This window comes from Trichomycterus rosablanca, chromosome 2 (assembly GCF_030014385.1).
Source record: "Trichomycterus rosablanca isolate fTriRos1 chromosome 2, fTriRos1.hap1, whole genome shotgun sequence".
Taxonomy (NCBI): Eukaryota; Metazoa; Chordata; class Actinopteri; order Siluriformes; family Trichomycteridae; genus Trichomycterus; species Trichomycterus rosablanca.
In genome coordinates this window covers 47598512-47670600 of record NC_085989.1, presented here as the reverse complement: position 1 = coordinate 47670600, position 72089 = coordinate 47598512, and the positions used below count along the sequence as shown (strand labels likewise).

Sequence of the window (72089 nt, the reverse complement as noted above, 5' to 3'; positions counted from 1 at the left end):
TATTTCTGGTCAATTCCTGGTCAAATGTGAATCTTGATAACGTATCAACATTATCAACATGGCAGAGGCAACTTGGCACATTATTCAGGAAGAAACCTTGAGGTGAACCAGACTAAGCAGGGACCTATTTCCTCCTCGGGTGGCCTGGAGGATAATTTGAATGATTTACACAAATCATACATACACAAAAACTACAGAAAAACTTGGTAAAGCTCTTGGTAAAGTTTCCTCTACAGCAAGAACATCAAGAAGCCAACGACAATGTCACCCTAAATCACACATGGTTGGACAAATAAGCACTTAAAATTCTTAAATTCTGGAGTTAACTGAGTGGTCTAGCAAGAAAATTACACCAAACTCATTTTTAAATGGCTAAACGCAGAGCCAATGGCTATCAAGAGCTAAATAACATACAATGATTAGCCAAAACATTAGGACCACCCATCTTCCAAAAAATGTCTTCTGCATGTCATGGAGAGGGATGGATAAATAATCAGCTCATGGTCACGATCAGCATGAGTTTTTATAAGAAGGGTTGTCATGAGTACCCATCGACAGTAGTTTAAGGAGGCACAAGCCATAAACTGCTGACAGGTTGCTGGGCAGCCAAGACTAACTGATATCAGAAGATATGAAGGCTGTGGTGGCTGGTACGGACCAACTGACGAGGTCAATGCATCCCAACATGGTGCGTCAAACCCATCTTTGTGGGGCTGCGTAGTCACCTGCCAGTCAAACTGCCCATGTTACCTCCTACCCACCAGTAAAAGCATCTACAGTGAGCACCAGTCATCAGATCTGTCTGTCAGAGCTATGGATAGATGGTTTGGACCATGGAGTCCATGTCTCAGGGGGTCAGAGGTGTTTTGACAGCACTTTTAGTGGGTGGTCATAATGTTCTTCGCCATGTTTTAGTGCGCTGTATGATTTTTAGAAAGCCCACTATACACATAAACCTAATAGAGATAGACTTTATTGTCATTGTAGTTATATCTCTCAGTGAGACCAGCAGCAATAATAAAAAAAAGATAAAAATATATAACTAGGCTGCTCAGGTGGCGCAGCGGTAAAACACGCTAGCACACCAGAGCTGACATTTTTAAACTCGTTGGTTCGAATCTCAGCTCTGCCATCCGGCTGAGCTCCTACATGAACAACGATTGGCTGTTGTTTATATAGGATGGGAGCCGGATAAGGACTCCTCATAACTGATGCAATTACGACCTCTGCCGGCTGATTGATGGCGTCTGCACAGAGTAGAGGAATAATGTTGATCAGGGTGTGGCTCTCTGTGCACAAGGCTGATCTGCATATGAACTCGGCTGGTGCAGGTGAAGAAATGCAGTCGGCTACTGCTCGTGTGTCTGTTTGCTCTCCTTAACCAGGGGTGGGGGTCAGCACCAGTAGAGCGGAAGCATCACGCAATTGGGTAAAAATTGGATGCGCTAAAAATCAGGAGAAAAAGGGAGAAAATGCATTTAAAAGAAAAGGCTGTGGGTTTAGCTGAGTCCTCATGGTAATTCCAAGAAGAGCATGTCGATCCATATCTAACATAAAACCTAGTGCACTAGAGACGTGTTAGGTGTATAATGGCAGGTAGCCTAAATTATTGCATAGCACTGATTTCATTTACATCCCCTAGACAACCGAGCAACCCCCAGTTCATAACTAACAGCATAGACGCCAAAGCTTTGGAAATAAAATGTATTGTCTCATCATTGTCTCAACAATCCCATCTGGTGCCAAACGATAGCTTAATTTTCCCAATTATTTTAGGTTTATGATAAAGCAGCGAGTCTAGGATCTGGCGGCTACGGAAATCTACTCCTGGCTCTTTAATCCTTCCTCATTTTTATCATCCTCCAGTTCTAGATCAGTCTTCTGTAATCGGTTCATCCTCCAGAGAACAACAGCGCTGCTTTGGAGCACCACAGGTGAGCGGAACATTGATCATCTCAACACACACCAAGCAGACCTCCTAGCATACACAGACACACACAAAATACAAATGTACTGGTTAAAGGAGAACATGCAATAAAAACAACTATTTGTTTGTTTGTTAGGATTTTAACATCATGTTTTACACACTTTGGTTATATTCATGACAGAAACGGTAGTTACTCATCACACAAGGTTATATCAAACACAGTCTCGGGCAATTTAGTATCTCCAATTTACCTCACTTGCACGTCTTCAATTCACCTCACTTCGGGCTGGAACATCCGAACCTGGCAACCCTGTTGTGACGTCAACCAGGCAAGGTAAATAGCTCCAGCGCCCTCTGCGGTTTAAAATGAATATCAATTCATTATACATGCAAACCAATTTGAATCGTTACACATGTGAATCGATTTTTAACTGTCTTGTGGTGCATCGTTACATCCCTACTACACACTTAGCCACCGTACCGCCCAAAACAACAATTTTGTTATGCAGTACTGCACTGGTGCTTAACTAGGGGGCCTCGGTGAGCCTGGGGAACACGGGATCCTGCTGCATTTGATTGAGAAGAATAAAAAATAATCACATGTGATTGGATGAAAATCAATCAGGCTATTAGCAAACTGGAGATTTTTTGTGATGTCATAAAATTTTGCTTTAAGCTACGTACCTATAGCCTACCTCAAAAAGCAATGAATGGTGACTACGAATTATTCAGATTCAGTTGTTGATGCAGATCCTGCTGAAGCTCCTACCATCAGATCACCAGAAGTAAACCCACATCAACCAATATCAGAAAATACCAATACATCAAATTTCCCATGAGCAAGAACACAATACCTCAACATCACCAGTGTCAAGGGGGTCCCAGAATTTTCATTTTTGAACACAGGTGGTCATAAAGTGAAAAAAAAAGGTTGAGAATTGCTGCAGTGGTGGACCGAGTTAAGTGACAATGGTTTTCCGAAGTACTCCTGAGCCCATGTGACTATCACAGTAGCACGACAGTCTCTAACGCAACACCATCTAAATGCTCGAAGGTCATCCACACTCAACAGTGGTTACCAGCCCTGCCCTACACTGACTGAGATTCCTCCAGATTTCCTGAACCTTTTCACAATAGTATGTACAGTAAATGGTGTAAGACCTAAATAATTAGCTATCTATTATTACATTTCATTTTTATCAAATTCGTTTTTCACGTCAGGGCACGTCCGGCTCCACCGGGAAACACTGTAAACAAGGCAGAAATACCATGAGCAGGGCGGCGGTGTCAAACTCATTTTCACCAAGGACCACATCTACATCATGTAAATGTAGATCTACATTTATATTGCACTCCTTTATCACAGACACGGCCTCATAACACAAGAGACATACCAGTTTTTCTTAGAGAGACAAACTAGTTTTCACTTTTGTACATCATCTTTCATTAAATTTCCTTCTTCTGCTTCAGTTTTCTCCTCTTGTACATTTTGGGATTATCTGTAAATATTTCTCAGCATCACTTGTTGGAAAACCGCCTTAGTTAAACGCTGATGTGGAAACACCATCTAGTGGCGGGATGCGATCACTTTGCAGGTCACAAAATCGGCATGCACTGTGGCAGATGCAGTTTATGTACGATTTCTCAGTGTATTTTAAGACAATCATACATCTTTTAAGCTCTTGTGTGCTACATAAAATGACGTGGTGTGCCGGATTTTTTGAGTTCTGCCCTGCTTGTACATTTGGGATTAAGGTCGTAGGCACACTAGGATGAGTGTTAAAATGAAACGACACTGGGTCAGAGCATTTGCAGACAGGCTGGTCTTGAGTGGTGCCTTCCAAAAGCAGATTGAGAATGGTGAACCCACTACAGGGTCATGGTGGCCCAGGGCTCATTGATCTGCATGGTAAGCAAAGACTAGCTTGTCTGGAACTATCCCACAGCTACAGAAGAGCTTCTGTAGCACAAAAAGTTCAGTACAAAGGTGCCAGGACACACAAGCCATCACAGAGTGCTGTGTATGTGGCTGAAGAGTTGGAGGCCGGTCAGACTGCACATCACCAATAAGGCTTTCTTTGTTTATATTTTTGTTTATGCATTTTTCCCCTTTTTCTCCCTTTTTAGCACGTCTGATTGCCCGATTGCGTCATGCTTCCTTTCCACCAATGCCGATCCCCACGCCCTAACCCACGAAGCTAACCCACGCCCCCTCCGACGCGTGGGCAGCAGCCATATGCATTTTGTCACCTACACTTTGATGAGTGCAATGCGGATCAGTACCGCGTACGGAGAGACACACCCTGAGAGCACTCTTTTCCCGTCTCTGTGCAGGCGCCATCAATCAGCCAGCAGAGGTCGTAATTGCATTAGTTATGAGAGAGTCCCTATCCGGCTTTTAAATACCCCACCTCTATCTGAATCCGGCAGGCAGAGCCGAGACTCGATACAACGTATTCGAGATCCCAGCTCTGGTGTTCCAGCGTGTGTTTCTACCGCTGCGCCACCTGAGCGACATCAATAAGGCTTTCTTTAGGCACCTGAGCATCAGACGTGGACCATGGAGCAATGGAAGAAGGTGGTTGGTCTGAAGAATGATGCTTTTATTTACTTCATGTTGATTGGAGCTGTAGTCAGGATGCACTATGGGAAAAAGGCAAACCGGAAAAGCGGAAGTGGTGTGACGCTGTGGCCAATGTTCTGCTGGAAAACCTTGGGTGCAGACCGGTCAAAGAGCCCACCAATAGTGCTTTCTTTAGGCACACCAGCATCAGAGGTGGACCATGGAGCAATGGTAGAAGGTGACTTGGTCAACGTTCTGCTGGGAAACCTTGGGTGATGTTACATTGACCTGCACCACCTACCTAAACACTGTTGCAGACCAAGTACACCACTTTATGGCAGCTGTATCCCCTAATGGCCTCCTTCAGCAGGATAATGAGCCCTGTCACACTACAACTGGTCAGAAATGGTTTGAGGAGCATGGCAAAGAGTTCAAGGTGTTGCCTGGACCTCTAAATTCTCAAGATCTTAGACCAAACAGGTATCTGTGGGATCTGTTGGACAAACATCCCATCTGTAGACTTAAAGGACTTGTTGCTACCATCTTGGTGCCAGATACCACAGGACAACCTGTGGAGGTCTTATGGAGTCCGTTCCTTGACGGGACCCAGGTGTTTTGGTGACTTCTTTTGTTAGCAGGCGTTTTTGTGTTGATGGACAGTGTCAGTAGGAACGAGCGTACCGGACTACAGGAGAGCGTCCTACTCAATACCACACAGTCAGAAACCCCCCACAGCATATCCGTCCACACACACTCACTGCCTCGACATGCTCCATCATTCACCCTCACACCAGTTTCCCTCACCCACTCAGCCTCTCTTTTGGCTCATTTCCAGTTCATGAACTCATTCGCTCCTCTTTATTAAACACTACATCACCCAAAGCACTCTTTATGTGTGTACACGTCCTCCTCCCACACCTCCCTCGGTCATGCTGCCTGTACTCACTCTGCAGAGAGAGAGAAGTGAAGGATATATATGATATATAAACAGAAATGTTGCTTTTTAGCACGTATTTTAACCCCCCTGCTGCGTACCCGTCTTGGTTTCTCATGACATGAAGGTACCTGTGATGGTAGTTGAAAATTTAACTGCCGTCAAGTTGATTCTGACTCCCGATGACCTGCGTTCAGTCTTCTTAATGGCTCGTTCATCATTCCTCTAATTTTATCTATCCACCTTGTTGCTGGCCATCCTCTTCCTCTTTTACCTTCAACTCTTCAAGCATGATTGTTTTTTTTTTCCTCCGATGGTTTATTTACTCCTCATAGTGTCTTTAATATTAGAGCTTCAGTTTGGTTACCTGGGATTGAAGTGAGAGGTTGTTTGTCTTCGTCATCCAAGGTTCGTCATCAAAAGTCCTCACCAGCACCGAGGTTCAAAGGCATCGATATTCTTCTTCCTGTCCTGCTTTTTCATTGTCCGGCTTTTACATCCATAAAGAACCACATTCCACCAAATCGATCCAACTGAGGATCTTCTCCCGTTCCTTCATTCTTGTTCTGTTGAGTGTGTCGTATTTCCTGAGCGCTGGATCCTTTGCTTTTGTTAATGATTTAATCCATGAAGTCAAAAACTGTCCACACTCTTCGACATGGTCTCCATAGTAAATCTATTGTTTTTTTTTTTTTCTTGTTTAACTCTCCTTATAGAGTTTCTCTATAGAATTATTGAATTGCTTTCTCGTTATTTAACCAGAATAATAATAAAAAAAGAATTAAAATCAAATCACATGACCAAACATGCTATTAACAAACATGTCATTAATATGTGGAAGACACAGGTCGGCAGAAGTCAAAATCGATATGACAGCCCAATAATAATAATAATAATAACAATAATAACAATAATAATAATAATAATAATAATAATAATAAAATAAACCTACTACTAATAATAATAAATTACAATTTATAATAATAATTATTATTATTTTAAGTTGTAATAATAATAATAATAATAATAATAACACTACTACTACTACTACTAATAATAATAATAAAAATAATTTCAATTTAAAATAATAATAATAATAATAATAAAATAAAACTACTTCTATTATTAATAATATTATTATTAATAATAATTTATAATAATAATTATTATAATAATAATAAAATAAAACGACTTCTACTATTAATAATAATAATAATATTAATAATAGTAATAATACAACTACTACTACCAATAAAAATACAAATAATAAAATAATGATAATAATTCTTTTCAATTATGAACTTTATTTTATTAATGTATTTATTTGCAAATTGCAAAACCTCATCCCATCATTCTTCATAAAAAAGCAAGTCTTATGTTAATTCTTCTTTTCTACTTATGATAGCATCACCTGTTACATGTTCATCTGTTTACTAGTGAAAACCTCCAAAACATGACTATACAGTAAATTTTAATGACTATATACACCGATCAGCCATAACATTAAAACCACCTCCTTTTTTCTATACTCACTGTCCATTTTATCAGCTCCACTTACCATATAGAAGCACTTTGTAGTTCTACAATTACTGACTGTAGTCCATCTGTTTCTCTGCATGCTTTGTTAACCCCCTTTCATGCTGTTCTTCAATGCTCAGGACCACCACAGAGCAGGTATTATTTGGGTGGTGGATCATTCTCAGCACTGCAGTGACACTGACATGGTGGTGTGTTTGTGTGTTGTGCTGGTATGAGTGGATCAGACACAGCAGCGCCGCTGGAGTTTTTAAACACCTCACTGTCACTGCTGGACTGAGAATAGTCCACCAACCAAAAATATATACAGCCAACAGCGCCCGTGAGCAGCGTCCTGTGACCACTGATGAAGGTCTGAAAGATGACCAACTCAAACAGCAGCAATAGATGAGCGATCATCTCTGACTTTACATCTACAAGGTGAACCAACTAGGTAGGAGTGTCTAATAGAGTGGACAGTGAGTGGACACGGTATTTACAAACTCCAGCAGCGCTGCTGTGTCTGATCCACTCATACCAGCACAACACACACTAACACACCACCACCATGTCAGTGTCACTGCAGCGCTGAGAATGATCCACCACCTAAATAATACCTGCTCTGTGGTGGTCCTGTGGGGGTCCTGACCATTGAAGAACAGGGTGAAAGCAGGTTAAAAAGGTATGTAGAGAAACAGATGGACTACAGTCAGTAATTGTAGAACTACAAAGTGCTTCTATATGGTAAGTGGAGCTGATAAAATGGACAGTGAGTGTAGAAACAAGGAGGTGGTTTTAATGTTTTGGTGGATCAGTGTATTTCTATATACGTATATTACTGCATGTCCACAGCTTGGGAAACATTGGGCTAAACTAACTAGGTATTATTTTTCAGATCATTTGTGAGCACACTTTGCATTGCACTTTATCACCTTGTCATCATCTCACTGTAAAAACAGAAAAAAAAATCCACTGTCTCCAATTTAGCTTTTTAATTGTCCTTACACTCACACACTCAAACACACACACTCACACACTCAAACACACACACACAAACACTCAAACACAAACACAAACACACTCTCTCTTCTCCAGATCAACAGTTTCCCACCTGCCTGGAGGTTGAAATAAGGCAGGTGCAGCACCTCCCGCACACCTCGCTCAGTGTTTGTGTGTTTAAAGTGAGGAAAACACCATTAGTTAACAGCTCCAGAGCTCAGCGGGACACCCAAACCATTCATTACACTAACCGTGCCTCTCACATCCCCGCTTTCTCCCGCTGCTCCCTCTTCAGCATGAGTTCAATCCCCAAAGAGCCTGATTTGGATCACGTCTCAATATGCATCTTACTGAACGATGCTGATGTTTTTTTTATTATTTTTTGGGATGAATTAGCTTTTATTTATACAGGAAGTTCTGAATACATAATCAGATACGATACCTGTTGAATATCAGACATATCAGCTTTGGGAAAGCAATCAAACATCACTAATAATTAGGGCCCTTCTAAAATCACAGATTTCACAGATTTATAAAGAAAACAGCCACATTTCATGCCAGTCATTAAATACACTCATAAACTGAATGATAGACTAAATAGAAGCTACAATACACACTACACCTACCTTAATAGTTGAATGTAAACCAAGAACATCCAGCGACGGTGCGAGACTTCATGTTATGTCTCAAATACGAAAATTCTCGTCCACAGGATTGGTTGTTAGTTTTCCAAACTCAGATACCCAAGTCGTGTTTGTAGCAGCTTTAGATTGCTAACTGAATTGCCGTAGGATTGCTAGGACGCCTCATAGTGCAGATTAATCAGTACACATGAGGCACTTGAACGCTACATGAATGAAAAATGTTAAATCACACAACAATAACACAAACATTAAAGTTTGAATTTCACAGTATATTCCATATTACACAGTCCATGCACGATTTAAATTAGGTTAGGACTTACTTATACAATAATAATTAAAATCTGGTAAAACAGAAATACAAATGTCAGGTATTACGTCTGCCTTAGATATGGTCATTAATACCATCCTAAAGAAAGACATCTATAGTTTTATGTTACTGCTACACAAGGCTAAAAAAACAAGTATGTGCTTTTAGAACCTCTAGACTTGAGGTAAATGTATACTACAGTGCATTACAGTGTGCTGCTAGCTGGCCGTCCTTCAGATTTTTATTGTTCATTAGTGTTAACAACGCTCTTTTATATGTGCAGCACATCAACACATACCAAAGTGCTGTTATCACCCCAACTGTCCATTCAACACCATCTATAGAAGAATTAAAGGATCACTGTGACTTTACAAGCATTGTCTTTATAAGATCCAGTAAAATATTTACAGTGTGGTCAAAAAGTATTTAGTCAGCCACTGATTGTGCAAGTTCTCCTACTTAGAAAGATGAGAGAGGTCTGTAATTTTCATCATAGGTACACTTCAACTATGAGAGACAAAATGAGAAAAAAAAATCCAGGAAATCACATTGTAGGATTTTTAAAGAATTTATTCGTAAATTATGGTGGAAAATAAGTATTTGGTCACCCACAAACAAGCAAAATTTCTGGCTCTCACAGACCTGTAACTTCTTCTTTAAGAAGCTCTTCTGTCCTCCACTCGTTACCTGTATTAATGGCACCTGTTTGACCTCGTTATCTGTATAAAAGACACCTGTCCACAGCCTCAAACAGTCAGACTCCAAACTCAACCATGGCCAAGACCAAAGAGCTGTCGAAGGACACCAGGAAGAAAATTGTAGACCTGCACCAGGCTGGGAAGAGTGAATCTACAATAGGCAAGCAGGTTGGTGTGAATAAATCAACTGTGGGAACAATTGTAAGAAAATGGAAGACATACAAGACCATTGATAATCTCCCTTGGGGTCAAGATCTCATCCCGTGGGGTCAAAATGATCATGAGAACGGTGAGCAAAAATCCCAGAACTACACGGAGGGTTCTGATGAATGACCTGCAGAGAGCTGGGACCAAGGTAACAAAGGCTACCATCAGTAACACACTACGCCGAGAGGGACTCAAATCCTGCAGTGCCAGGCGTGTCCCCCTGCTTAAGCCAGTACATGTCCAGGCCCGTCTGAAGTTTGCCAGAGAGCATATGGATGATCCAGAAGAGGATTGGGAGAATATCTTGTGGTCAGATGAAACCAAAATGGAACTTTTTGGTAAAAACTCAACTCGTCGTGTTTGGAGGAAGAAGAAAAACCCAAGAACACCATACCTACTGTGAAGCATGGGGGTGGAAACATCATGCTCTGGGGCTGTTTTTCTGCAAAGGGGACAGGACGACTGATCCGTGTTAAGGGAAGAATGAACGGGGCCATGTATCGTGAAATTTTAAGCCAAAACCTCCTTCCATCAGTGAGAGCATTGAAGATGGAATGTGGCTGAGTCTTCCAGCATGACAATGATCCCAAACACACCGCTCGGGCAACGAAGGAGTGGCTCCGTAAAAAGCATTTCAAGGTCCTGGAGTGGCCTAGCCAGTCTCCAGACCTCAACCCCATAGAAAATTTGTGGAGTCTGTGTTGCCCAGCCACAGCCCCAAAACATCACTGCTCTAGAGGAGATCTGCATGGAGGAATGGGCCAAAATACCAGCTACAGTGTGTGCAAACCTGGTGAAGACTTACAGGAAACGTTTCACCTCTGTCATTGCCTCTGTCATTGCCAACAAAGGTTATGTTACAAAGTGTTGAGTTGAACTTTTGTTATTGACCAAATACTTATTTTCCACCATAATTTACAAATAAAATCTTTACAAATCCTACAATGTGATTTCCTGGATTTTTTTTTTCTCATTTTGTCTCTGATAGTTGAAGTGTACCTATGATGAAAATTACAGACCTCTCTCATCTTTCTAATTAGGAGAACTTGCACAATCAGTGGCTGACTAAATACTTTTTGGCCCCACTGTACATGTTACATGAGTAGTACCAGATTTGTCCAAATGTACTATTTTGGTATTTGCAAGGGGTTGCTTGTGTGGTGCAGCAATCTAATACGCTAGCCGACCATCACTGAGATCAAAGTTCAAATCTCAGCCGTGCTACAGACCAGCCGGGAGCCAACGCAGACATGACTGGCTGCGTCTAAGGGGGTAGGATGGCTGAAGGGGTTCCTCATTGTTGCTGCAAATGCAGCCTCTGCTGGAATAAGAGATAGCAGTGTGCCACACCATACATGATGATGCACCCTGTAAGACCCGGCCTGCCTCTGGCAGGTAAAAAGAAGAGTGCGGGCGTGAAATAGTCTGCGGCTCTCCTGAGTTGGGGTGGTAGACGATAGGGGAACTGGATATGACAAGAGTTGGAGGAAAAATAAAAAATTGCAATAAACATAGAAATAGATATAATACTTATTGAGTGGCCTGGAGATGAGCTTTTCTATTATAATAAATAATTAGCACACACCTGACAGCCAATCAGAACTGAGGGTTTGTTTTGTGGCCATGTTGCTGCTGTTGTTGTTATTATTATTATTACTGCTTTTATTATTATTATTATTATTATTATTATAATGATTAAAATTGCTTTTATTATTATTATTATTATTATTACTTTTATTAATATTTTTTTAACTATTAATATTATTATTATTGCTTTTATTATTATTGTTATTATTATTATTATATCATTATTATTATTGCTTTTATTATTATTATTATTATTGCTTTTATCATTATTGTATTATTATTGTTATTATTATTATTATTATTATTAATGCTTTTATTATTGTTATTATTTTTATTATTATTGTTGTTATTATTAATAATTATTTTATTATTGTTATTATTATTATTGCTTTTATTATTATTATTATTGTTCTTATTAGTAATGCTTTTATTATTGTTATTATTATTATTATTGTTATTATTAATGCTTTTATTATTGTTATTATTATTGCTTTTATTATTATTATTATTATTGATTTTATTATTATTATGATTATTATTATTGCTTTTATTATTATAATTATTGTTAATTTTATTATTATGATTATTATTATTAACTTTATTATTATTATTTTTATTGTTATTATTTTTTTTTACTAATATTACAACCCCTGGCAAAAATTATGGAATCACCACTCTTGGAAGATGTTCTGTCAATTGTTTAATTTTGTAGAAAAAAAATAAATCACAGACATGCCACAAAACTATCATTTTTCAAAATGTCAACCTTCTGGCATTAAGAAACAATAAAAAAAAGAAACAAATATAATAGTTGTGGTCAGTCACAATTGCTTTTTTTAGATCAAGTAGAGGAAAAAAATATGGAATCACTCAAATCTGAGGAAAAAAATATGGAATCACTCTGTAATATGCAGTTTAAAAACAAAACATCTGCAGCAGATTAGATTTGCTAATTATTCTTCAGTTTAAAAAGAGTGCTCACACCTCGGAGAGCTGTTGCACAAAGCAGATTGTCATGAATCAGGGTTCCAACACAAGATATGTCAGTTGAAACAAATGAGAGGATTATAAAACTCCTTCAAGAAGATAAATCATTGTGGAATGTCGCAAAAGATGTTGGTTGTTCCCAGTAAGCTGTGTTTAAAATCTGGACCAAGTACAAACAAAATGGGAAGGTTGTAAAAGGGAAGCATACTGGTAGACCAAGTAAGACATCAAAGCATCAAGATAGAAAACAAAGCAATATGTCTTGAAAACAGAAAATGCACAACAAAACAAATGAGAAACAAGTGGCCGGAAAGTGGAGTCAATGTCTGTGACTGAACTGTAAGAAATCACCTAAAAGAAATGGGATTTACATACAGAAAAGCCAAACAAGAGCCATCATTAACACCTAAAAAGAAAAGAACAAGGTTAAAGTAGGCTAAAGAAAAGCAATCGTGGACTGTGGGTGACTGGATAAAAGTGATCTTCAGTGATGAATCGCGAATCTGCATTGGGCAAGGTGATGATGCTGGAACTTTTGTTTGGTGTCTGTCCAATGAAATTTATGAAGATAACTGCCTAAAGAAAACATGTTAATTTCCACAGTTGTTGATGATATGGGCCTGCATGTCGAGTAAAGGCACAGGGGAGATGGTCTTCAATAAATGCCAAAGTCCACATTGAAATTTTGGACGCTTTTCTTATTCCATCAGTTGAAAGGATGTTTGGTGATGATGACTTCATTTTTCAAGATGATAATGCATCTTGCCATAGGGCAAAGGACGTGAAAACTTTCCTTCAAGAAAACATATAATGTCAATGGCATGGCCTGCAAATAGTCCGGATCTCAATCCATTTGAAAATCTCTGGTGGAAATTGAAGAAAATGGTCAATGACAAGGTTCCAACCTGCAAAGCTGATCTGGCAACAGCAAGAGACAGTTGAAGGCAGATTGATGAAGAATACTGTTTGTCATTAGTTAACTCCATGCCTCAGAGAGTTTAAACCATTATAAAAGCCAGAGGTGGTGCAACAAAGTAATAATGGTGCAGTGTTTTCTAATGATTCCATAATTTTTTCCTCAGATTTGAGTGATTCCATATTTTTTTCCTCTACTTGATCTAAAAAAAAGCAATTGTGACTGACCACAACTATTATATTTGTTTCTTTTTTTATTGTTTCTTAATGCCAGAGGGTTGACAGTTTGAGAAATGATAGTTTTGTGGCATGTCTGTGATTTCTTTTTTTTCTACAAAATTAAACAATTGAAAGAACATCTTCCAAGAGTGGTGATTCCATCATTTTTGCCAGGGGTTGTACTATAATTATTTTATTATTATTACTGTCATTATTATTTATTATTATTTTGATGTATTATTATTATTGCTATTATTATTATTGCTATTATTATTATTATATTGATTTGTATTACTATCACTAGATAAAATTTGAAGATCAGAGCAGGCCAAACGCCCATGTGCTCTCTCTCTGTATCAGTCCTGATTTATACTGGTATTTTTCCAGCATGATTCTCCTCCTGTACACAGCGCTGTGAAGGTAGGACGCACATCCCACTCATGTCACGACACACGGGAGAGTTCAGTGACTGCATTATGTATTCACATGTTTAAATATAGTGGTGATTTTATACATTTCCATGTTCACAGCTCCACTGGAACCCCTGCCAGGTGAAATCAGCCATGCTAATATAAGACAGACTTCACATTTACTCTGCCATGTTTCCACCTTCTGCTCCCTTTTATAATTCTACCACTTTTATACTCTGTTTTTTATTGTGTGCCCTAACCATGCCACCCTACCATCCCTCCTTTTCCCTTTAATTACCCTAATCCAGATAACTTACACCTCCCTATGAATTTGCTCATCCACTATTCATCAAACTTTTTACAGATTCATCTGACCAACTAACTATTGTTTCTCTATTCTTTTATCCAATCAGATTCACCCATTCATCAGTCCATCCATTAACCTAGCTGCCAATTTGCATGTCCAAGCACTTCCAACATACAGACATCCCCTAAACCAGTCTGAAAGCTCCAAATGTATCTGTGTTTATCTGGATTTTCTTCACTGTTTCACTTTTAAACTTCTGTTACAGCTCGAGGTTCTGAGAAATGATGAGAATCAGAATCAGCTTTTCCCAGAGTCTAAAATACTTATTGTTAAATGTTATGGTTTAATGTAGTAAAAGAAGGAGACAGGAGCACTAAACTTCTCTTCATTATTACTGCTTATAAGTTCCTCCACTAATGAAATTCTTCACTCGTTGTTTTAGTACAATAAGTCATGTTAAGTTTTGTGCACCGCCGCCACACTTCTTAGGAAATAACGGCACAGCAGCGCAAAAACAGTTTTGTCACTTCTCATGTGAATGAGCCGGTACTAAACGGAATACGGTATTCCAAGATTAAGCATCTCCACGATTAAGAAGCATAAGGAAACAATAAAGAATTAAAGCTAAAGTGCAGCTTTAATTGTATTTTTAATTGATTTTTAACTGTTTTTAATTGTGTTTCAGTGTTTTTATACTGTATTATATTTGTGTTATTTTTAGTGTATAAATGTCAAAAACAACCTCATTATTTTACATGAGCCTAAAATATATGCAGTTCTACTGGACCATGGAACGCTTATGGGAAAAAATACCTTGAAACTCAACATCTTTTAAACTCGATGCCACTTAACACACCCAGTCCAGAAAGTTTATTACACACCTTTAAACAAATATATTTGTTTCAGACATGAAACAGTGAAGTACTTGCAGTAGTTTTCATAAGAAGGTCCAGACTCCTGAAGTAATGTTCCATCACTCTTCAGCAATAGTACAACAGGAGTTCCTGTTTTAAATTCCAAATGAGTAAAGCCAGGGGTTATAATCCACACAGTCATGGGTGTTGGGGATGTTGGGGGTCACCAACAACTTAAAATCACAAATTATGATCTGAACACTGAGCAAGCTAACACTCAGCTAGGAGTTAGTCTGATACAGCAGGTACATGTGGTGCTAACACTCCACCAAACTCTGACCAGAATATTTTACTCTTCTCCTTAACACTGTTTAAAAAGCAGGGTTGGGATCTGACACTGACACTAGTGGTCAAACGTGGAACTACAGCAAATGTGGGTATCTTATTATTTCATCTATATTATTTTGTATGAATTTATTTATTTTTCTACCTGGCAGTTGGCAGTTGTAGCCTAGTGTTTAAAGTACTGGACTAGAATAAGAAGGTCCAGAATAAGAAGGTTTTTTTATTATTACTTTTTATTATTATTTATTAACATTTGTTTATTCTTATTTATTTATTTATTCGTATGTATTTAGTTAAATCATCTTAATTATTTATTTATTTATTTACTTTTTATTTAGTTAATTATTTAATCTTATTTTATTTGTTTGTTTTTCATTTATTAAGTTATTTAATCATATTTTATTAGTTTTTTTTATTTATTTATTTATTTAATCTTATTGTATTTGTTTTTTTATTTAGTTAGTTATTTAATCTTATTTTATTTGTTTGTTTTTATTTAGTTATTTATTCATTTTTTTTAGCTTTTTTATTTAGTTAGTATTTAATCATATTTTATTTGCTTATTTTTATTTAGTTAGTTATTTAATCTTATTCTATTTGTTTGTGTTTTATTTAGTTATTTAATCATATTTTATTTGCTTTTTTATTTAGTTATTTAATCATATTTTATTTGATTGTTTTTATTTAGTTAGTTATTTAATCTTATTTTATTTGTTTGTTTTTTATTTTGTTAGTTATTTTATCTTATTTTATTTGTTTTTTTATTTATTTAGTTATTTAATCTTATTTTATTTGTTTGTTTTTATTTAGTTAGTTATTAGTTATTTCTTTATTTTATTTTATTTAAGTTTTTGATTTCATCTTTTATATATATATATATATATATATATATATATTTTTTTTTTTTTTTTGAAAACTATAAACAGATTAGTCAAAAATATGGATTCAAAATAATTTTGATTCTTGATCTGGGGGTGTAAAAGCTCTATATGTACGTTCAATGGCACCCAAAGCTCGGTTTGTTTATGTTTACACAGAGTCATACATTCTATGGCCAAAAGTATGTTGACACACCTAATGATAGAATCTAGTTGTTCCTGCAACATCCTTTGACCAACAGGTGTATAAAAGTTATATAAGGAGATATAATTATATGTTTTTAACATTGTGGCAACAGTTTGGGGAATTCTCCTTTCTCGTCCAGCACAAAGTGAGCTCTATAAAGAAATGTTTTGACTGGAACTTAACCCAACTCAACACTTTAGGGATGAATTAAACTTGGATTGTCAGCCAGACTTTATCCTCTGTTCTTACATCAGTGCCTGAATGGGTACAAATTCACATGGGACACAGACACACTCCTATAGAGTCCTACAGAAAGGCTTTTTGGGAGAGTGGATGATACTAAAGCTACAAAGAAAAGAGGAAGAGATTCAATATCAATGGTTTTGGAATGGGGCGTCCAACATGGTCAGGTGTCCCAATACTTTGGTCCTTACATTGTATCTCCTGCATGACATTCTAAAAGCCCCCGGCGGTGTGAAGGTTTCTCGACTGTGGACCTTCTAATTAATGACAGACTAATGTTCTCTTCATTTAAAATTACAGGTTATGTTGTTTTCATCCTTGGGAAGGAGACTTCTGTTCCATGTGCAGACAGCATTCCAGGAAAAGTTGGGACATGCAATAAAAGAAGAATCTGTGATGTGTTAGTTCTATTAAATCTTTATTTAACTGATAAAAGCACAAAGTAAAGATTTCTATTTCTTATTAGGTTTTCACTGACCAGTGTAATTGCTCACTGGCTCTTATTATTACACCACAAGAGCTCACCACAACCTAATAATGATTTTTCTCCCTTTTATCATTTTATTTCTGCGTTTTCTCTCTTTTTCTTCCAGTTAAATGTAGCCAATTAGTCCCCCGCTGCTGGAGACCCCAATCCCGTCCAAGGAGGGTTTATGTGCCTGACACACGCTCCCTCCGATCCCTCCTTCTTATTCGTCCACTTCTACATACGCACGACCGGCGCGTGAGGCCGGTCTTGCACATGTAGAGTCACACACTTCTGTACAGGCCCCTCGACCCACATCCTTTTTAGTGCCACCCAGCAGACTAGTGGCCAATTTTGTCTGCTGCAGGCACTGCCATTTATTGCTGGTTTTAAGGCCCTTGATGGGATGGCACCATCATACATTGCAGAACCACTAAAAGCCCCAAGGTCTGGCAACATAATGCTAATGGAAACATCAGACAGGATGAACCTGAGATATTTCATGTTTTATCTGCTCAACTTCATTTCATTTATTAATAAACCTTCATTCCTGCATTTCAGGCCTGCAACACATTCCAAAAAAAGTTGGGACAGGAACAATTTAGGACTAGTAATGAGGTGAAAAACTAAACAATGATGTGATTCCAAACAAGTGATTGTAATCATGGTTTGGTACAAAAGCAGCATCCAGGAAAGGCTGAGAGTCTTTATTGAGTAAAGATGATCAGATGATCCAGTCTGTCAACAAATGTGTGAGAAAATGATTGAAATGTTTACAAACAATGAACCTCAAGGAAAGATTGGAAGGGATTTGCATATTTCTCCCTCTACAGAGCATAATATCATTAAACCATTCAAGAAATTGGGAGGAATTTCAGTTCGTAAAGGCCAAGGATGCAAGCTTAAGCTGAACGCCCGTGATCTTCGATCCCTCAGATGGCACTGCATCAAGAACCGCCACTCAACAATAGCTGATATAACCACATGGGTGAGGGATTACTTTATCAAACCTTTGTCAGGCTCTACAATACAGAGTTACATGCACAAATGATACTTAAAACTTTACTCTGCAAAAAAGAAGCCTTATGTTACCCATGTCCAGAAGCGGCGTCAACTTCTCTGGGCTCGGAGGCATCTAGGATGGACCATCACACAGTGGAAACATGTATTGTGGTCAGATGAATCAGCATTCCAGGTCTTTACACTGCTACTTAAAATTTCATATGCCATGGTGATGGTGGACGCTGGCGCATTTGGCTGCCGCTACCGTTACCGTATTTTACCGTATTTTATTGTATTTTTATCGTTTTTCGTTTTCATCTTTTTACACACCTTGTGGATCTATTTCTTTTAAGTTACTTTTGATACTTTTATTTGTGCTTTTGATACTTTTTGTTCTTTCTACTGTACATCGCGTCTGCGGCCGGTGGTGAACGGTGGATGAGTTTTCCTGGGATCGGCACGATGTTGAACTATTCCGTTGACCAGCTGAGGAAGTTCAACAACTGCACTACTCCATCGTGTATTTCAGTCATCAAACAGCTTGGACTCCTTCGCCGGCCTCGTTATATTCACAGGGGCTCCCGGAGAAAGCTTGTTTATCTTCGAAACGGTAACGCTATTCCATCCTTCTGGTCAGCCGTGCGCACTGTCGCTCCGCAAACACGTCATCAGAGCGCTGCTGCCTTGCACACCAGTAGCGGTGTAGTCTCCATGACAACGCTGTCCACGGAGTGGGATGGGAAACGCGGAGTGGACTTAGCAAATCTCCGTTCTCTTCCTCGTTCCTCACAGCCAACTACACAACAATACCACTTGAAAATGGCATTGCTTAATGTTCGTTCACTCAACACAAAAAGTACTGTACTCAGTGAATTTATATCTGACAGTGAACTAGACTTTTTCTGTCTCACTGAAACTTGGCATAAACCCTTGGATTATTTTACGTTAAATCAGACCACGCCAATGGGATACTCGTATATTGATGAACCTCGTATGGAAGGGCGAGGTGGTGGTGTTGCTGCAGTCTATAGGGATGATATTAAAATAACCACTTTGTCTTTTCCTGCTGCTCTTTCTTTTGAACACCTGGCTTTCAAGTTGTCAGGGCCTTCTCCTCTGGTCACTGCTGTAGTTTATCGTCCGCCAAAGCCAAACGCTTCCTTTCTCTCTGATTTTTCAGATTTTTTAACCCAGCTTAGTGCCCTCTCATCCTCTGTACTGCTTATGGGTGATTTTAACATCCATATTGATGACAACAACTGTAAATTTGCCAGGGAATTTTTGGAATTGTTACAGTGTTTTAATTTCACACAACATATACATTTTCCAACTCATAAAAAAGGTCATACTCTTGACCTTGTCTGCTCTACTGGTGTCCTAGTTCATCAGCCGTCCAGCCATGACCTTACTGTCTCTGATCATTTGACAATCATCATGGACATTGAGGTCACTAGGCCCATCACTAGAGCTAAACGTAAAATATCCTTCAGGAATCTTCAATATATCTCTCCCTCTGCTTTCTCAGATTCTCTTGTTAAAAAGATGTCTGTCTGTCCTGTACTGTCTAGTAATTCATCTGACCTTGTCGATTACTATAATGACATACTCGCCTCATGTCTTGATGAGCTGGCTCCTTTGAGAACCAAATTTGTTTCATTTAGTCATTCCGCACCATGGTACACAATTGAGCTTCACCAAATGAAATCCCGTAAACGCCAGCTTGAAAGACTTTATAAGAAAACCGGTCTAACAGTACATTATCAGATTTATTCTGATTATCTTCAACATTACAAAGACGCTCTTACGGCAGCCCGATCCACTTACTATTCCGAACTCATACATGCTGGATCAACAAATCCTAAGACTCTCTTTTCCACAATAAATAAACTTCTCAAACCAGTTGACAATACTACCAATTCCTTTACAGTTGACAAGTGTAACTCTTACCTCTCATTTTTTCAAACAAAAGTTGAGAATATCCACAATTTTCTGACAGTTTCCCCTGTCATCTCTGTTTCTCCGCCTATCTCATCTCAATTTATTACCCAGCCTCTGTCTCAGTTCTCACCTGTGTCTCTTTTGGACCTATCTGAGATCTTAACAGGGATGCGAAGCTCCACTTGTGTTTTGGATCCTGCTCCATCAAAACTTGTTAAGGGTTGTTTTCCAGTTATCTCATCACTTATCACAGAGATAATCAATTCCTCTCTTAGTTCTGGCTCAGTCCCTCAATCACTCAAATTGGCTGCTGTTACTCCCATACTTAAAAAACCTGGACTTGACTCTAACATTATGAGTAACTTTCGGCCCATTTCCAATCTTCCATTTCTGTCGAAAATACTGGAACGTGTTGTTGCCTCACAGCTCAAAGATCACCTAAATTCCAATAATCTATTTGAATCATTTCAGTCTGGTTTCCGCCCCCAGCACAGCACTGAGTCAGCCCTCCTCAAAGTCACAAATGACCTTCTTCTTTCCTCAGACTCTGGACAAATTAATATTCTCGTCCTCCTTGATCTTACTGCAGCTTTTGACACCATTAATCACTCCATTCTTCTGTCCCGCCTTGAATCCTCTGTCAACATCACTGGTACTGCCCTTTTGTGGTTAAGGTCATATCTCATAAACAGACAACAGTTTGTTAATATCAACAATTGTAGTTCTGCCATTGCTCCACTGTCCCAAGGCGTTCCCCAAGGCTCAGTGTTAGGTCCCCTTTTGTTTATTCTTTATATGCTCCCCCTTGGTGACATCATACGTCGGCATGGTTTACATTTCCACTGCTATGCTGATGATATTCAGCTTTACATCTCCTCCAAATCCATTAATACTGAACTTCACTCCACTCTGACAAATTGCATCACTGAAATGAAATTGTGGATGAAAGCTAATTTCCTCAAATTAAACTGTGAAAAATCAGATGTGATCATCGTAGGTCCTACAACCCTGGCAAAAACCACAAAAAATTTTCAAATTACCATTGATAATGACACTTTGTCTCCGTCTTCTAACATCCGAAATCTTGGTGTAATTTTTGATAGCAACCTCTCTTTTGACCGCCATGTAAATCACATCACCAAAACTGCTTTCTTTCATCTAAAAAACATAGCACGTCTACGTCCATCACTCTCTTTTTCTGCCGCCGAAACCTTGATTCATGCTTTTATTACATCCAGAATTGATTATTGCAATAGCATCCTTTATGGTACATCTAACAAAATCCTAAAAAAACTTCAGTATATCCAGAATTCAGCTGCTCGCCTCCTTACTCATACTCGCTCCCGTGATCATATTACACCTGTTCTACAAAAACTTCATTGGCTTCCCGTTGCTCAACGCATTCAATTCAAAATTCTTCTATTCACTCACAAAGCTCTCCATAATCAGGCCCCATCCTACCTCACCGACCTGCTCCATCAGCACATTCCCTCCCGTAGCCTTCGCTCTTCTGAGGCTAACCTACTGTCCATACCCTCTAGGACCAAGCACCGGACCTGGGGTGACAGGGCCTTTTCCATAGCTGCTCCATCTTTATGGAATGCTCTCCCCAAACACCTACGAGATTGTCCTGACCTGTCCAACTTCAAGTCACTTCTCAAAACTCATCTATTCAGAGTGGCATTTAACTTGTAACAACACAAAATAAATGCTTTTATTTTTGCTATTCTTTTTAATAGTTTTTATACTTAGATCACGACAGAAATGTGAAGTCCTAGATCCTAAAACTTGTAAAGTTTTCAGTTTCCTGATTGCATGTAAATCTGTCCTGTTTCTGTCTAATTTTAAGAAATTGTTCTATATTTGTTGTTCTCTCTCATAATTTAGCTAATTTTTAATGAACTGTCTTATGCTGCTCTCTTTGTTTTTATCTTAATTATTCTTGATGTTGATGTACTATTTTGATTTTGTACTATGATTTGTATGGTGTATGTACGTATTTGTTTTGATTATTTGTCTTATGTAAAGCGTCTTTGAGTATCTTGAAAAGCGCTATATAAATAAAATGTATTATTATTATTATTATTATTTTATGGAAAAAATGGACGCTGTGTGTTCCGGACCAAAGACAAAAGAGGACCATCCAGACTGTTATCAGCAACAAGTCCAAAAGCCAGGGTCTGTCATGGTATGGGGCTGTATCAGTGCCCTTGGCAAAGGTCATTTACACTTCTGTGATGGCAGCAGCAATGCATAAAAGTACATTGAGATCATAGAGCAACATGTGCTGCCTTCAAGATGTCGTCTTTTCCAGGGATGTCCAGCAATTTTCAACAAGACGATGCAAAACCACATGCTGCACACATTACAAAGGCATGGCTGAGGAAGAAGAGGGTACGAGTACTGGACTGGCCTTCCTGCAGTCCTGACCTGTCCCCAATAGAGAACGTGTGAAGAATTTTGAAATGACGATGACCCCATACTGTTGCGCATCTTAAGACGTGCTTGCAGGAAGAATGAGACAAAATAAAAGCTGAAACACTAAATCAAAAGGAACAGCAACATTACAAAGTGGTAATGCTTTACTGTCCCAACTTTTTTTGGAATGTGTTGCAGGCCTGATATGCAGGAATGGATGTTTATTAATAAATGAAATGAAGTTGAGCAGATAAAACATGAAATATCTCAGGTTTATCTTGTCTGACATCAAATAAAAGTAAGAATGTAATAAATGTAAGAAACTCTGTTTTTTTTTTAATTATTATTTGCATTTTCCATGCTGTCCCAACTTTTTCTGATTTGGGATTGTACTCCATCAGCTATCATTCAAAAAGAATGTCCTCCATAGTTCTATCCAAAATATTTAAAGCACATGAAATGGATCCTTGATTCTTTGCTTTTACTAAACAACAACAACAAAAGAAACCCCCAAACCTGTTAGCCACCCATGTAGCCTAGCATGCTAAAAGTGCTGCTATGACAACACCGCTATACTCACCGTTTCAGTGCTCATGGTTTCCACATGGCAGCCTTAAAAGAAACAGTAGGATATTAAAGGGGCGGACAGTGAATGACAGGCCGCCAGGGGTTAGAATTAAAGGGGCGGGAGCTCATTTTAGTATGATTACCTGAGGTGCTGGAATTAGTGCACTGAAAGACGCGAGTGTTAGGAGCAGAGGTAGAAATGTTAGACATGCAGTGAACAGACGAGAGGTAAAACTTACAGAATGTTAACCGACGTTTTAATTAATGTACAGATTATTATAAAAGTCTAAGTGCATACATTTCATTTATTTATTAAAATTTTAACATGTTTTACACTTTGGTTACATTCATAACAGGAACGGTAGTTACTCATTACACAAGATTCATCAGTTCAAGTTTTAATATCAAACACAGTCCTGGACAATTTTGTATCTCCAATTCACCTCACTTGCACGTCTTTGTACTGTGGGAGGAAACCGGAGCTCCCGGAGGAAACCCACACAGACACTGCTACTTTGTGTATTGTTAAAAAATACAGAGATCCTGATTGGGATTAAGATGTCATAAAAATGATCTTGACTTTTGGATGAATATAAAACCAATCTGGGATAGATGTCATAGTAAGAAGGACAAAAAGAACCTGAAGTTGTGGCCCATAGTTGACTTTGTGGTGGCATTGTTATGTAAATTATAGTTGACATAAAGGGACTTAAACTCTGAATACGACTGATCTAAATTTAAAATGATTATTATTACTTAATCTTTTTATTTTAGTTTTAGTTTTGTGTAAAATTGTCATTAAATTCCTTAAGAAAATGTAGTTTAAGAAAAATTCTGTTTGCCATTATCTATCTATATAATAGAAATAGAATTATAATAGATAGATAGATAGATATCCTTTATTTGTCATATATACATATACAGGTGTACAGTACAATGAAAATCTTTCTTCGCATATCCCAGCTTGTTTGGAAGCTGGGGTCAGAGCGCAGGGTTAGTTATTGTACCCTGGAGCAGACAGGGTTAAGGGTCTTGCTCAAAGACCCAACAGTGGCTGCATAGCAGAGCCTGGATTTGAACCTCCAATCTTTCGGTTGATAGCCTAAAGCTCTACCCACTAGGCTACCACTGTCCCTGTAAGTACAAAGGTACCTTGTAACTCGACGTCCCCTAAACCTCATGAAGATCTTTGTACCCTTAAACTCAACATGTTCACGTGTATCTGCGTTTATCTGGATTTTCCTCACTGTTTCACTTTTAAACTTGTGTTACAGCTCGAGGTTCTGAGAAATTGTGAGAATCAGAATTAGCTTAACGTGGGCACAGGAGCACTAAACTTCTCTCCACTAATGAAATTCCTCACTCGTTGTTTTAGTACAATAAGTCATGTTAAGTTTTGTGCACAACTACACTCCATAGAAAATTACGGCACAGCAGCACAAAAGCGCAAAAAACGCAGCTTCTCATGTGAATGCGCCGGTACTGAACGGAATACATTTTATACAACAGTTTTTACCAAAAAGTTCCACAACGAATGAGTTGCTGCTATGCAACGGTAAAAATTCCCTACCCTGCCTTAACACAGTAGGCTAAAAAAGGCATATAGTTTAACACTACAAAACAGACATCCCAATTTGCAATAACTCATTTCAGGGAGGTAAGAAGAACAAGAAGAAGAAGGCAAGAACCTCCGAAAAAACCTTGGGAAAAAAGTCTGTGTCGCCTGTGTGCGTGTTCCTGTGCATGAAGCTTGTCGTTACTGGCAACGCGTCAGCGGAGTAATACAGTTGTGGTGTGAAAAGGCCGTGCTGTTATCACGAATATCAGCACGGTTAGAACGCTTCTCAACCAATCAGATTGTAAGGTCGGAACTAACTGTTGTATAATATATTATATTTGTGTTATTATCAGTGTATAAATGTCAAAAACAACCACATAATTTTACATTGAACTAAAATATATGCAGTTCTACAGGACCAGGAAACACATTAACAGGTTTCCCAAACATCCATATGGGAAAAAATACCTTGAAACTCAACGTCTTTTAAACTCGATGACGTGGCGTTTAAAGGAACCAGTGTACATGTAAAGTATGGTGTGGCATGTAAACAACAGGTCAGTTATTTAAGAGTTTAATGAGTTCCTGTGTATGTTGGATTTTGTGTGTAGGGCTCTATAGCGCCTGATAGAGAGGAGGGGGTTAAAAACTTGTGTGAGGGTGTGAGGTGTGTGAGAACGAGTCTGTAATTATTTTCTCTACCCGGTCTTCATGTTAGAACATAAAAGGACCTTCCTCAAACTGTTCCCACACATTTGGAGACATATACAGTAATTTCTTGTAATATACTAGGAATGCGTCCGGCTGCAGCAAGCGGCACGGTCGGTGTGCTATTTGGATTTGTAATAAGCTTGTAGATAAGCATTAGTGTGTGTTGTGAGGCTTTTCATACCCATAATTCCAGTTACTGCTGGATCTCACACTGCGGAGCAGCGCTCGTGTCATCTACCCACTCTGTGCTGCGTTATTTATAGCTACGTTTATTAGCATTCCGCACAATTAGGTAAGCATGGATTCAGAATGAGATCCAGCTGAGCTGGAGTTCAGGGTGTGATTCATTCATTCATTCATTGTCTGTTTTACCACCGCTGTGTTCTATTCAGGGTGTCCGCGGGTACAATTTACTGGGCAAAAGGTAGGAAACCCTGGACAGGCTGCCAGTCCATCACAGGACAAACACACACACACACACCTAGGGGGACTTTTAGTATCTCCAATTAACCTGACTGCATGTTTTGTACTGTGGGAGGAAACCAGAGCTTTCAGAGGAAACTCACACAAACACGAGGAGAACATGCAAGTTCCTCACTCAACCTGGGAATTGAACCCAAGACTTGTTTTTTTTATGCATTTTCTCTCTATTTACTTCCCATTTTAGCAAATTCAATTTTGTCTTCCGCTGCTGAGGGATACTTGATTGCATCCAAGGAGAGCACGTCGCTGTATACGCCTCTTCCGACACGTACACAGCCCTTCTCTTCTCGCCCCTGCATTCTGCACAGGCGTCTCTTCCACCAATCAAAGTCCTTACACAGCATATGAAGAACCACCCACCCACACATAGTCCGGCCCCCACCCTGCAGATACGGTGGCCAATTAGTATCTGCTGCAGGCACTGCCAATTATGCCCGCCAGATGGCGCCCAGCCGACCAATGGCAACATCGAGTTTCGAACCGGGGAGTTTAGAATCTCGATGCTGGTGTGCTAGCGGAACATCCCGCTGCGCCACCTGGGCGCCACCCAAGACCTTTTTGCTGTGAGGCAACACGTTATACATAATAGCTCCTGACTTAAATGTGTGAATGCTGATAATCAGATTCAAACCCAGGCAATGTCCATTTACATTTAATACAATTCAAGCAGTTGTGTGTTTGCTCAGGGGTCCAAGTGGCAACCTGTCACTGGGAGGGGGCTCAAACTAGTCCAGTACTTTAACAGCTGAGCTACCACTGCACCATTTGTGCTTACTACGCTGTATTGCGGATACACAAACTGCAAAAATCTTGCGCCTTTAGACACACAGAGCTGAATTCTTTATACAGTGCCTTGCAAAAGTATTCAGCCCCCTTGAACTTTTCAACCTTTTGCCACATTTCAGGCTTCAAACATAACGATATGAAATTGTAATTTTTTGTGAAGAATCAACAACAAGTGGGACACAATCGTGAAGTGGAACGAAATTTATTGGATATTTTAAACTTTTTTTAGAAATAAAAAACTGAAAAGTGGGGCGTGCAATATTATTCAGCCCCCTTGCGTTAATACTTTGTAGCGCCACCTTTTGCTGCGATTACAGCTGCAAGTCGCTTGGGGTATGTCTCTATCAGTTTTGCACATCGAGAGACATAAATTTTTGCCCATTCTTCCTTGCAAAACAGCTCAAGCTCAGTGAGGTTGGATGGAGAGCGTTTGTGAACAGCAGTTTTCAGCTCTTTCCACAGATTCTCGATGGGATTCAGGTCTGGACTTTGACTTGGCCATTCTAACACCTGGATACGTTTATTTGTGAACCATTCCATTGTAGATTTTGCTTTATGTTTTGGATCATTGTCTTGTTGGAAGATAAATCTCCGTCCCAGTCTCAGGTCTTTTGCAGACTGCAACAGGTTTTCTTCCAGAATGGTCCTGTATTTGGCTCCATCCATCTTCCCATCAATTTTAACCATCTTCCCTGTCCCTGCTGAAGAAAAGCAGGCCCAAACCATGATGCTGCCACCACCATGTTTGACAGTGGGGATGGTGTGTTCAGGGTGATGAGCTGTGTTGCTTTTACGCCAAACATAACGTTTTGCATTGTGGCCAAAAAGTTCGATTTTGGTTTCATCTGACCAGAGCACCTTCTTCCACATGTTTGGTGTGTCTCCCAGGTGACTTTTCATAGATATCTTTGAGAAATGGCTTTCTTCTTGCCACTCTTCCATAAAGGCCAGATTTGTGCAGTGTACGACTGATTGTGTCCTATGGACAGAGTCTCCCACCTCAGCTGTAGATCTCTGCAGTTCATTCAGAGTGATCATGGGCCTCTTGGCTGCATCTCTGATCAGTCTTCTCCTTGTTTGAGCTGAAAGTTTAGAGGGACGGCCGGGTCTTGGTAGATTTGCAGTGGTCTGATACTCCTTCCATTTCAATATGATCGCTTGCACAGTGCTCCTTGAGATGTTTAAAGCTTGGGAAATCTTTTTGTATCCAAATCCGGCTTTAAACTTCTCCACGACAGTATCTCGGACCTGCCTGGTGTGTTCCTTGGTCTTCATGATGCTCTCTGCGCTTTAAACAGAACTCTGAGACTGTCACAGAGCAGGTGCATTTATACGGAGACTTGATTACACACAGGTGGATTCTATTTATCACCATCAGTCATTTAGGTCAACATTGGATCATTCAGAGATCCTCACTGAACTTCTGGAGTGAGTTTGCTGCACTGAAAGTAAAGGGGCTGAATAATATTGCACGCCCCACTTTTTAGTTTTTTATTTCCAAAAAAAGTTTAAAATATCCAATACATTTCGTTCTACTTCACGATTGTGTCCCACTTGTTGTTGATTCTTCACAAAAAATTACAATTTCATATCGTTATGTTTGAAGCCTGAAATGTGGCAAAAGGTTGAAAAGTTCAAGGGGGCTGAATACTTTTGCAAGGCACTGTAGATATTGCACTATATGGCCAAAGGTATATGGACACCTGAGCATCAGCCTGTCAGGCATTCCAGTCTATTCCAAAACCATGTGTGGGTTGGGCAGAAAGTAGTGCTTACTGAAATAAATAATTAATAAATTTATGCATTATATATCTAAGTACACTGTGGACATGTGTACACAATGAAGTGTGCATGGTGGAAATGGATAAAACGTCCAGTGCCCAGAACGGCTCCTGACCTCCCACCAAACATCTTTAGGTTTAACTGCAGAGTTGATTGCATGCTGGGCTTCTTCATCCAACATCAGCACCCAGTTACACTTAAAATACTCTTTTTTTAATAAGTAGGCACAAATTCTCAAATACACACTAGTATTGTATTACTGTCCGTACTGTTAGGATGGGGGGTTTTGGGCCATATAGAGTAGCGTATGTATTCTGGGTATTGTAGTAGGACTTATTTGAAATAGTGCAGAAATGAGAAATGATGATTGGATGAACTGGTGTCCTGTTAGGCTCCTGCCTTAAGACCAAACAACCAGGCTGTTTAAGCACGAATGTTCCCCCTCTGCCCACCAAACAAAATTTGGAATGGAGAAGCATCCAGTGTCCAACATCCAGGACATCTCCTGACCTCCTACCAATCATCTTTAGGTCCAACTGCAGGGCTGATTGCACCCCGGGCTTCTTCATCCAACATCAGCTTTCAGTAACACTTAAAAAAGCTCTTTTTTTTAATAAGTAGGCACAAATTCCCAAATACACACTAGTATTGTATTACTGTCCATACTATTAGAATAGTGGTTTTGGGCCGTATAGAGTACCATATGTATTCTGGATATTATAGTAGGACTGATTTAAAACAGTGCAGAAATGAGACGTGATGATTGGAAGAACTGGTAAACTGGTGTTCTGTCCAGGTTAGGCTCCTGCCTTAAGACCAAACAACCAGGCTGTTTAAGCATGAATGTCCCCCTCTGCCCACCAAACAAAATTTGGAATGTAAAAGCATCCAGTATCCAACGTTCAGGACATCACTTGACCTCCTACCAATCATCTTTAGGTCCAACTGCAGGGCTGATTGCACGCCGGGCTTCCTCATCCAACATCAGCACCCAGTAACACTTAAAAAAGCTCTTTTTAAAAAAATAAATAGGCACAAATTCAGGACAGTACAGTCCAGGACATCTCCTGCCCTCACCCCCAACAAACATCTATAGGTTCAACTGCAGGGCTGATTGTCAAGTCAATTTTATTTGTATAGCACTTTTTACAATAGACATCGTCTCAAAGCAGCTTTATAGACTCCAGGACCAATAGACCAAAAACCCCTGTTGAGCAACACAAGGGCGACAGAGGCAAAAATAACTCCCTTAAAATTACAGGACGAAACCTTGAGAGGAACCAGACTCAGCAGGGGCCCCCGTCCTCTTTGGGAGGCCTGGAGAACAGAGAGCAGAATCCACACAAATCGTAAATACACAAAATTAAATTGATTGAACGCCAGGCTTCGTTATTGAACATCAGCTCCCAGTAACACTTAAAAATGCTTTTTGTTTTAATATATACAGTATATATACAGTGTATCACAAAAGTGAGTACACCCCTCACATTTCTGCAAATATTTTATTATATCTTTTCATGGGACAACACTATAGAAATAAAACTTGGATATAACTTAGAGTAGTCAGTGTACAACTTGTATAGCAGAGTAGATTTACTGTCTTCTGAAAATAACTCAACACACAGCCATTAATGTCTAAATAGCTGGCAACATAAGTGAGTACACCCCACTGTGAACATGTCCAAATTGTGCCCAAAGTGTCAATATTTTGTGTGACCACCATTATTATCCAGCACTGCCTTAACCCTCCTGGGCATGGAATTCACCAGAGCTGCACAGGTTGCTACTGGAATCCTCTTCCACTCCTCCATGATGACATCACAGAGCCGGTGGATGTTAGACACCTTGAACTCCTCCACCTTCCACTTGAGGATGCGCCACAGGTGCTCAATTGGGTTTAGTCCATCACCTTTACCTTCAGCTTCCTCAGCAAGGCAGTTGTCATCTTGGAGGTTGTGTTTGGGGTCGTTATCCTGTTGGAAAACTGCCATGAGGCCCAGTTTTCGAAGGGAGGGGATCATCTGTTTCAGAATGTCACAGTACATGTTGGAATTCATGTTTCCCTCAATGAACTGCAGCTCCCCAGTGCCAGCAACACTCATGCAGCCCAAGACCATGATGCTACCACCACCATGCTTGACTGTAGGCAAGATACAGTTGTCTTGGTACTTCTCACCAGGGCGCCGCCACACATGCTGGACACCATCTGAGCCAAACAAGTTTATCTTGGTCTCGTCAGACCACAGGACATTCCAGTAATCCATGTTCTTGGACTGCTTGTCTTCAGCAAACTGTTTGCGGGCTTTCTTGTGCGTCAGCTTCCTTCTGGGATGACGACCATGCAGACCGAGTTGATGCAGTGTGCGGCGTATGGTCTGAGCACTGACAGGCTGACCTCCCACGTCTTCAACCTCTGCAGCAATGCTGGCAGCACTCATGTGTCTATTTTTTAAAGCCAACCTCTGGATATGACGCCGAACAAGTGGACTCAACTTATTTGGTCGACCCTGGCGAAGCCTGTTCCGAGTGGAACCTGTCCTGGAAAACCACGGTATGACCTTGGCCACCATGCTGTAGCTCAGTTTCAGGGTGTTAGCAATCTTCTTATAGCCCAGGCCATCTTTGTGGAGAGCAACAATTCTCACATCCTCAGAGAGTTCTTTGCCATGAGGTGCCATGTTGAATATCCAGTGGCCAGTATGAGAGAATTGTACCCAAAACACCAAATTTAACAGCCCTGCTCCCCATTTACACCTGGGACCTTGACACATGACACCAGGGAGGGACAACGACACATTTGGGCACAATTTGGACATGTTCACTGTGGGGTGTACTCCGTATGTTGCCAGCCATTTAGACATTAATGGCTGTGTGTTGAGTTATTTTCAGAAGACAGTAAATCTACACTGCTATACAAGCTGTACACTGACTACTCTAAGTTATATCCAAGTTTCATGTCTATAGTGTTGTCCCATGAAAAGATATAATGAAATATTTGCAGAAATGTGAGGGGTGTACTCACTTTTGTGATACACTGTATATATATATGGGCGGCACGGTGGCTTAGTGGGTAGCACTACACAGCAAGAAGGTCCTGGATTCGATCCCCAGGTGGGGCGGTCCAGGTCCTTTCTGTGTGGGGTTTGCATGTTCTCCCAGTGTCTGCGTGGGTTTCCTCCAAGAGCTCCGGTTTCCTCCCACAGTCCAAAAACATGCAGTCAGGTTAATTGGAGACACTGAATTGCCCTATAAGTAAATGTGTGTGTGTGTGTATGTATGTTTGTCTGCCCTGCGATGGACTGGCGTCCCGTCCAGGGTGTTACTGTGTGCCTTGCGCCCATAGAAAAGCTGGGATAGGCTCCAGCACCCCCCCGTGACCCTAATTGGATAAGCGGATAAGATATATATTATATTTATTAATAAATAAATGTTTTCCGCTAGCACACCAGTGCCGAGATTCTGAACTCCTCGGTTTGAAACTCGGAATTTCCACCGGTTGGCTGGGCGCCATCTGGCGGGCATAATTGGCAGTGCCTGCAGGGAGGGATGACGGAATATGTGGGTGGGGTCTTCAATCGCTGTTTAAGGACTCTGATTGGTGGATAGAGGCACCTGTGCAGAGTGCATGGGTGGAAAAGGGTTCTGTTAAGGGCTGCCCGTGGGTCGGAGAAGGCGTGAGCGGCAATATACCCACCTCAACTGCAAAAAACGGGCACCCCCCAGCAGCCGAACACAAATTCACTATGCTAAATTGGGAGAAAAACGTGTTTTAACAGGTGAATAAACACAAAATGAACTTGTACACAAACACCCCCTTGTGGAGGCTTTACATTACATCTTGTAAACCACAGTGGGACCAGATTTGGACAAAATGTTGGTCCCCTTTGAAAACCCTGATCTAGAGCCTTATATAATCTGTGACTGATGTGATTGAATGATGATGAACTGGTGTCCGGTCCAGGTTGTGTTCATTCCTTAAGACGAAACAACCAGGTACCTTCCCTGATCATGATCAAACCGAGGATCTTAAAGCTGCCACCCCCACACCAACCCTGTCATTTAAGGCGGACGTGATTTATTACAGTTCCACGATGAGTCCACCCCCTTACCGAGCTCTCGGACGATCGATCGCAGCCACTTCAGGATCTTTAGAAGCTTTGAAGGAAGAGGGGGGAGTATGAGGAACAGAAGGTCAGTTCGGAGATGAAATTGGGAGGGTATTAGGATTTAAGAAGAAATTACAGAGCGAGACTCGAACTCATTATCTCTGTGCACACATTGTGGAAATTAAAGCGTGAGGGAGGGAGCGGTAAAGGATGCTGACCTTAACTACTCACCCATTCATCGCCGCACCACCATGGCTCCGCTTAAAGAGCAGCTGGGAGGAGATAGATGAAGCCGACGCTTCCTCAACTTCTTAATTAGACATAAGAGCTTGCTGACTAACGGACGAGGCTCGGGTGAACTTCGCTAGCTTCTTCTTTCTCTCTCACCCTTGCTTCCCGCTCCAACTTTAGATTGGCTCGACTCGAGGGAACACGTTTTTTTTTACCGAGATGTTTACGACGAGACCACGTTGCCAATTAAAACTGCAAATCTGTCGGGGGAGTCCAGCTCATTTCTTCCTCTTCTTTTCTTTTTTTTTAGCTCTTGCTATTTAAAGAAATCTGTCATGTTGAAGAAAGTACGCTCAGCAGATGAGCAGCTCTTCGTTGACCGCAAGGGTAGCAATAATAAAAAAATAAAATAAATATATATATATATATATCATAAACAGGGCTAGATGTTTCCACTCGCTTCCATTTTTAGGCGATATCGTTTTGCACAGAGAACCTCGTGGTATGGATGAAAATAGTCCACCATCTCAAGGGCGCAGTTCAACAAATTAAGTAAGATCAGGCTAATCATGGAATCGTGAAAAGCTTGCGCTTCTATAAATAAAGCTTGCACTTCTATAAATATATATGAAAAGCTTGCGCTTCTATATATATATATATATAGTTTTGACACTTTGACACAATGAAAAGTAGTCTGTGTGCAGCTTATATAACAGTGTAAATTTATTCTTCCCTCAAAATAACTCAATATACAGCCATTAATGTCTAAACCACCGGCAACAAAAGTGAGTACACCCCTAAGAGACTACACCCCTAAATGTCCAAATTGAGCACTGCTTGTCATTTTCCCTCCAAAATGTCATGTGATTTGTTAGTGTTACTAGGTCTCAGGTGTGCATAGGGAGCAGGTGTGTTCAATTTAGTAGTACAGCTCTCACACTCTCTCATACTGGTCACTGAAAGTTCCAACATGGCACCTCATGGCAAAGAACTCTCTGAGGATCTTAAAAGACGAATTGTTGCGCTACATGAAGATGGCCAAGGCTACAAGAACATTGCCAACACCCTGAAACTGAGCTGCAGCACAGTGGCCAAGATCATCCAGCGTTTTAAAAGAGCAGGGTCCACTCAGAACAGACCTCGCGTTGGTCGTCCAAAGAAGCTGAGTGCACGTGCTCAGCGTCACATCCAACTGCTGTCTTTGAAAGATAGGCGCAGGAGTGCTGTCAGCATTGCTGCAGAGATTGAAAAGGTGGGGGGTCAGCCTGTCAGTGCTCAGACCATACGCCGCACACTACATCAAATTGGTCTGCATGGCTGTCACCCCAGAAGGAAGCCTCTTCTGAAGTCTCTACACAAGAAAGCCCGCAAACAGTTTGCTGAAGACATGTCAACAAAGGACATGGATTACTGGAACCATGTCCTATGGTCTGATGAGACCAAGATTAATTTGTTTGGTTCAGATGGTCTCAAGCATGTGTGGCGGCAATCAGGTGAGGAGTACAAAGATAAGTGTGTCATGCCTACAGTCAAGCATGGTGGTGGGAATGCCATGGTCTGGGGCTGCATGAGTGCAGCAGGTGTTGGGGAGTTACATTTCATTGAGGGACACATGAACTCCAATATGTACTGTGAAATACTGAAGCAGAGCATGATCCCCTCCCTCCGGAAACTGGGTCGCAGGGCAGTGTTCCAGCATGATAATGACCCCAAACACACCTCTAAGACGACCACTGCTTTATTGAAGAGGCTGAGGGTAAAGGTGATGGACTGGCCAAGCATGTCTCCTGACCTAAACCCAAAAGAACATCTTTGGGGCATCCTCAAGCGGAAGGTGGAGGAGCGCAAAGTCTCGAATATCCGCCAGCTCCGTGATGTCGTCATGGAGGAGTGGAAAAGCATTCCAGTGGCAACCTGTGAAGCTCTGGTAAACTCCATGCCCAGGAGAGTTAAGGCAGTTCTGGGAAATAATGGTGGCCACACAAAATATTGACACTTCAGGAACTTTCACTAAGGGGTGTACTCACTTTTGTGATACACTGTATATATATACTGTATATATCAAGTTCCATTATATATATATATATACATATATTATGGCAAGCCAAACAGGAAATATATAGCAAAGGCTGATATATATGGAATGAAGCTTGATATATATCTAATAAAACTCGATATATATATATAAAGAAACTCGATATATCTATAATGAAACTTGATATATATATAATGAAACCTGATAAATATATAATGAAAGTTGATATATATATATAATGAAACTCATATATATATATATATATATATATATATATAATGAAACTCGATATATATATATAATGAAACTCGATATATATATATATAATGAATCCTGATATATATATATAATGAAACTCGATATACAGTATATATAATGAAACCTGATATACAGTATATATATAATGAAACTTGATATATGTATATAATGAAACTTGATATATATATATAATGAAACTCCATATATATATAATGAAACTCATATATATATAATGAAACTCGATATATAGAATAAAACTTGATATATATATAATGAAACTTGATATATATATAATGAAACTCATATATATATATATAATGAAACTCGATATATATATAATGAAACTTGATATATATATAATGAAACCTGATATATATATAATGAAACTTGATATATATATATACTGTATAATGAAACTCATATATATATATATATATATAATGAAACTCGATATATATAAAATGAAACTCGATATATATATATAAAGAAATTTCATATATATATATATATATATATATATATATATATATATAATGAAACCTGATATACATATAATGAAACTTGATATATATATAATGAAACTCGATATATATATATATATAATGAAACTCGATATATATATAATGAAACCTGATATATATTTATAATGAAACTCGATATATATATAATGAAACTCGATATATATATAATGAAACTCCATATATATAATGAAACTTGATATATATGGAATAAGTACTACCCCCCCCAAGCGCAATGCAAAGGAGTTCGTGTACCTTTGGTCATTAGTTTTTCACTTCAAATCCCAAAATTAAAAAGGTTTCAGTTCTCAGTTTCGTTTCAAATAATAAACAAACACACATTGATAGTAATAACGACATGATCTGACCCCTGTTCTGACTTTTGTGTATGTAACTAACATGACAACGTTACAACGTCCAGTACGAGAATCGCTTCCTCACTTAAATTTTTTGCAGATAGAGCAAATATGTGCACGTCACAAATACAAACACAAAAGTCAGAACAACAGGACGCGTCGTTATTATTACTTTTTTAACACTTGTGTTTGATTTACACTGTCTAAACAATAATATAAGCATGTAAGCGCATGCACGCGGGTGTGCGTTTATTTCCAATTGAACTGATATAAAGGCTGATTTCGGAAAATTAAAATACGAGCCGTTTGTTTTCAATGTGTGTTTGCTGTTATTTGGAAACAAACTGAAAACTGAAACCTGGAATGTGAAGTATAAAACTGATGATCAAAGCGCTTGCTTTGCGTTTGGAGGAGCAATGAGGAAATCGGGGGGTCCTAGCGCCTGCCCCGTTTCATTCAAGTTTCATTATATATACAGTATATCAGGTTTCATTCCATATACAGTGTATCACAAAAGTGAGTACACCCCTCACATTTCTGCAAATATTTCATTATATCTTTTCATGGGACAACACTATAGACATGAAACTTGGATATAACTTAGAGTAGTCAGTGTACAGCTTGTATAGCAGTGTAGATTTACTGTCTTCTGAAAATAACTCAACACACAGCCATTAATGTCTAAATGGCTGGCAACATAAGTGAGTACACCCCACAGTGAACATGTCCAAATTGTGCCCAAATGTGTCGTTGTCCCTCCCTGGTGTCATGTGTCAAGGTCCCAGGTGTGACTGGGGAGCAGGGCTGTTAAATTTGGTGTTTTGGGTACAATTCTCTCATACTGGCCACTGGATATTCAACATGGCACCTCATGGCAAAGAACTCTCTGAGGATGTGAGAAATAGAATTGTTGCTCTCCACAAAGATGGCCTGGACTATAAGAAGATTGCTAACACCCTGAAACTGAGCTACAGCATGGTGGCCAAGGTCATACAGCGGTTTTCCAGGACAGGTTCCACTCGGAACAGGCTTCGCCAGGGTCGACCAAATAAGTTGAGTCCACGTGTTCGGCGTCATATCCAGAGGTTGGCTTTAAAAAATAGACACATGAGTGCTGCCAGCATTGCTGCAGAGGTTGAAGATGTGGGAGGTCAGCCTGTCAGTGCTCAGACCATACGCAGCACACTGCATCAACTCCGTCTGCATGGTCGTCATCCCAGAAGGAAGCTGACGCACAAGAAAGCCCGCAAACAGTTTGCTGAAGACAAGCAGTCCAAGAACATGGATTACTGGAATGCCCTGTGGTCTGACGAGACCAAGATAAACTTGTTTGGCTCAGATGGTGTCCAGCATGTGTGGCGGCGCCCTGGTGAGAAGTACCAAGACAACTGTATCTTGCCTACAGTCAAGCATGGTGGTGGTAGCATCATGGTCTTGGGCTGCATGAGTGCTGCCGGCACTGGGGAGCTGCAGTTCATTGAGGGAAACATGAATTCCAACATGTACTGTAACATTCTGAAACAGAGCATGATCCCCTCCCTTCGAAAACTGGGCCTCATGGCAGTTTTCCAACAGGATAACGACCCCAAACACAACCTCCAAGATTACAACTGCCTTGCTGAGGAAGCTGAAGGTAAAGGTGATGGACTAAACCCAATTGAGCACCTGTGGCGCATCCTCAAGTGGAAGGTGGAGGAGTTCAAGGTGTCTAACATCCACCAGCTCCGTGATGTCATCATGGAGGAGTGGAAGAGGATTCCAGTAGCAACCTGTGCAGCTCTGGTGAATTCCATGCCCAGGAGGGTTAAGGCAGTGCTGGATAATAATGGAGTCACACAAAATATTGACACTTTGGGCACAATTTGGACATGTTCACTGTGGGGTGTACTCACTTATGTTGCCAGCCATTTAGACATTAATGGCTGTGTGTTGAGTTATTTTCAGAAGACAGTAAATCTACACTGCTATACAAGCTGTACACTGACTACTCTAAGTTATATCCAAGTTTTATTTCTATAGTGTTGTCCCATGAAAAGATATAATAAAATATTTGCAGAAATGTGAGGGGTGTACTCACTTTTGTGATACACTGTATATCCAGTTTCATGAAACTCGATATATATATATATAATGAAACTCGATATATATATAATGAAACTTGATATATATAAAATGAAACTCGATATATATATATAATGAAACTTGATATATATATAATGAAACTTGATATATATAATGAAACTTTATATATATATAATAAACTTGATATATATATAATGAAACTTGATATATATAATGAAATTCGATATATATATAATGAAACTTGATATATATATATATATATATATAATGAAACTTGATATATATAATGAAACTCGATATATATAATGAAACTTGATTTATATATACTGAAACTTGATATATATAATGAAACTCGATATATATATAATGAAACTCGATATATATATATAATAAAACTTGATATATATATAATGAAACTCGATATATATAATGAAACTTGATATATATATAATGAAACTCGATATATATATAATGAAACTTGATATATATATATATATATATATATATATATGTATATATATATAATAAACTTGATATATATATAATGAAACTTGATATATATAATGAAACTCGATATATATATAATGAAACTTGATATATATATACAGTGTATCACAAAAGTGAGTACACCCCTCACATTTCTGCAAATATTTCATTATATCTTTTCATGGGACAACACTATAGACATGAAACTTGGATATAACTTAGAGTAGTCTGTGTACAGCTTGTATAGCAGTGTAGATTTACTGTCTTCTGAAAATAACTCAACACACAGCCATTAATGTCTAAATAGCTGGCAACATAAGTGAGTACACCCCACAGTGAACATGTCCAAATTGTGCTCAAATGTGTCGTTGTCCCTCCCTGGTGTCATGTGTCAAGGTCCCAGGTGTAAATGGGGAGCAGGGCTGTTAAATTTGGTGTTTTGTGTACAATTCTCTCATACTGGCCACTGGATATTCAACATGGCACCTCATGGCAAAGAACTCTCTGAGGATGTGAGAAATAGAATTGTTGCTCTCCACAAAGATGGCCTGGGCTATAAGAAGATTGCTAACACCCTGAAACTGAGCTACTGCATGGTGGCCAAGGTCATATAGCGGTTTTCCAGGACAGGTTCCACTCGGAACAGGCTTCGCCAGGGTCGACCAAAGAAGTTGAGTCCACGTGTTCGGCGTCATATCCAGAGGTTGGCTTAAAAAAATAGACACATGAGTGCTGCCAGCATTGCTGCAGAGGTTGAAGACGTGGGAGGTCAGCCTGTCAGTGCTCAGACCATACGTCGCACACTGCATCAACTCGGTCTGCATGGTCGTCATCCCAGAAGGAAGCTGACGCACAAGAAAGCCAGCAAACAGTTTGCTGAAGACAAGCAGTCCAAGAACATGGATTACTGGAATGCCCTGTGGTCTGACGAGACCAAGATAAACTTGTTTGGCTCAGATGGTGTCCAGCATGTGTGGCGGCGCCCTGGTGAGAAGTACCAAGACAACTGTATCTTGCCTACAGTCAAGCATGGTGGTGGTAGCATCATGGTCTTGGGCTGCATGAGTGTTGCTGGCACTGGGGAGCTGCAGTTCATTGAGGGAAACATGAATTCCAACATGTACTGTGACATTCTTAAACAGAGCATGATCCCCTCCCTTCGAAAACTGTTTTCCAACAGGATAACGACCACAAACACAACTTCCAAGATGACAACTGCTTTGCTGAGGAAGCTGAAGGTAAAGGTGATGGACTAAACCCAATTGAGCACCTGTGGCGCATCCTCGAGTGGAAGGTGGAGTAGTTCAAGGTGTCTAACATCCACCAGCTCCGTGATGTCATCATGGAGGAGTGAAGAGGATTCCAGTAGCAACCTGTGCAGCTCTGGTGAATTCCATGCCCAGGAGGGTTAAGGCAGTGCTGGATAATAATGGTGGTCACACAAAATATTGACACTTTGGGCACAATTTGGACATGTTCACTGTGGGGTGTACTCACTTATGTTGCCAGCTATTTAGACATTAATGGCTTTGTGTTGAGTTATTTTCAGAAGACAGTAAATCTACACTGCTATACAAGCTGTACACTGACTACTCTAAGTTATATCCAAGTTTCATGTCTATAGTGTTGTCCCATGAAAAGATATAATGAAATATTTGCAGAAATGTGAGGGGTGTACTCACTTTTGTGATACACTGTATATATATATATATATATATATATATATATATATATATATATATATAATTAAACTCGATGTACAGTATATATAATGAAACTTGATATATATATACTGAAACTTTATATATATATAATGAATCTCGTCGAGATTCATTATATATATATAAAGTTTCAGTATATATATATCAAGTTTCATTATATATATATATCGAGATTATCTCGATATATATATAATGAAACTTGATATATATGTAATGAAACTTGAATGAAACCAGGGCAGGCCCTAGGACCCCCGATACGCACACGCGCGTGCATGCGCTTACATGCTTATATTATTGTTTAGACAGTGTAAATCAAACATAAGTGTTAAAAAAGTAATCATAACGACGCGTCCTGTTGTTCTGACTTTTGTGTTTGTATTTGTGACGTGCACATATTTGCTTTATCTGCAAAAAATAAAATAAACAATGTGGGGAAGCGATTTTTGTACTGGACGTTGTAGCGTTGTCATGTTAGTTATAGAGTTGCCAACTGTCCCCTAAAATACAGAATCGTTCCTTATTTGGAAACTAAACGTCGCGTTCCGTATTTACCTGATACTGGACGCGCTTTGTTCTGTATTTTTATCAATGGGAGAGAAATGCCGCAGATTAGACTGAGACAGGGCGATATGTATGAAACAGAAGGAAACTGCTGCTGTCGTGGGAATAAGAAAGCGTCTGGTTATTATTTTAAGTAGTATTTAAGTTGTGTGCGCAGACATATCAGCATAAACTTTTTACTATTTCAATGTTTAAGTAGCGCAGTGGGCAGCGCGTCCAGAACCGGGGCTGCATGTCAGTGTAATGATGGATTATGTAAAAATGTTGTTTGCACTATTGAGAAAAAATGTTACATGATGTTCTTTACAGTGGGGGTTCTAGACTATGTTATTAATCTTATTACTATCAATGTGTGTTTGTTTATTATTTGAAACGAAACTGAAAACTGAAACCTTTTCAACTTTGGGATTTGAAGTGAAAAAGTAATGACGAAAGGTACACAAACCCCTTTGCATTGAGCTTGGGAGGTAGTTTTTTGTCAGGAAAATTGACAGTGATGTGTCTTTTGTCTGTGTGGAGACCTGCTGTCAGACAGATGTTAGGTACTGCGGGAAGTAAAGAGAAGAAATGATGAAGACTCATGCAGCCCCGGTTCTGGACGCGCTGCCCACTGCGCTACTTAAACATTGAAATAGTAAAAAGTTTATGCTGATATGTCTGCGGCGCACACAACTTAAATACTACTTAAAATAATAACCAGACGCTTTCTTATTCCCACGACAGCAGCAGTTTCCTTCTGTTTCATACATATCGCCCTGTCTCAGTCTAATCTGCGGCATTTCTCTCCCATTGATAAAAATACAGAACAAAGCGTGTCCCGTTTCAGGTCAATACGGAACGCGACGTTTAGTTTCCAAATAAGGAACGATTCTGTATTTTAGGGGACAGTTGGCAACTCTATAACTTACATGACAACGTTACAACGTCCAGTACAAAAATCGCTTCCCCACATTGTTTATTTTATTTTTTGCAGATAGAGCAAATATGTGCACGTCACAAATACAAACACAAAAGTCAGAACAACAGGACGCGTCGTTATTATTACTTTTTTAACACTTATGTTTGATTTACACTGTCTAAACAATAATATAAGCATGGAAGCGCATGCATGTGCGTGTGCGTATATTTCTGATTTCCAGTGAGAAAATCGGGGGTCCTAGGGCCTGCCCTGGTTTCATTCAAGTTTCATTATATATATATATATATATATATATCAAGTTTCATTATATATATATACAGTACCAGTCAAAAGTTTGGACACACCAGTCAAAAGTTTGGACACACCTTCTCTTCAATGTTTTTTCTTGATTATTTTTATTTTCTACATTGTATATAATACTGAAGACATCTAAACTATGAAGAATTATGTAGTGAACAAAAAAGTGTTAAACAAACCAGAATATGTTTTATATTTTACCAACTCTACCTCTGCACAACACAACTGATGGTCTCAAACACATTAAAAAAGCAACAAATTCCAGAAATTCACTCTAGACAAGGCACAAACATTCATTGAAAACCATTCCAGGTGGAAACCTAATAAAGCTGGTTGAGAAAATTTAAAAGAGTGTGCAAATCTGTCATTAAAGCAAAAGATGGCTACTTTGAATAATCTAAAATATAAAACATATTTGTTTAACACTTTTTTGTTTACTACATAATTCCATATGTGTTCCTTCATTCCTTCATCCAATTCCTTCATAGAAAATTAAAAAAAAAAAATCAAGAAAAACCACAGGAATGAGAAAGTGTGTCCAAACTTTTGACTGGTACTGTATATCAAGTTTCATTATAAATATATCGAGTTTCATTATATATATATCAAGTTTCAGTATATATATATATATATCAAGTTTCATTATATATATATCGAGTTTCATTATATATATCAAGTTTCATTATATATATATCAAGTTTATTATATATATATCAAGTTTCATTATATATATACATCGAGTTTCATTTTATATATACCAAGTTTCATTATATATATATATATCGAGTTTCATTATATATATATATCGAGTTTCATTATATATATTTATATATTCATTATATATATCGAGTTTCATGAAACTGGATATATATGGAATGAAACCTGATATACTGTATATACTGTATAATGAAACTTGAATGAAACAGGGCAGGCGCTAGGACCCCCCGATTTCCTCATTGCTCCTCCAAACGCAAAGCAAGCGTTTTATACTTCACATTCCAGGTTTCAGTTTTCAGTTTGTTTCCAAATAACAGCAAACACACATTGAAAACAAACGGCTCGTATTTTAATTTTCCGAAATCAGCATTTATATCAGTTCAATTGGAAATAAACGCGCACGCGCGTGCATGCGCTTACATGCTTATATTATTGTTTAGACTGTGTAAATCAAACACAAGTGTTAAAAAAGTAATAATAACGACGCGTCCTGTTGTTCTGACTTTTGTGTTTGTATTTGTGACGTGCACATATTTGCTCTATCTGCATATATCCATATATATCAAGTTTCATTATACATATCAAGTTTCATTATATATATATATATATATATATATCGAGTTTCATTATATATATATATATCGAGTTTCATTATATATATACAGTATATTTCCAGCAAGATGGTGCACCACCACATAATGGGTGTCAGGTCCGAGCATTCCTAGATGAACAGTTTCCTGGAAAGTGAATTGGTCGTCGTGGGCCAGTTGAATGGCCCCCAAGGTCTCCCGATCTGACCCCCTTAGACTTTTATCTTTGGGGTCATCTGAAGGCAATTGTCTATGCTGTGAAGATACGAGATGTGCAGCACCTGAAACTACGGATACTGGAAGCCTGTGCTAGCATTTCTTCTGCGGTGTTGCTATCAGTGTGTGAAGAGTGGGAGAAGAGGGTTGCATTGACAATCCAACACAATGGGCAGCACTTTGAACACATTTTATAAGTGGTCAGAAACTTGTAAATAACTCATGAAAGAATAAAGTTACGTTAAAACCAAGCACACCATTGTTTTTCTTGTGAAATTCTCAATAAGTTTGATGTGTCACATGACCCTCTTCCCATTGAAAAAACTAAAGTTGGATCCAAAATGGCCGACTTCAAAATGGCCGCCATGGTCACCACCCATCTTGAAAAGTTTCCCCCTCCCATATACTAATGTGCCACAAACAGGAAGTTAATATCACCAACCATTCCCATTTTATTTAGGTGTATCCATATAAATGGCCCACCCTGTATATATCAGGTTTCATTATATATATATCAAGTTTCATTATATATATATGGAGTTTCATTATATATATATCGAGTTTCATTATATATATATATCGAGTTTCATTATATATATATCAGGTTTCATTATATATATATGAGTTTCATTATATATATATCAAGTTTCATTATATATATATCAGGTTTCATTATATACGTATATATATCAAGTTTCATTATATATATATATATATATCGAGTTTCATTATATATATATCAAGTTTCATTATATATATATCGAGTTTCTTTATATATATATATATATATCGAGTTTCATTATATATATATCGAGTTTCATTATATATATATATCAAGTTTCATTATATTTATCGAGTTTCATTATATATATGAGTTTCATTATACATATATCGAGTTTCATTATATATATATATATTGAGTTTCATTATATATATATATCAAGTTTCATTATATATATATATTGAGTTTCATTATATATATATCAAGTTTTATTATAGATATATCGAGTTTCTTTATATATATATATATATATATATATATATATATATATATATATATATATATATATATCGGGTTTCATTATATATATCAAGTTTCATTCCATATATATCAGCATTTGCTATATATTTCCTGTTTGGCTTGCCATTATATATATATATATATATATATATATATATATAGTTCTTGAATACACCACTAGGTGCTACTTGGACACATCATCAGTGATGAACCCGAGGTCCTTGGGTGTTTCGGGTCTTTGATCATCAAACACCCTCGCTCGGGCGACCCAGCCGGGGGTGATCAGCCCCCAACTTGTGTCCAAGTGGCCTGCTACTCCAAGGGTCCCCCCTCCGGATCCATAGCCATCTTGAGGCTTTCTCCGCAGCCTCTATGATGTTCCTAATGGCTTTTCTGCACAGCTGACCCTTAACTCCAAGGAGCTTCAAGGTGCGGGGTAGAGACTGGCCAGCAAAACCCCTGCACCCCACCTCGACTGGTTCGCATCGGGCTTTCCAGCCTTTGCTCCGACACTCAGCCACTAACTCAGAGTATTTGGCCCTCTTACGTTCATTGGCCTCCTCAACTCTGTCTTCCCAGGGAACAGTCAGCTCCACCAGGACCACTTGCTTTGTTGACTCCGATGTCAACACCACGTCTGGGCGGAGTGCAGTGGCCAAGATGTGCTCTGGGAACTTAAGCTGTTTCCCCAGGTCGACTTGGAGTTCCCAGTCTCGTGCTGTGGTGAGAAGCCCTCCAAAGGAACCTGGCTGATGTTGTGCCTGCTCTCCAGCTCTGACGAAGGTAATGAGCTTCTTTCGGGGGGGCTGGTATCTGCAGTTGGAGATTGCTATGCTGAGCGTATCTGCCAGAGCCCTAAGGACCTGGTCATGTCGCCAGCGATAACGCCCTTCCCCCAAGGCCTTCGGGCAGCAACTGAGGATATGCTCTAGCGTGGCTCTCCTCTCACATAACTGGCATGCCGCGGTGTCTGCCATACCCCAGCGCTGCAAATTGGTTGGGCTTGGAAGAACGTCATACACGGATAGGATGAGAAACTTGAGGTGCTGGGGCTCCAGTCTCCAGAGCTCTGGCCAGGTAATTTTCCGCTTTTCGGCGTGTTCCCACCTTGTCCAGGCGCCTTGTTGGTACATAGCCACCATCTTGATCCGCCGATTTTCCTCCACTTCTACTCGGATCTCATCCTGTACCATTTGACGTCTCTCCATTCTTCCAGCTTTATCGTAGCGAGGTTTAGAGAAGCTACCAAGCCCAGCCCGACCCACTGCTGTGTTACCCACCAAGATGTTGTGCTGCAGCCGTGCCTCAGCTCTGTCAATGGCTTCGTGGGCCTTCCACTTCCTCCCCGTTTTCACTTGGATTCCTGCGGTGGCGACTTTTTTGTCAGCGGAGTCCCTGTACATCATCAGCTCCCTGGAACGTGTGACCATAAACTCCTCTGACAAGCCGCTGATTGGAAGCTGCAGCATTGTGGAATGGCCATACAACGCGATGCTGCTAAGGGATCGGGGAAGCCCCATCCACCTGCGAAGAAACTGGCTGATGGTTCTTTCCAACGTCTCCACCATTGTTATGGGCACCTCATAGACAAGCAACGGCCAAAGGAGTCTTGGCAGGACTCCATGTTGGTAAATCCAGGTTTTGAATTTCCCTGGCAGCCCCGACTTGTCTATAGCTGCAAGCCATGCAGTCAGGTCAGCCTTAGTTTGCTGGAGTGCACCGGAGTCCCTCAAGGAGCTGTTAACGACCTTGCCCAGGCTCTTCACAGGTTTGTCAGTCACTGATGGAATTGCTGTCTCTCCTATGGCAAAGCGAAACCGATCGACCACCTTGCCTTTCTTCAAGACCAAAAACCTGGACTTGGCGGGCTTGAAGCTCATCCTTGCCCACGAGATGAGCTGCTCAAGCCCCTGGAGTAGCCATCTACAACCGGGCACAGAGGTTGTGGTGACTGTGAGATCGTCCATAAATGCTCTTATTGGGGGCTGCCGCGTTCCAGATTTTGACAGAGGGCCTCTGCACTCCACCTCAGCAGATTTCACAATCATGTTCATAGCCAAGGAGAAGAGTGGCACTGAAATGGTGCAGCCTGTAATAATACCCTTCTCCAGGCGTTGCCAGGCAGATGTTGATGATCCTGATGTTACCCTCAACTGGAAGTTGTTATAATAGTCCAGGATGAGGTTAGTGATAGCTACTGGCACATGATGTCTTGTCAACGCTGTTTCCACGAGTTTGTGGGGGATGGATCCATAGGCGTTCGTTAGGTCCAGCCAGAGTGTTGCCAAATCCCCTCTGCTTGCCTTTGCCTCCCGGATGAGCTGCGAGACCACACCCGTGTGCTCTAGGCATCCTGGAACACCAGGGACTCCACCCTTCTGCACTGAGGTGTCAATATAACCGTTCTTCAAGAGGAAGTCAGTCAGCCGTTGGGACACTATCTTAAAGAAGATCTTCCCTTCGACGCAGAGCAGCGAGATGATGCGGAATTGGTCGATTTTACTCGCGTCCTCTTCCTTTGGGATCCAGACTCCCTCTGCAGCCCGCCACTGGGCGGCGACCTTCTTCCTACGCCAGATCACCTTTAAGATCTTCCAGAGTCGCACAAGCAGCTTGGGACACTGCTTGTAGACTCTGTATGGGACCCCACTAGGGCCTGGAGAGGAGCTTGATCTTGCAGCCATCACTGCGTCTTTGACCTCTTTCAGGGTAGGCTCTGCGGTATTAAACTGCACCACGGGCACTGGTGGCTTTACCAGGGCCTCACATGGGCCTAGATCTTGCTCCCTTAAAGGATCGCTGAAGGTGGTTTTAAGGTGGTGGTTAATATCCTCTACCGAACACTTCAGGGTGCCACTGTTCTTCTGCCCCAGTAGACGCTTAGTGAAGCTGAATGGGTTGGTGATGAATGCCTTGCGCTTCTTAGCCCTCTCCTTCCCCTTCCTCCTGTGCCATTCAGCTCGCCCAAGTGTGATTAGCTTGCTCCTCAAGATCTGCCTGAGTTCGGACAAGGCACCTCTCTCCTCCTCGTTTGCTGCCCTGAACTGACGTTTCAAAATCTTCAGTTCTTGTCTCAGATGGCTGATCTTAAGCTCACGTCGGTTGGGTCTCGATGTTTGCCTGCTCGCGGGCCTTTCTGTCACCCCAAACCGCTCTGCACCGATTGATGTTATCAAGGTGCACATAGCCTGGAGTTTATGGTCCACATCGCCCTTCACAGTCTCCAGGATCTTGTCTAAGTCCATATCCAGGTGAAGCCACTCCTTGTTGTTTGCGGCAGGCCACTTAACCCGGTGATGTTCTGGTTTTCCACCCTGCGGGGGGACTGATGCAGCTTGGAGGTTCCGGACACTGTGGGGTAGTTCCGGGCCCGGCTCCTCCTCCGTCTGACCAGGGTTTGTGACTGGCACTTTTTCTATAGTGCTAGCCACTGCCCCTGAGCGTCGCCTCACTTGTCCTCCCTTCAGGCAGGCCATCTTGGTCTGATGGATTTTGAGACCTGTCGGGTTTTTGCACACCTTGCCGCAGATACAGACTGTGCTCTTTGTCGATTGTCCATTTGCTAGGGTCACTGCTGGTAAATCAGTCCGATTGGGATTCTCATCCTCCCCCCCTCTCGGGAATCCCTGGGGGTATGATTCAGAAGGGTTCATCGTAGCTTACTTTGGGTGCTCCTTCACAGGAACTGCAGTTCGGGGTGCTAGCCCTTGCTGCCCCGGTTGCCGTCTTCCCGCGCTGCCAACTGTCTCTCCAGTCGTCACCATTCTATTCATGGTCGTCATCCGGTCTTTCCCGATGGTCACTGGCAAAGCCAGATACGTCAGTTCTTGAATACACCACTAGGTGCTACTTGGACACATATTCAGTGATGAATATATATATATATCAGTTTTCATTCCACATAAATCTAGTTTCATTTTATATATATTGAGTTTCATTCCATATATACCAGTGTTTGCTATATATTTCCTGTTTGGCTTGCCATAATATATATATATACACACACCGATTAGGCATACCATTATGACCACATTCCTAATATTGTGTTGGTCCCCCTTTTTCTGCCAAAACAGTCCTGACCTGTTAAGGCATGGACTCCACTAGACCCCTGAAGGTGTGCTGTGGTATCTGGCACCAAGATGTCAGCAGCAGATCCTTTAACTCCTCTAAGTTGTGAGGTGGGGCCTCCATGGATCAGACTTGTTTGTCCAGCACATCCCACAGATGCTCGATTGGATTGAGATCTGGGGAATTTGGAGGCCAAGTCAACACTTCAAACTGGTTGTTGTGCTCCTCAAACCGTTCCTGAACCATTTCAGCTTTGTGTCAGGGCGCATCATCCTGCTGAAAGAGGCCACGGCCATCAGGTAATACCATTTCCATGAAAGGGTGAACATGGTCTGGAACAATGCTTAGGTAGGTGGTACGTGTCAAAGTAACATCCACATGGATGGCAGGACCCAAGGTTGAACCAGGTGAAACAAAGACCATGACATAAATCAGTATATAAGGTTTCGGGCAGAATAATGACGTTTCTCAAAAGCTGAGGCTTAAAGGGACAGCAATTATGGTTTAATTTGCTATCCCACCACCAGCATTCATGCTCTCAAGTTTGACTCCCTAGTTTCTAAACAGACACGATAGGCTGTGTCTGAAGGAGGGGGGTTGACGGGGCTACAATAGCAACCTCTGCTTTCTGGTTGATGACCTGCATTAGCGGTGTCTCTCTGTAATAGGTGAAAAGATGCAACCCGACGATCAAAACAAATGTGACAATTCCTATTCAGCTCTGGCTGCATGTACTGTACAATAACTCATAAAGTGTCATGTTGTTTTTTCCCCATAATACACTGTAACGGGTGTGGCTGAGCATTCCCAAGTCTTCACAGGGAGCTTTGACTCACACTAGGATCTCTTCGCAAAACAGCATGAGTGTCAAAAGAGAAACTCAGCATTTATCATCTCAGCAGGAAAGACGAGCAGGAATCCTCTCAGTGGAAAACGCAGACGTTCACTTCTCACAGTTGGATAAGCGGCAAAGTGTCATTTTTTTTCCCATAAAGGATTTAAATAACAGCAGCTTGGACTTGGCAGCATTGGTGCATTAAAATAATCCAACAATAAAGACAGTTATGAAAGCGTATTTCTGCCACACAGATAAAAAAAAAGCAGTCAGTATTTTGTTATAACGAGAAAAGGATGTCATTATAACGAGAAAGTATGTCGTTATAACGAGAAAAGGATGTCGTTATAACGAGAAAGGATGTCGTTATAACGAGAAAAGTATGTCGTTATAACAAGAAATGATGTTGTTATAACGAGAAAGGATGCCGTTATAACGAGAAAAGGATGCCGTTATAACGAGAAAAGGATGCCGTTAAAACGAGAACAGGATGTTGTTAAAACGAGAAAAGGATGTTGTTAAAACGAGAAAAGGATGTCGTTAAAACAAGAAAAGTATGTTGTTATAAGGAGAAAAGTTCATTACCTTAAATGCGGCATAGCTGACGGAAGCGTATCTGCTGATGGAGAGACAGTTTGCAATGAGTTAGGGACCGTCATAAAACTAACTAAGGATGTTATAACGAGAAAAGATGTCGTTATAACGAGAAAAGGATGTTGTTATATTACATATTTTCTCGTTATAACAAGAAAGGATGTCGTTATAACGAGAAAATATGTAATATAACATCCTTTTCTCGTTTTAACAACATCCTTTTCTCGTTATAACAACATACTTTCTCGTTTTAACGACATCCTTTTCTTGTTATAACAAAACATTTTCTCGTTATAACGACATCTTTTTCTTGTTATAACAACATCCTTTTCTCGTTTTAACGACATCCTTTTCTCTTATAACAACAAATTTTCTCGTTATAACTGTTATGATTGGGGAAGGAAGGACCCAAGGATGCAGAGGAAGTTGGATAAAGGGTTTTATTTACTAAATAATAAACACAATATACAAGAAAATAAACAGAATAACACAAATGGGAAGCGCGAGGCGCGAACCCTGGTCGCTCACCTCCTGGCTGGGAGCTAACGCAGCCTGCCACAGCAGCGCTGAAAGCAAAACCGCTCCCAGCACTAAAGAGGTGAAGCGACCGGGTTCGCGAGGTGGAAAACCTCGCGCTGTTGGCCGGAGAAGGGGGAAAAAACACGGGCTTTTTACAAGCCCGGGTGTTACGGTCGGCAGCAAGGATTGCTGGAACGCAACCGCGTCATTACGCTACAAAACACAGCGGCGCTGTCACCAGCCAAGTTGGCTGGGAAGTGGCCGCTGTAATAGCGCTCCAGACGGCGGAACGCGACGCTGTCACCAGCGGTTTACGCTGGGAGGGGATCGCGTTCCTCTGGGCGCGTTAACAGGATCTCATGGTGGCGGCGGCACGGCGGCTCGACGGCTCGGCGGCAGCGGCCCGACGGCGACCTGAAGGCAGCGACCAGGCGGCGGCGGCGGCACGACAGCGGCGCCTCAAATGGCGGCAGCTTGGCGGCGGCGGCGGCCTGGTGGCGCCCCAATACCGGTGGCCCGGCGGCAGCGGCACAGCGGCGGCGGCACAGTGCGGCGGCACAATCTAGAGATAAAACAAATAAAGAAACATAAAAGGGCACCGCAGTGCCAAACAAACTGAAAGAAAGAAAAAGGCCAACAAACGCAGAAGATGCGACGGCTGCAGCTCTGCGCCTATCCCTTAAATAGGGGAAGGCACAGGACACAGCTGCAGCGCATTCGCCCTAACGAGCTGGCCAGGTATTTCAGCCAGCTCGTTCACTGCTCTGTAAGGCCTGTGGCGTCAGGGAGAGATGGCACATTCCCCTGACGCCACAGAACCTAACAATAACGACATCCTTTTCTCGTTATAATAACATACTTTCTTGTTTTAACGACATCCTTTCTCGTTATAATGACATACTTTCTTGTTATACCGACATCCTTTCTTGTTATAACGACATACTTTCTCGTTTTAACGACATCCTTTTCTCGTTATAACAACAAATTTTCTCGTTATAACGACATCCTTTCTCGTTATAACAACATCCTTTTCTCGTTTTAACAACATCCTTTTCTCGTTATAACAACAAATTTTCTCGTTATAACGACATCCTTTTCTTGTTATAACAACATACTTTCTTGTTATACCGACATCCTTTCTCGTTATAACGACATACTTTCTCGTTTTAACGACATCCTTTTCTCGTTATAACAACATACTTTCTCGTTTTAACGACATCCTTTTCTCGTTATAACAACAAATTTTCTCGTTATAACGACATCTTTTTCTCATTATAACAACATACTTTCTTGTTATACCGACATCCTTTTTCGTTATAACGACATCCTTTTCTTGTTATAACAACATACTTTCTTGTTATACCGACATCCTTTCTCGTTATAACGACATACTTTCTTGTTATAACGACATCCTTTTCTCGTTATAACAACATACTTTCTTGTTATAACGACATCCTTTCTCGTTATAACGTCATATTTTCTTGTTATAACGACATCCTTTCTCCTAATAACGACATCATTTCTTGTTATAACGACATCCTTTTCTCGTTATAACAACATACTGATGGCTTTTTTTTTTATCTGTGTGGCAGCAATATGCTTCCGTATACAGTTGCTTGTTGCTTATCTTGGAAAACATATTGCGGTACTGTTACTAATGTGTGGTTTTAATTAAAGGACATTTAGATGGTGCAGTGATAAAACATCAAATCACAAGTTCAAATCTCAGCTCTGCTACCGGCAGGTCGGGCACCTGTACGAACAAGGATTGGCCCGCCTGTTAGGTTGGAGGCCAGAGTTGCAATCATGACCTCTGCTGGCTGATCGGTGGCGCCTGCACAGAGACGGGAGGATGGTGGAGGTCAGTGCGAAGGGCAGATCTCAATATGAACATGCCTGAGTTAAGGTTGCTCAAGGGCCCGACAGTGGCTGAATGGCAGTGCTGGGATTTGAACTCTCAACCTTTCAGTTAATAGCCCAAAGCTCAACCCACTAAACTACCACTGTCCCAATGTTGGAAGGGTGTGTGTTGTTTTGTTTAACTGTTTACTTGTATAGAGCTGAAATGACAACAAAATCTCTTGAACTTGGAACACAATACAACTCATCGTTTTTAACCTTGCATTTAAATACAGTCTCTGGGGGAATAAGGTGATCGTCCCTCTTCTCTTTTACATTCAAATCCTTGAGTTGGACACCATTACATCCAAACTATACCCAAACTTTACCCAAAAGTAGCCCAAGGACCCTGTTACCCATCATTATTAATGAGATGATGTACCTGTACCTGCACCACCAGGCACTTACTTCATCCTTTCTTCCAAGCCTGAGGAAAGCTGTTTAGGCAGTAATAGCTTAGTGATTAAGGTACAGAACTAATAGCCGCTCAGGTGGCGCAACGGTTAAAAAGTACGCTAGCACACCAGAGTTGGGGTTTCGAATACATCGTATCGAATCTCAGCTCTGCCTTCCAACTGGGCTGAGCGGCTGCATGAACGACGATTGGCTGTTGTTCATAGGGCTAGGGGTAAAAAGTCGGATCATAGGTCCTTATAACTGGTGCAACTGCGGCCCCTGCTGGCTGACTGATGGCGCCTGCACAGGGCTGAGGAATAATGCTGATGGGGTTGTGGCCCATGAACTCGACTCGTGCAGGTGAAAAATGCAGTCTGTACTGACTGTACGTGCCGGAGGGGGCATATGTCAGTTGAGAGGCGTCCTCAGTCAGTGGTGAAGGGTCGAATCAGTATACAGAACGTATTCGGGGTAATTGGACACGACTAGATTAGGGAGAAAATTGGGGAAAAAGGTTGGAAAAATAGAAACCCTGTGTCCTGGAGCCTATCCCAGCTTTTCAATAGGTGCAAGGCACACAGTAACACCCTGGACGGGGCGCCAGTCTATCGCAGGGCAGACACACATACATACACACTCATACATCTATAGGGTGATTCAGTGTCTCCAATTAACCTGACTGCATGTTTTTTGGACTGTGGGAGGAAACCGGACCTCCCGGAGGAAACCCACGCAGGCATGTGGAGAACATGCAAACTCCACACAGTAAGGACACCGCCCTGCCTGGGGATCGACCCCAGGACCTTCTTGCTGTGAGGTGACGGTGCTACCCACCGAGCCACCACTTAAGCATCAGACACAATAAAAAATAAATAAATAAAAGCAAACAGAAAAGGGTCTAAATATTATTTGTGAATAAGAAATTTTAGGATTTTCTTTATTATTTTCCGCTAAATTTTTGACCAACTGAAAAAAAAAAAAAAATTGAGTCCAGATTAATGAAAAAATGCAACTAAATCAATTTTTTTCATCTAAATAGACCCAAACAGGAGTCTTGTCTCAAGGACGAGGCGGTGTGGGTAATTCTACAAAAGGTGTGTTTGGGGGATGGTCCTGCAGTTCTAATCGCTGCATAACTTTAACTTATATCACTCTCAGCAAACACTCCAAATACAATTCGACCATTAATCCTGTTTTTAACCTATATATCTGTAAATATCAGCCATAACATTAAAACCACCTCCTTGTTTCTACACTCACTGTCCATTTTATCAGCTCCACTTACCATATAGAAGCACTTTGTAGTTCTAAAATTACTGACTGTAGTCCATCTGTTTCTCTGCATGCTTTGTTAGCTCCTTTCATGCTGTTCTTTAATAGTCAGGACCCCCACAGGACCACCACAGAGCAGGAATTATTTGGGTGGTGGATCATTCTCAGCACTGCAGTGATACTGACATGGTGGTGGTGTGTTAGTGTGTGTTGTGCTAGTATGAGTGAATCAGACACAGCAGTGCTGCTGGAGTTTTTAAACACCTCACTGTCACTGCTGGACTGAGAACAGTCCACCAACCAAAAATATATCCAGCCAACAGCGCCCCGTGGGCAGCGCCCTGTGACCACTGATGAAGGTCTAGAAGATGACCAACTCAAACAGCAGCAATAGATGAGCGATCGTCTCTGACTTTACATCTACAAGGTGAACCAACTAGGTAGGAGTGTCTAATAGAGTGGACAGTGAGTGGACACGGTATTTATAAACTGTGTTTGATCCACTCATACCAGCACAACACACACTGACACACCACCACCATGTCATTGTCACTGCAATGCTGAGAATGACCCACCACCCAAATAATACCTGCTCTGTGGGGGTCCTGACCATTGAAGAACAGGGTGAAAGCAGGCTAAAAAAGTATGTAGAGAAACAGATTTACTACAGCCAGTAATTGTAGAACTACGAAGTGCTTCTATACGGTAAGTGGAGCTAATACAATGGACAGTAAGTGTAGAAACAAGGACGTGGTTTTAATGTTATGGTTTATCGGTATATATATATATATACAGTGTATCACGAAAGTGAGTACACCCCTCACATTTCTGCAAATATTTCATTATATCTTTTCATGGGACAACACTATAGACATGAAACTTGGATATAACTAAGAGTAGTCAGTGTACAACTTGTATAGCAGTGTAGATTTACTGTCTTCTGAAAATAACTCAACACACAGCCATTAATGTCTAAATAGCTGGCAACATAAGTGAGTACACCCCACAGTGAACATGTCCAAATTGTGCCTAAAGTGTCAATATTTTGTGTGACCACCATTATTATCACTGCCTTAACCCTCCTGGGCATGGAATTCACCAGAGCTGCACAGGTTGCTACTGGAATCCTCTTCCACTCCTCCGTGATGACATCACGGAGCTGGTGGATGTTAGACACCTTAAACTCCTCCACCTTCCACTTGAGGATGCGCCACAGGTGCTCAATTGGGTTTAGTCCATCACCTTTACCTTCAGCTTCCTCAGCAAGGCAGTTGTCATCTTGGAGGTTGTGTTTGGGGTCGTTATCCTGTTGGAAAACTGCCATGAGGCCCAGTTTTCGAAGGGAGGGGATCATGCTCTGTTTCAGAATGTCACAGTACATGTTGGAATTCATGTTTCCCTCAATGAACCGCAGCTCCCCAGTGCCAGCAACACTCATGCAGCCCAAGACCATGATGCTACCACCACCATGCTTGACTGTAGGCAAGATACAGTTGTCTTGGTACTTCTCACCAGGGCGCCGCCACACATGCTGGACACCATCTGAGCCAAACAAGTTTATCTTGGTCTCGTCAGACCACAGGGCATTCCAGTAATCCATGTTCTTGGACTGCTTGTCTTCAGCAAACTGTTTGCTGGCTTTCTTGTGCGTCAGCTTCCTTCTGAAATGACGACCATGCAGACCGAGTTGATGCAGTGTGCGGCGTATGGTCTGAGCACTGACAGGCTGACCTCCCACGTCTTCAACCTCTGCAGCAATGCTGGCAGCACTCATGTGTCTATTTTTTAAAGCCAACCTCTGGATATGACGCCGAACACGTGGACTCAACTTCTTTGGTCGACCCTGGCGAAGCCTGTTCCGAGTGGAACCTGTCCTGGAAAACCGCTGTATGACCTTGGCCACCATGCTGTAGCTCAGTTTCAGGGTGTTAGCAATCTTCTTATAGCCCAGGCCATCTTTGTGGAGAGCAACAATTCTATTTCTCACATCCTCAGAGAGTTCTTTGCCATGAGGTGCCATGTTGAATATCCAGTGGCCAGTATGAGAGAATTGTACCCAAAACACCAAATTTAACAGCCCTGCTCCCCATTTACACCTGGGACCTTGACACATGACACCAGGGAGGGACAACGACACATTTGGGCACAATTTGGACATGTTCACTGTGGGGTGTACTCACTTATGTTGCCAGCTATTTAGACATTAATGGCTGTGTGTTGAGTTATTTTCAGAAGACAGTAAATCTACACTGCTATACAAGCTGTACACTGACTACTCTAAGTTATATCCAAGTTTCATGTCTATAGTGTTGTCCCATGAAAAGATATAATGAAATATTTGCAGAAATGTGAGGGGTGTACTCACTTTCGTGATACACTGTATATATAATTTTTATTTTTATTAGGAATTTAACGTTATGTTTTACACACTTTGGTAACATTCCCAACAGAAAGAGTAGTTACTGGTTAAACAAGATTCATCAGTTCAAGTTTTTTTTATGTTAAACACAGTCATGGACAATTGTAACTGTATTAATTTAACTTCCGTCTTTACTGTAATATGATCTCATTAAATCCAGCTTTATTCCTCATTTATCTAACTGTACGTCATCCTTCATTGTGGCGCACCGGTACGAGTAATTACAGACAGTGTGAACCATCACTAAATGAAAGCATTTATAACTAATGATCAATTCATATCGCATTAATCAGCGTGACGGTCTGCCTGACTGGCGGGAGAACAGATTTAGTTTTATTCCCAATGCGATAAAGTCACTTAATGTGCAACAAACAAGATCATCCCTGTGGAAGCACGGACTGGAAAAATAAGGGCCCTCCTGGGAAGCCGGAGAGCGCCGCAGAGCAGCACCGGTGCATCATTATAGAGAAGCAGATATATAGATATAGAGAGTATGGAATGAGAGAGGAAACAAAGAGAGGTTAGAGATTTATTTTAAAAATGTATATGTGGAGGAATGAAGCATAAATCCGAGCGGTTAGTTGTTGGACAGATTTTAGGGTGTGTTCAGAAGACATAACAGACAGTATAGCCACAGTTCATAGAGACAGTCGTGTGGGATGTAAGAAAAAGTGTTCACACGGTAAAACAAAGCCCTATAGCAGGGCAAATGGTTAAATAGGTGTTCACATGGTTAAATCGGTGCTTATATGGTTAGAAAAGTGTTTACATGGTTAGATAAGTGTTTACATGGTTAGATAAGTGTTTACATGGTTAGATAGGTGTTTACATGGTTAAATAAGTGTTTACATGGTTAGATAAGTGTTTATATGGTTAGATAAGTGTTTACATGGTTAGAAAAGTGTTCACATAGTTAAATCGGTGCTTATATGGTTAGAAAAGTGTTTACATGGTTAAATAAGTGTTTACATGGTTAAATAAGTGTTTATATGGTTAGAAAAGTGTTCACATGGTTAGATAAGTGTTTACATTGTTAGATAAGTGTTTACATGGTTAGATAAGTGTTTATATGGTTAAATAGGTGTTTACATGGTTAAATAGGTGTTTACATGGTTAAATAAGTGTTTACATGGTTAGATAAGTGTTTACATGGCTACAAAAATGTTTACATGGTTAAATAAGTGTTTACATGGTTAGATAAGTGTTTACATGGTTAAAAATGTGTTTACATTGTTAAAAAAGGTGTTCACATAGTTAAAAAGGTGTTTACATTGTTAAAAAAGGTGTTCACATAGTTAAAAAGGTGTTTACATTGTTAAAAAAGGTGTTCACATAGTTAAAAAGGTGTTTACATTGTTAAAAAAGGTGTTTACATGGTTATAAAAACGTTAACATGGTACAAAAGGTGTTTACATGGTTTTAAAGACGTTAACATGGTTCAAAAGGTGTTTACATGGTTATTTGGCTGTTCACATGTTAATAAAAGTCCTACGACATTACATAAAGGTGTTTACCATAACGTGCTATCTTCAAAACAACATCTTTTCCAGAGACGATGGAAACAAGACGATGCAAAACCACCTGCTGCACACATTACAAAGGCATGGCTGAGGAAGAAGAGGGTATGGGTACTGGACTGGCTTGCCTGCAGTCCTGACCTGTCCCCAATAGAGAATGTTTGGAGGATTTTGAAAGGAAAAATGTGACAACGACGATCCCGTACTGTTACACATCTTAAGATGTGTTTGCAGGAAGAATGAGACAAAATACAATCTGAAACACTAAATCACTTGGTCTCCTCTGTGCCAAAACGTCTTTTAAGTGGTAAGAAGGAATGGCAACATTACAAAGTGGTAAATGCTTTAATTTCCCAACTTTTTTTGGAATGTGCTGCAGGTCTGAAATGCGGGAATGGATGTTGATTAATAAATAAAATGAAGTTGAGCAGATAATACATTAAATATCTCAGAAACTTTTTATTATTTGCATTTTCCGTGCTGTCCTAACTTGTTCTGATTGGGTTTGCAGAAGGAAATATAGATATAATATTACAGAAAGAAAGAAATGCACCGAACACAAAGCAGATGTCTGAAGTAGTGTTTGTGGTTTACTTAAGCATTCGTGTGCTTTGTTATTCATGGATAAAAGCCCCGAACGAAAACACATCATTATGCAAATGGGCCGAGCTTAATGGAGGAGGTTGAGGTTAGTGTTTTATGATTATTAATGGCCCTCGCCTCCAGCTCAGATCGACTGACCCCTTAGCAATATTTACATCATAAACAATGTGAGTTTTACGGGGTTAAGGCAGGGGCGCTCGTATCAAAACAGACCAGCTCACAAAACACGCCGAGACTTCTAGACATGCTGACTTCAGTCAAGGACTTCACAACCTTCCTGAAGTTCTCATGACTACACCCTGGAACATGAAGAAAGGAGGGCGCTTAAACTCAAGAACATCATCAAAAAGGAGGAAACCAAAAATTGAGGCTTAACAGACATAACTGGGCATGTCTGGGGGAGGGAAGGCCGGACAGACTCTCACCTCCTGCCTCTGCAGTAGTGATTCCTACAGTCTGATCGAGGTGAGCGTCGTACTGTCTCCCATGCTAAAAGCTCTACATAGGAAACTGTCAACGGCCAGCAGAGAAAAGTCACTGGGACCTTTAAACATGTCAGAAGAGGCTGGCGAGAGTGTCACGTCAGCGGCAAAGGTCAACAAAAAAGAAAAAGCAGTATGGAAAAAGATGAAGTGTAAAAAAGCAGCATTCAGAGCACTGCTTATTACATTATTGTCATTTTCAAAGGACTCACACTCTCTCTACATATATATACAGTATATATACTGTATATACACACTGATCAGCCATAACATTAAAACCACCTTTTTGTCTATACACTCACTGTCCATTTTATCAACTCCACTTACCACATAGAAGCACTTTGTAGTTCTACAATTACTGACTGTAGTCTATCTGTTTCTCTGCATGCTTTGTTAGCCCCCTTTCACCCTGTTCTTCAATGGTCAGGACCCCCACAGGACCACTACAGAGCAGGTATTATTTAGGTGGTGGATCATTCTTAGGGATTTAGCAAAGGCGGGTCATTTTGACCCCCAGGACGAGGAGAATATTCAGAGTGTTGAACATAAGGGATAAATTTAACTGAATACCTGTTGTACATCACTGTAAGACGTGATTGCAGGAAGAACGGGACAAAATAAGAACTGAAACACTTCAAGTGTTGTAAGAAGGAATGGCAAAATTACAAAGTGGTAAATGCTTTACAGTCCCAACCTTTTTTGGAAAGTGCTACAGGGTTGAAATACAGGAATGGTTGTTTACTAACAAATAATTTGAAGTTGTGCAGATAAAACATGAAATATATCAGGTTCATCTTGTCTGCAATCAAATAAAAGTCAAAGTAAATGTAAAGAACTCTGTGTTTTTATTTTATTTGCATTTTCCATGCTGTCCCAACTTTTTCTGATTTGGGGTTGTAAAATAATACAGTACAGAAAGTGGTACAGCTGCAGTTTTCTGTCTGAACAGTTTAATGTTCATTATTTTTAGCATTCAAATGATGCAAGCAATCTGCCAGGTAAAAAAGAGCATGGCCACCGAGCAAACATCCAACCTGAAGCCTTGCCAAAATATTTTCACTGAACTGTCTGTTACTGAAGAATTCACGTACTGGCACATCTAACCTAATAAACACTTCACAGGAAGTAACTTTTTAGAAGCCTGTGTGGTGGTACGTACAGTACTGCAATGAGAAGATTATTATTAACTCTCATGATGAGAGGACCAAAACACGGCCCAAAATCGGTAAAATACGCTAGCACACCGGGCAACTACACTGTCAATGTTCAGCTCGTCTGTTGGGTTGGATTGCCAGAGGTGATTCTTCATAACTACTGCAGTTACGACCTCTGCTGGCTGATCAATGGCACTACACAGAGACGAGGGATAATGGAGATCAGTACATGATCGGTACTTTAAAAAAAAAAAACATATTTTCTGTTATGTGTAGCGGAGAGGGAGGACCCAAGACGCGGAGATAAGAAAAAATAAAGATTCTTTATTTTAATAAATGACAACAAAACAAGGAATAACATAAAACAATTCGGGAACCCCGAACGCTGCCGAAGACTCTGGCTCTGAAAAGAAAAGAGAAACAAAAACCGGAACCAACTTGTAATGGGAGCGAGCCACGAACCCTGGTCGCTGGCACGCCGTCCCAAGACCGTAGCGCCTCGCTACGGCAAAGCTGCAGAAAGAAACCACGCCGGCGCTAAAACGAGGCACCGCGCTCAGCCGAGCTCGGGGAAAAACCCACGAGGCAAAAACCAAAACAGAGAAAAAGGAACGGAGAATCTAAAAGGCTAAACGGTGCTGTCACCAGCGCAGCTGGGAAGTGACCGTATAAAAAAACTAGTTCGCAATAAAGTAGCGAACTCCGGACGCGAACCCTGGTCGCTCCGGTGGAGGCGCGGCTCACAAGGGAAGCGCCAATGACGCTACAAAGATCCCCGAGCCGGTAAGCGCTATAAAGCACGGGGAAGCGAATACCCCGGCGTTAGCTTTAGCCGAAAGCTAGACGGCAAAAGTCGGAAATAAAGTCCCAGCGTTAGGACTGCACCCAGTCGCACCAGCCAATCTACCCAAACCCTATCTAGTACCTCGGGCCTCCTGACCCTACTCCTCCAACCGCCTACGGCGCCTGGAGGTACCCACTAGACTGAAGGAAAGAAAAGCGGCTGGAGCAATGCAGCCAAACACCGGCATGAGAACAAAAGGTGCGACGCCGGCACACTGGCGACGCCCACTTATATAGTAAGCGCGCAGGTGCCGGTCGTTCGCCCTAATCAGCGGGCTTCCTATATGAAGCCACGCTGCTCTTTGTTCTGTAATGTCTGCGACGCCGAGGACAGGTGGTAAGTCCGTCAGACGCCGCAGACCCCCTAACATTTTCTTTATGCATTTTCTCCCTTTTTCTCTCTTTTTAGCACATCCAATTGTCCCACTGCATCATGCTTCCTCTCCACCAATGCCGATCTCTGCTCTGATTGAGGAGGACAAAGCTAACCCACGCCCCCTCCGACACGTGGGCAGCATGCCGTATGCATCTTATCACCTACACTTTGACGAGTGCAGTGCAGCTTAGCTGCGTGTTCGGAGGGACACACCCTGAGAGCACTCTTTTCTCATCTCTGTGCAGGCGCCATCAATCAGCCAGCAGAGGTCGTAATTGCACCAGTCATGAGAGAGAGACCCCACCCGCCCATATGAACAACAGGCCAATCGTTGTTCATGTGGCCGCTCAGCCTCAGCCGGCAGGCAGAGCTGAGATTCTATACGATGTATTTGAGATCCCAGATCTGGTTCCAGCGTGTGTTTTTACAACTGCGCCACCCGAGCGGCCGCCATGATCGGTACTTGACCGTACGCAAGACCGAGCCCCAACATGAACTCTCCTGGTGCAGGTGAAAAGAAGTTGATGGCTACTGCACACTTGTCGGCGTGTGTTTATTTATTTAACTAAATAAATAAACAAGTAAACCAGAAATACGAAACAAGGTCGCACACAAGATGGCTTGCCTTACGGTCAGGAACTTCAAGGCTTTGCAACTTTGCCTTGCATCTAGAGGCCTTAAATAAACCCAGGACCTTCTTGCTGTGAGGTGACAGTGCTACCCACCAAGCCAGCGTGCAGCCTTCATATCATGTCTTCTTATCTTTTTCACTTTAGCTCCTCTACACCAGCTTTAACAATGCATTTTTGTCTAAGCTCAGGTCCGACCTCAGCACTCCACCCCTCGAGATAGTAACAGAGCGCTGACGTTGGATGAGAAGGTCTGGCTCGCAGTCGGCGTTCCATTTCATCCCAGAGGTGCAAGATAGGGTCGATGTCACGGTTCTGTGAAGTCTACTGCTGTTCTCACATACCAAACCTGCTTTGTGCACATGTGCACAGTTATTCTGGAACAGATAAGGACCTTCCCTAAACTGTTGCCACAATATTAAAAGCATATTAATTAATTTATAGGATTAGTTTTATGCACCTGTTAGCAAATATGCCTGAACTCAGTAATTAGGAGGGTCTCCACATACTTCTAGTGTGTCTAGTGTATGGAATTAATGCCTGTGCTACGACGTATAGTCGTAAACACACACACATACACTCCTCTCATAGCACCACACACCCAGCTAACTTAATGACTCTTAATGACTTCTTAACGACTTTTTAATGACTTCATTACGCTGTTCCTGCCTGCATCACACACACTCCCTCCCTCACACACACACACACACACACACACACACACTCGGAGAGGCAGGAAGACCCCAGAGACGTGGGATATCACCAGCATGTTCAGCACTCCGAGCAATCCCGGCGTACGGCGGCATTATGAGCTGAGCCGTACCTCGCGTTCATCAGAGGACCGAACAGGATGAATAAAATAAAAAAGGTAATATGGAGGGGTTAAACTGGTTTGTTGTGGACTTATACTGGATATGAAACTGGGAGGGAAGGACTTTGGCAGAACAGAAATAGAAAATGAAATGCACGTCTGCTCTACTTAAGCTGATCTTGTGCTCAGTCTGATTCCATATAAAGAAAAGTACCTCGGATGCAAGGTGAAACCAGACCTTTAAACTATATAGCCAAAAGTATTTGGACACCTGACCTGAGAAGGCTTCTCATACGAATTTAAAGTATGTCTGTGGGAATTTGTGTCCAGTCAAAGGAGCATTTGACCATTTTAATGTTGACTATAAAGACAAGACAAATGAAGCATTTACAATTATCGATTAGTATAAATATATATACTGATCAGCCATAACATTAAAACCACGTCCTTGTTTCTACACTTACTGTCCATTTTATTAGCTCCACTTACCATATAGAAGCACTTTGTAGTTCTACAATTACTGACTGTAGTCCATCTGTTTCTCTACACACCTTTTCAGCCTGCTTTCACCCTGTTCTTCAATGGTCAGGACCCCCACAGGGCCACTACAGAGCAGGTATTATTTAGGTGGTGGATCATTCTCAGCACTGCAGTGACACTGACATGGTGGTGGTGTGTTAGTGTGTGTTGTGCTGGTACAAGTGAATCAGACACAGCAGTGCTTCTGGAGTTTTTAAATACCGTGTCCATTCACTGTCCACTCTATTAGACACTCCTACCTATTTGGTCCATCTTGTAGATACTGTATAAAGTCAGAGACGATCGCTCAACTATTGCTGCTGTTTGAGTTGGTCATCTTCTAGACCTTCATCAGTGGTCACAGGACGCTGCCCACGGGGCACTGTTGGCTGGATATATATTTGGTTGGTGGACTATTCTCAGTCCAGCAGTGAGTGTGCTGTGTCTGATCCACTCATACCAGCACAACACACACTAACACACCACCACCATGTCAGTGTCACTGCAGTGCTGAGAATGATCCACCACCTAAATAATACCTACTCTGTAGTGGTCCTGGGATAGCCCTGACCATTGAAGAACAGCATGAAATGGGGGCTAACAAAGCATGCAGAAAATCAGTTGAACTACAGTCAGTAATTGTACAACTACAAAAAAGTGTAGAAACAAGGAGGTGGTTTAAATGTTATGGCTGATCGGTGTTTACTTACTGTAATAGTTGAACTTATTGGATGCCCTATATTTACAAGTAGTGGAGGAACACATAAACATAAAAACAGCAAATTTTCTTTCTACTTCTATCAGTCAAAAGAGAATTAAAACATCACAGATTCTGTTTTTTTGTATTTTACAAAACAACCCAACTTTTCTGGAAACGGGGTTTATAGAAGGATAACACATTCAAGGCTGCACCATGCCTGGAGGGAACGTGGTTGTGGCAGCATAAAATAAAAAGTGAATGATTTATCAGTAAAGTTCTTACACATGAAACAGAAATTCTTCCCTTAATATTTTTTAGAAAGGAATTTTTAAAATCAGGTTGGTACCTCATAGATCAGCATCCGATTCAGGATCCTGTCTGATAAGAGGAGCTCACACTTTCATGGCTTGAGATAAACTATTTTAGTCGACGGGTCATCGCGATCTACTTTTTAAGGTTGGCCTCATCATTCTTTAAAAAAGCTTTGTAGCTTTTTAAAATGCACTTCAGTTCCTATATTGATATTCAGCTTTACAGGGCAAGCCAACCTCAGTCAGGTTCATGTAGTCTGGACAGTAGCTGCTGCTGCCAGTTCTCAAGCAGTCTTCAAGTGTTCATCAGTAAGGGTGGATCGACTCTTACCCTAACCCTGTTCTTGCCTAAATTGAACCAGTTTTAGGTTTATTTGTGCTTGGTTGTGCACTCATCCTTACAGACAGTGCAGGTTACAAAAGGAAAAATGCAAGAATGGCGCAAACTGGCTGGTGATGAATGAAAACTGATGAAAAGATTTGCGGTGCTTTAGGCAGACTGAGGTGGTAACAAACGACAAATTAAGCTGGGGTCAGAGCTCAGGTACGGCACCCCTGGAGCAGAGATGGTTAAGGGCCTTGCACAAGGGCCCAACAGTGGCTGCATGGCAGAGCTGGGATTCAAATTCTCAACCCTTCGGTTGATAGCCCAAACCCTACCCACTAGGCTACCACTGTCCCATAATAGCATGATGTTGCCACCACCATGTTTCACAGTACAAATGGTGTTAGTCAAGTGGCAGTCACACACAAACACACACACACTGTTTCTCACACACGCTGTCTCACACACAAATTGTCCTTCACACAGTCTGAACGTATGAACGGAACAGTCGTCTCTGCAGTGTTCTTGCCCGAATCGAACCGTTTTTGGTTTCTTTGTGCTTGGTTGCACACTCATCTTCACAAACAAAAAAGGTTACAAAAGGAAAAATGCAAAAATGGCGCAAACTGGCTACTGATGAATGAAAACTTTCTAGATTCACGGTGCTTTAGGCGGGCTGAGGCGTAGCTATGGTATCAAACAGCAAATTAAAGAAACAGTGGACACATTTAATGTAAATCACATTGACCTGTTAGAATGAGGTGTGATATACGCTCAATCCTGAACAATCTTCCTGTCCCTGCTGCTGAGAAGTATTTCATATCAGCATGATGCTGCCACCACCATGTTTCACAGTACAGATAGTGTTAGTCAAGTGTTGTAGCGACAGAGAATTTTGTTTCCTTGTGTTAGCAGTCACACACAAACACACACACTGTCTCACACACACCTCAAATTAAAGAAACAGTGGCCACATTTTATGTCAATCACATTGACCTGTTTGAATAAGGAGCAATCTACCAGCGTAAACTGTGCGATCAACGTATTGGGCACCCCTGCTTTCGACTATGAGAGGAACCTCCGCACAGAAAGGACCTGGACTGCTCCACCTGAGAATCGAACCCAGAACCTTCTGGCAATGAAGCAACAGTGCTACCCACCGAGCCACCAGAATTTCAGTTCAGGTCTCTTTCAAATGAAGACCCTGAAGATAAGGCTCTGGTTATCATAACCTACTATTCTAGAGTATTCCCGACTCTGAATGACGTTGGTTCAACTCTATTTTTTTACGTCTCTGACTTTACCTGGATGAGTGTGTGAAGGTGCATGAAGGTGACTTGTGCTGATGTGTTTGGAGAGTGTTTGTAGATCAGGATGTGTAGTCAGAAGCGCACTTGTTCAGGCGGAAGAGTACAGGAGCAAGACAATAGCTTAACTCTGCCTGATTTTTCAAGTCACGCGTTTGACTTCAAGCCTAGTAACATTTTAATTAGTGTATAAATCTGAAATATTACTTCAAGAAAATATGCACTATGCAGATTAACTTGCCTGGGGTGGAGTCTAACACAAAGCCCTAACACACGTGGAGGAACATGCTATGCCCTCTGTATTCCTCCACCATGAGTGCTGGCACCTTTTTCTGCATATCCCAGCTTGTTTGGAGGCTGGGGTCAGAGCGCAGTGACAGTCTTGTACGGCGCCCCTGGAGAAGACAGGGTTAAGGGCCTTGTTCAAGGACACAACTGTGGCTACATAGCAGAGGCTGGATTTGAACCCACAGTCTTCCAATTGCAAGTCCAAAGCTCTACCCAAAAAGCTACCCTTGTCCCATGGGCTATAGAGTTTACCCACACCAAACTCATCAAACCTTGTCATGAGACTTGGTTGGTTCACAGGGGCAGTGAGGTTATAAAAGGAAAGGATGTCCCTCAAGATTCAGGGCCATCATATCCAAACCAGCACTCTGTAACCACAGTGGACACCTCACACTTACTGTAAACCTTCTTACTGTGTATGCACAATTGTACAGATGTTACAATGTCTGCTTTATTCATATCATTCTTTAATATTCTGTACATCAGTGGTGCCAAATCCCCCTCATTGAGCCTAAAGGGAGGCCTTGTTGCGTTTAATTGAGATTAACAAAGAATCACACTTGATGTGGTGTACAAATCAACGGGCTATTGGCATATGGGCGATTTCTTGTTATGTCATATAGATCTATTTTAAAATGGGTCTTTGAGAATGGGCACTTATTTGATTTTCCCACCACAAAAGTGCAAGGGCAAATGAATGGCGACTACAAAAGATTCTGATTCAGTTGTTGATGCAGATTCCGCTGAAGTAGACCAAGGTGAGGAAGCTCCTACCATCAGATCATCAGAAATAAACCCAGGGTTTGTGTAATTGTAAAAACAACATTTATTGATATCTATTGATCCAGACTTTCAAAAGCCATTCCAATTCATTCCACAAGTGTCCAGTTAGATTGAGGTCAGGGCTCTGAATTGACCTTGCACAGATATTTACAAATTTTATACACATGATAGCATAGCAATATAGAGGTAACACCTTCATTTAATAATTTTGAGGGGTATACATATACATTTGTTTAAATTATGCGTGTTACTAAATACTCCCAAAGCACCGCTGCCTTAATGTAAAAATCCTCACACAGGGCACCAAAATGTATGCGGAAATGCCTCAATACCTACTCAAATATTTATGTGTTTTTCTTACACCGTGTCCTCACACTGGGGTTCCAATTATAGAGAAATACCACACAAGTGATGTTCTGTGTTAGAACCCACTGTAAAAATCCATGTATACATGAAACAGCAGGGTCAGATACAGCATGAAAAAGCTATAAATATCTCCAAACAGAAAGGACCTGGTCCACTCTACTTAGGATTTAAACATAGGACATGACTGTTTCACCCAATCAACTTCACTGTATCAATAAAAATTAGAAAATACCAAGATATTTACCTTCATCAGGAATTCATCGAACTTCCTATAAGAAAGAACACAAAACATTTTGTCAATCTTGCTGAGAGTGTAAGAATAATATCATAACCCGTGTCGAGGGGGTCCCAGAAAATTTTTTGGACACTGGGGGGTATAGGAGAGAAGAAAGTTTGAGAACTGCCGCTGTACATAATAGTTCTTTACATTCATCCACTGCTTTATCCTATTTAGGGTCGCACCCTGAACATCTTGGACAGGTCGCCAACCCATAACAGGGCAAACACACACACACCAGGGTTGATTTTGTATCTCCAATTAACCCATGCGTTTAGAACTTGCATGACATTACATGAAGGAATAAAGCTAATTTATATAATAAAGCTAAGCCAAAAATAAATGTTTCTTTTGTTTCTTAGCTTTCCAGGCTGCCTATAAATAAATAAAGTAATAATGGTTCAGATTGTTCAACCACCACCTAGGAAATTAACCTATTTATTTGTGTCTGAGCTTTAGCTATAAAGCTCATAACAATGCATGAGTCAGCCAGGCGCCCACAGTTTAAGGTACGTAGGTTGGATAGGAAGGATTAAAAAATACTAGAGGGGGTTTGTTGTTCACCTAAAAAAAAAAAAAAACACCAAACTAAGTCACCATCACTTGTTTAAACACTAAATAGTGAATGAATCAGAACAATGGTCCACTCAAGATGAAAAGCAACATGAACAGCACATTAAATCAAGCCCTCAGAGCAAGCTGACATGAATCTACACCAGATATGAACTCCAGATATTTGAACATGGTCAGGGTACATGTCAGTGATTTGCAAAGAAGCAGCTAAAACAAGCACCGGCGTATGCAGTTCCTATGGGAACAACCCTCGGAAACATATCAGGAGCTCAGAATTTTACTGTAGTTATATTAAAAAAATGTTTAACTAGTGATGTGCGGAAGGAATAGTTCAATCCAGTACACAAACGTAGCAAAATGAAAACTGTAACAGGGTTTGTGTAATTGTAAAAACCATAATTCTGTGCCAAAAGTTTTCCAAAAGCTGCCATTTTTACATTTTACACACATTTTTTCATACTGAAACTCTATGAATATTAAAACATCCAGGCTTGCAAATTCTGCTGCTAGAGCCTATTCCAGCTTTTCAATGGGTGCAAGGCACACAGTAAAACTCTGGACAGGGTACAGGTCCATCGCAGTGCAGACACACACATACACTGACCCATTTACCTATAGGGCAATTCAGTGCCTCCAATTAACCTGACTGCATGTTTTTGGACTGTGGGAGGAAACCGGAGCTCCCGGAGGACACCCACACAGACACGGGGAGAACATGCAAACTCCACACAGAAAGGACCCGGACTGCTCCACCTGGGGATCAAACCCAGGACCTTCTTGCTGTGAGGCGACAGTGCTACCCAAAACATCACTGCCTTAATGTAGGACTCCTCACATGGGGCACCAAAATGTATGCAGAGATGCCTCAATACCTACTTAAATATTTATGGTTTTCTTACACCGTGTCCTCACTCTGGTGTTCCAATTATAGAGAAATACCACACAAGTGATGTTCTGTGTTAGAACCCAGTGTAAAGATTCATCTATAGATGAAACAACAAGGCAAGGATACAGCTTGACAAAACTATAAATATCTTAAATAGTAGGGATGGAGGATTTTTACAAAGCTGGAATTTATAGCCTGGATGCTATTCAAAAATTTTCTATGTCAAAGATCATTTCCTGAAGATGGAGAACTTGGTGTAAGAAGTACAAAACATGGATGTTAAACAAAACTCAAATCCAAAAAATATCAAACACAGTCATGGACAATTTAGTATCTCCAATTCACCTCACTTGCACGTCTTTGTACTGTGGGAGGAAACCAGAGTTCCCAGAGAAAACCCATGCAGACACAGAGAGAACATGCAAACTCCACACAGAAAGGACCCAGACCACTCCACCTGTGGAACGAACCCAGGACCTTCTAGCTGTGAGGCAACAGTGCTATCCTCTGAGCCACTGTGCTGTGCGGCATGGCACATACATGAACCATGAGTTCCAGGAGCACAGAGAGGCTGTATTTGTGACAATAAGTTAAACAGTGATGAGTCAGGGTTCAACCTTTTACCAGAAAATGCATCAGCTAATAACCCATCATATTTAGTGAGCAACGTTCCAAAGTCTTTACGTATTTTACCATCTAGCATGCATAATATCATTAATAATTGTGAGAGGCAAAGCTGACAACCACTACGAAAGGTCTGTGACCAAGCTGATGGTTCCTTTCCATCAATAGATGGAAGGTAATTGTCTATAGCAACAGATTAAAAAGTAAATAGTATATTCCAAGCTGATAAACTGGCTCACTTTATGTGATTTGAGAAATGGAAGCTATAGAAATGCAAACATTTTGTACCATCGAGTATTGCTGTTATCAGTCTGAGGGGTGTTTTTTTTAAATAATCTCTTATTCTTTTCTTTTTCTCTGTGTCGTTGGGTGCAGCAGATGATGGATTCTCTGCTGCTTTGGTTAATGAAACAGTAGGCGTTACGTTATCCACCTCCTCATTTCAGTAGGCGCTCCTCTCATTTTTCTTCTGTTTCTCTTCTTATTCCATCCTTCCCTTATTCTTATTTCAGCCCACGCTTCATATTTTATTTTTATTCCTTTTTTTAAACATTCCTCGCTTAACGGAGGTATTGAGGTGCAGTGTTTATGGTTGCTGCACAGATCTTTGGTACCTGGAGAACTGGGTTTAACTCAATGGTCAATGGTCATGTAGTTTAGTCCTTTCTGAGAGGCCTGCTTAAAGAGGTACTACTTGAACCCATCATATATATATATATATATATATATATATATATATATATATTTATTTATTTTATTATTATTTTTTTTTTATGTTCACTTATTAAAACCCAGATATCCAAATTTACTAACTATAGGCCGATTACCCAACAATTATGGTTTAACTCCAAATATTTATTTATTTGCTAGTTATAACTTTTAGTTTAATTTAATTTTGTGTTTGTATGATTTGTTGATCCTATTTATTTACAGTATCCTCCAGGCCACCCAAGAAGGATGGAGGTCCCTGCTGAGTCTGGTTCCTCTCAAGGTTTCTTCTTGTATGTTAAGGGAGTTTTTCCTTGCCACTGTCGCCCTCAGCTTGCTCAGTAGGGGTTTTTGGTCTGTTGGTCCTGGATTCTGTAAAGTTGCTTTGAGACAATGTAAAAAGCACTATATAAATAAATTTGACTTGACTTGAATTATGCTGTTTTATGCACATAAACAATAAAAAGTACAATTGATATTAACCTGAGACTTGGAGGAAGAAAAGTAAACAGTAAAGTGAAAAATGCTGAGATGGTAAAGAGCACTCACAAAGAGATTGTGGATGTTCCAAAGACTGGGACCCCTAGCTCAAAGAGACTTATTGCAATAACAGATGCAAGTCTTGCATGTTGGATTGCCAGAAGTCCAGTGCAAGACATTTTTGCCATTGTTGATTAAGCTGTGTTTGCAGCTGATGTGCAGACCCTTCTTCTCTCCTCAAATGATGTGAACAGTCCAGGAGTTTGTATAAATACCTGGACTAGATATAGGTTGCACCACTGCACTCAGGAGCCTGGTTTCAAATTGCAGCAAGAGCCAGTGGAACCCCATGAACAGCACGGCTACCGGTTCAAATGGCCCAAGTCCACTACTTAACTCTTAACTCTTGAATTTGGACGACATAGACGACTGCAATCAGCAGCCAGCAGCTGTCCTGCAGAAGGTGCAAGACTGCAGAAAGAGAGCTAACAGCAGAAAAGCAGGGAAAGTCAGAGGTACAAACACAGAGCAGCTGACAAAGAAGCCTGGTGAGCAGAATGATTATATTGACACATGAAGTGAGTGTACTGAGAGTGTGAAAATAGTACTTTAAGGAGCTGATGAATAAAGAAAATGAGCGATGAGAAGGTTGGATGATGTAGAGAGTGAGCCAGGGGGTGCCTCAGATTACAGGGGGAAAGTGAGGGCAACTGTAAAGAGAATGAAGAGTGGAAAGGCAGTTAGTCCATATCTATAGAATTTTTAAGGAGAGATGGCTGTGTTTAACACAACCTTGGAATGTGCGAGGATGACCGAGAAGTGGAGAAAAGCGTAATGGTTGTGATTATTTAAGAGTAAGGGTGATGTGCAGAGCTGTAGCAAGTACAGAAGGATGAAATTGATCAGCCACAGCACAAAGACCAAGTCAAGTCAAATTTATTTATATAGTGCTTTTTACAGTAGACATTTTCACA

The 72089-nt window shown here is 40.7% G+C and overlaps 1 protein-coding gene across 1 annotated transcript; it reads right to left on the bottom strand.

The window, feature by feature from the left end:
- Nucleotides 1-44787: 44787 nt before the first annotated feature.
- Nucleotides 44788-47945, bottom strand: LOC134334411 (uncharacterized). Its single transcript, XM_063016704.1, has one exon. It carries the CDS (start codon nucleotides 47794-47796, stop codon nucleotides 44797-44799), a length of 3000 nt encoding a protein of 999 aa, XP_062872774.1. The 5' UTR covers nucleotides 47797-47945; the 3' UTR covers nucleotides 44788-44796.
- Between the last annotated feature and the right edge of the window lie 24144 nt (nucleotides 47946-72089).

Excerpts from the sequence above, each read along its gene's own strand:
- LOC134334411 (XM_063016704.1), bottom strand. The coding sequence starts at position 47,796 with ATGGACTTAGACAAGATCCTGGAGACTGTGAAGGGCGATGTGGACCAT.